The sequence below is a fragment of the Chamaea fasciata genome, unplaced genomic scaffold (assembly GCF_029207755.1).
Source record: "Chamaea fasciata isolate MVZ Bird 193981 ecotype frontalis unplaced genomic scaffold, bChaFas1.0.hap1 SCAF_29, whole genome shotgun sequence".
Lineage (NCBI taxonomy): Eukaryota > Metazoa > Chordata > Aves > Passeriformes > Sylviidae > Chamaea > Chamaea fasciata.
Genome location: NW_027094114.1, coordinates 3749590 through 3819303, shown reverse-complemented (window position 1 = coordinate 3819303; position 69714 = coordinate 3749590). Strand labels below are relative to the sequence as shown.

At 53.0% G+C, this 69714-nt stretch overlaps 4 protein-coding genes across 4 annotated transcripts; 3 read left to right on the top strand and 1 right to left on the bottom strand.

The window, feature by feature from the left end:
* Window positions 1-10047: 10047 nt before the first annotated feature.
* LOC136302521 (olfactory receptor 14J1-like) lies at window positions 10048-11046 on the top strand. Its single transcript, XM_066205992.1, has one exon. It carries the CDS (start codon window positions 10114-10116, stop codon window positions 11044-11046), a length of 933 nt encoding a protein of 310 aa, XP_066062089.1. The 5' UTR covers window positions 10048-10113.
* A 5380-nt stretch (window positions 11047-16426) lies between these two features.
* On the top strand, window positions 16427-68225 carry LOC136302483 (serine/threonine-protein kinase pim-1-like). Its single transcript, XM_066205959.1, has 6 exons — window positions 16427-16530; window positions 22360-23206; window positions 23333-23383; window positions 66679-67045; window positions 67687-67863; window positions 68119-68225. Exons 1-6 carry the CDS (start codon window positions 16427-16429, stop codon window positions 68223-68225), a joined length of 1653 nt encoding a protein of 550 aa, XP_066062056.1.
* Window positions 32814-33770, bottom strand: LOC136302517 (olfactory receptor 14C36-like). The gene has a single exon (XM_066205989.1). It carries the CDS (start codon window positions 33768-33770, stop codon window positions 32814-32816), a length of 957 nt encoding a protein of 318 aa, XP_066062086.1.
* LOC136302436 (olfactory receptor 14C36-like) lies at window positions 52250-53182 on the top strand. Its single transcript, XM_066205935.1, has one exon. The coding sequence runs from the start codon at window positions 52250-52252 to the stop codon at window positions 53180-53182; it is 933 nt and encodes a 310-aa protein (XP_066062032.1).
* Window positions 68226-69714: the final 1489 nt, after the last annotated feature.

Genomic DNA, 69714 nt, shown 5'->3' with positions numbered 1-69714 from the left:
GGACATGTGAGGGCAGAACCGATTTCCATTGCCGGGGTGACGGGGGGATCACAAGAACTGACTCTGGTTGAAGCCGAGGTGAGCCTGACCGGGAAGGAGTGGCAGAAACTTCCGATTGTGACCGGCCCAGAGGCTCCGTGTATTCTAGGCATAGACTTCCTCAGAAATGGATATTATAAAGACCCTAAAGGACTCAGATAGGCTTTTGGAATAGCTGCTGTAGAGACAGAGAACATTAAGCAGTTGAACACCTTGCCGGGACTATCAGAGAACCCATCTGCAGTGAGACTCCTGAAGGTAGAAGAACAACAAGTACCTGTTGCCACCTCGACAGTGCACCGTCGGCAGTATCGGACAAATCGGGACGCCGTGATCCCCATCCACAAAATGATCCGTGAGCTGGAGAGCCAAGGGGTGGTCAGCAAAACCCACTCACCCTTCAACAGCCCCATCTAGCCTGTGCGCAAGTCTGATGGAGAATAGAGACTGACTGTAGACTATCGTGCATTGAATGAAGTGACTCCACCGCTGAGCGCTGCTGTGCCGGACATGCTGGAACTTCAGTACGAGCTAGAGTCCAAGGCAGCGAAGTGGTATGCCACTATTGACATTGCCAATGCATTTTTCTCCATTCCTCTGGCTGCAGAATGCAGGCCTCAGTTTGCTTTCACCTGGAGGGGCGTGCAGTACACCTGGAACCGGCTGCCCCAGGAGTGGAAACACAGCCCCACCATCTGCCATGGGCTGATCCAGGCTGCACTGGAGAAGAGTGAAGCTCCAGAACATCTACAGTACATCGATGACATCATTGTGTGGGGAAAGACTACAGCTAAAGTATTCAAGAAAGGAGAGAAGATCATCCAGATTTTGCTGAAAGCCGAGTTTACCATCAAGAAGAGCAAAGTCAAGGGACCTGCCAGAGAGATCCAGTTCCTGAGAGTAAAGTGGCAAGATAAATGGCGGCAGATCCCCACTGAAGTCATTGATAAAATCACAGCAATGTCTCCACCGACCAGCAAAAAGGAAACACAAGCTTTCCTAGGAGCCATAGGTTTTTAGAGGATGCACATTCCTGAGTACAGTCAGATTGTGAGCCCTCTCTACCTGGTTACCCGCAAGAAGAACAATTTCCACTGGGGCCCTGAACAGCAACAAGCCTTTGCCCAGATCAAGCAAGAGATTGCTCATGCAGTAGCCCTTGGCCCAGTCAGGACGGGACCAGATGTGAAGAATGTGCTTTATTCTGCAGCCGGGAACAGCGGTTTGTCCTGGAGCCTTTGGCAGAAGGTGCCAGGGGAGACCCGAAGCCGACCACTGGGTTTCTGGAGTCGAAGTTACAGAGGATCTGAAGCCAACTACACTCCCACAGAGAAGAAAATCTTGGCCGCCTATGAAGAAGTTCAAGCCGCCTCAGAAGTGATTGGCACAGAAGCACAACTCCTCTTGGCACCCCGACTACCAGTGCTGAGGTGAATGTTTAAAAGAAAGGCTCCCTCCACGCACCATGCCACCGATGCCACATGGAGCAAATAGACTGCCCTCATCACACAGCGTGCCCGTATTAGAAACCCAAATCGCCCTGAGATTTTGGAGATAATTACAAACTGGCCGGAAAGAGAAAACTTCGGTTTCACGGACGAAGAGGAACAGGTACAAGTGACACGAGCTGAAGAAGCTCCTCCATACAACCAACTGCCAGCAGAAGAAACACACTACGCTCTTTTCACGGATGGTTCCTGTCGCATCGTGGGAATGAACCGTAAGTGGAAAGCAGCCGTATGGAGCCCCACACGACAGGTTGCAGAAGCCACTGAAGAAGACGGAGAATCAAGTCAGCTTGCTGAACTCAAAACTGTTCAATTAGCCCTTGACATTGCTGAAAGAGAGAAGTGGCCAAAACTCTACCTCTACACTGATTCGTGGATAGTAGCCAATGCTCTGTGGGGCTGGCTAGAAAGGTAAAAAAAGAGCAACTAGCAGCGTAGAGAAAAACCAATCTGGGCTGCTGATGAATAGAAAAACGTTGCCACTCGTGTAGAGAAGCTGCCTGTAAAAGTCCGCCATGTAGATGCCCATGTTCCCAAGAGTCGGGCTAATGAGGAACACCAAAACAACAAGCAGGTAGATCAGGCTGCCAAGATAGAAGTGTCAAAGATAGATTTAGATTGGCAACACAAAGGAGAGTTGTTCCTAGCCCGATGGGCCCATGATGCCTCTGGTCATCAGGGCAGAGATGCCACCTATAAGTGGGCCCGAGACCGAAGAGTAGATTTAACCATGGACAGTATTTCTCAAGTTATCCATGACTGTGAGACATGTGCTGCAATCAAGCAAGCCAAGCGGGTGAAGCCCTTATGGTATAGTGGGCGGTGGTCCAAATATAAATATGGGGAAGCCTGGCAGATTGACTACATCACCCTTCCCCAAACCCGCCAGGGCAAGCGTTATGTGCTAACCATAGTGGAAGCCACCACTGGATGGTTGGAAACCTACCCTGTGCCTCATGCTACTGCCCGGAACACCATCCTGGGCCTGAAAAAACAAGTCCTGTAGAGACATGGCACCCCTGAGAGAATCGAGTCAGACAATAGAACTCATTTCAAGAATAGTCTTATAAGCACCTGGGCTAGAGAACATAGCATTGAGTGGGTGTACCATATTCCTTATCATGCACCAGCAGCCGAGAAAGTTGAACGGTGCAATGGCCTGCTTAAAACTACCTTGAAAGCACTGGGTGGGGGAACCTTTAAGAATTGAGATACTAATTTAGCAAAGGCCACCTGGTTGGTGAACACTCGAGGTTCCACCAACCGAGCAAGTCCTGCCCAATCTGAGCCCTTGCAAAAGACAGACGGAGATAAAGTTCCAGTGGTACACATGAGAAGTATGCTGGGAAAAACTGTTTGGATTAATCCTGCCTCCAGCAAAGACAATCCCATCCGTGGGGTTGTCTTCGCTCAGGAACCAGGTTGCACCTGGTGGGTGATGCAAAAAGATGGAGAGACCCGATGCATACCTCAAAGAGACCTTGTTTTGGAGTGAACTACCCATGACAATGTGGCTGCATCCATATTTGCATATATATACATGTATTTTTAATAGTTAAAACTCAATGTAATATGTTTGTATGAGAAAAAAATTCGGGGTGGATAATGTTGGGGGTTGGGTTTGTTCCTTCTTTCTCTAGGGAATTTTTTCCCCACGGGTTGCCAAGGGGACCGGGTGTTGGATACTTGAGAGTGCTTGGCTGAAACAAAGAGATGGACAAAAGGTGGAAGGGGGAGATAACGCAGGTAAAAGACACAGCTTGAGGCAGCTGCATGCTTTTCCGCTTCCGGCGTTCGGGAGACGCGTGTCGGCCGCTCCTCGAGGATCTCAGCTGCCGCAAAGCACGCCGAGCAGAAGCTGAGTCGCTTTTCTGCCTCGCCTTCGAACTTCCTCGGCGCTGCTCCTCTTGCTGCAGCGTGACCTTGCACTCCCTGCGCTGCCGGGACATCCTGCCCCTGCCTGCCGGGACACCCTGTCATCCCAGCTACCAGCCCGGGACTTTTTCCACTGTTCCAGCTTGGTGCTCTGAGGATCCTGCAGGGACACCGAAACCAAACTGCCCTGGGTTTTGTGAAACAAAGCCCTCAAGGTTCTTGGTACTGTTGTCGTTTGTCATTAATGCTGTAGTTGTTTGGTGGGGGGGGGAGGGTTTTTTTTGTGTTTGCTTGCTTTGTATTACATACTAGTAAAGAACTGCTATTCCTATTTTCCCAAATCTTTGCCAAAGAGCCTCTGATTGTAATTTTACCTAGCAGATACCTGTCTTCCTAAACCAAGACAGAGCTGAACCTGTGACCCCTTGAGCCTTCCCACGTGCTGGGGCTGCACCTCCAGCTCCAGAGATGTGACTGATGGGAGCAGAGACAAAAATTCCTGCAGAATTCCTTATTGTCTTTGCTTCTACACGTGACCTGGATCCGTATGTAGAGGAGGGGTTTTGTGTCAGATCACACTGACAGAGTTAGAAGAATAACATTATTTAGCTTAAAAAATATGTCATGCATAATACACAATGAGAAAAAAAAGACACCTATGATCAGAAGAGCATCTGAGCTTTTCAGATGATAAGAAATTCATTGATTTTCTAGTAATCACACCTATTCAAATACTTCCCTTAGGGCTTCCTTAAGAGGACAGGTGACCAGCAGAGTCCAAAGCCAGCCAGAGCTCTCTGTCCTGGCAGCTTTTGTCTGGAAGAACCCTTGCATATAGGGAATTTTTCAGGGGGAGTATCAATTTTGGCCATGGGCACCTGGAAAGACAGATGGTTCTTTTCCATCCCATGGTAACACATAAGGTTCCATGGACATGTGATTCTAAAAGAGTGTTACTTATATACAGTTGCTACATGTGTATTACAATTTACCCATTACTGTACCACCCACCCCAAGTTCCCAAATTCACTCCTTGTTTCTTCTATCCCTGCACTCTTGAGCCAGATGTCTTCTACTTGTCTTACAACCGTCTTTGCAGGGAAAGCAGGCCCTGCATGCCTTGTTCCTGTGCTAAAACATCACAGGCACAGGAAAAGTCTAATTAAGCCTTCTGGTTTCCAGCGCAAGGCTCTGTGTTGCCAGGCAGAGGCAGGCAGGACGCAGAGCTGTCAGCAAAGGAAGGGCTCAGCCAGGTGGGGCAGCCGGGGGATGACGACAGCCTGCAGGGACAGAGGCGCAGGGCACGGACACCGTAGGACAGCGTGGGCTGCACAGGGCACAGGGATGGGCAGCAGCTGCAAGGCCCTGACAGAGCCAACTCCTGCAGCACTTTGGCCATGGCTGCTGGGCCTGGGCCTGAGCCATGAGGAGGAGACAAGTGACCCTTGCAGGCCTGGGGCCTCATTGCCTCCTTGTCCCTGCTCAGCAGCCTGGCAGGGGCCGCCCCATGGTGCTGCCCTTGGCATTGCACATCCCCACATCCCAGTGGCTTGGGAAGAGCCCTGAGCACTGAGGGAATGTGGTGGTTTAGCACGAATGTGAAAGATTTTTTTTTTTTTTTAAGAAGGAATAGTATGGATTCACAGCTTGGTTTACAAATAAGAGTGTTGTACATGTCTCTTGGGACCCAGTCTTGAATCAAAGGTACCAAGTGACTCAGTCATCTTTCTATTTCTGGCTGGCAAGGAGTTAACACCACTTCATAAGTCAGAGGTTCAGGCTAGGCCTCCCCAGAGCCAGGCCCGGCAAGGCCTTGGGAGGGCCACTGCCTGTAGGAGAGCTGCCTGGGCAGGCACTGTCCCCTTTTTCTTCCAGCTCCTCTGATGGCGAGAGGAGGAGCACTGCAGATCAGCAATGCTGGCCCTGTGTCAGGGGCCGCGGTGGCCGGTGGCCGTGCTCTGTGCTTGACTGCCGGAACCTCTTGTCTCACAAAATCACAGAATGTGTAGGCTGGAAGAGACCTTCAAGGTCATTGAGTCCAACCCAGCCCTAACACCTCAACTAGATCATGGCATCAAGTGCCACATCCAGTCTCTTTCTCAACACATCCAGGGATGGTGATGCCACCACCTCCCTGGGCAGACCATTCCACATTTTAATCACTCGTTCAGTGAAAAACTTCTTCCTAATTTCCAACCTGGATTTCCCTTGATGCAGCTTAAGACTGTGTCCTCTCGTTCTGTCAGTTGCTGCCTGGAGAAAGAGACCAACCCCCCCCTGACTACAAACAACTTTCAGGGAGTTGTAGAGAGTGATAAGGTCACTTCTGCCTCTCCTTTTCTCCAGGCTAAACAAGCCCAGCTCCCTCAGTCATTGCTCACAGGAGTTGTGTTCCAAGCCCCTCACCAGCCTTGTTGCCTCCTCTGGATACATTTAAGCATCTCAATGCCCTTCCTAAACTGAGGGCCCAGAACTGGACACAGCACTCAAGGTGAGGCCTCACCAGTGCCGAGTACAGGAGAAGAATCACTTCCCTGCTCCTGCTGGCCACACCATTCCTGATCCAGGCTAGGTGCCATTGGCCTTCTTGGCCACCTGGGCACACTGCTGGCTCCTGTTCAGCTGACTGCTGACTAGAACCCCCAGGTCCCTTTCCACCTGGGCACTGTCCAGCCATGCCGTGCCCAGCCTATAGTGCTGCAGGGGTTAGTGTGGCCAAAATGCAGGACTCAGCACTTGGACTCATTAAACTTCATTTTATTAGACTCTGCCCACCCATCCAACTGTTCCAGGTCTCTCTGCAGAGCCATCCTATCTTCCAAGCGGTCGACACACACTCCCAGATTAGTGTCGTCCAGGAATTTACTAATGAAATATTCGATACCCTCATCAATGGCATCAATACAAACATTGAACAGAGCTGGCCCCAGCACAGACCCCTGAGGAACACCCCTGGTGACTGGCTGCCAGCTGGATGCAGCAGCCTTCCCCACCACTCTCTGGGCCCGGCCATGCAGCCAGTTGTTAACCCAGCAAAGAGTGTTCCTGTTCAAGCCGTGGGCTGCCAGCTTTTCCAGGAGCGTGCTGTGGGAGACAGTGTCTAAGGCCTTGCTGAAGTCCCAACAGACAACATCCACAGCCTTTCCCACATCCACCAGGCGGGTCGCCTGGTCATAAAAGGAGATCAGGTTGCTCAAACATGACTTACCTATCCTAAACCCGTGCTGGCTGATGGAGGAGAGAATTTTGAAAATTCTTCTCTGGAGCTCCAGGGAGCTAATCCAAGTTTGAGTTGCTTTAGATCAGACCAGGGCCAGAGGAGGATCATCCATCGGTGTTCTTGAGCATGATTCTTCTCCATGCTCCCCCTGCTATCACTTTCAGCCTTGAAGATCTGGGAGTCAGCTGGAGAAGGAGAAAAAAAAAAAAAGACTTTAGGCAAAGACATTAACCTTTTTCCTTCCTTCATCGAAGACAGAGTGATTTGAAATGTAAGGAGAGAGTATGAGACAAAAGTTAGCAAAAGAACTGATAAAGACTATTGGAAGAAGTGGATATTTCTGACCAGACTTCTCTGGATGTGAATTACAGAAAAAATAGATTATTATAATGCTGTTTGGGAGAATGCAAGTTCTAGTCAAACAGTTGTATGTACTGATATGAATGAGATTTAATTTAGGATTTTGAATAGAAAATATACCCGGCTCCTGGGAAAAAATAAGGAAGTCTCAGCCTTTGAGACAAAGATGCTTCTAGAAAGGAAGTAAGTTTGAAGTTCCGGCTCCTAGGCATAAAAGGAGGTCTCTATTTCTTTTGAGATAGTGATGATTTTAGAGAAAGAAGAAGAGAATCCTTGCTTTATACTAGAAAAGCATTCTTAAAATTGTACCCCAAACATGCAGAGGCCCATAAGCAGCTTGGGAAACTGTTATATGAGTGGGACTGCACAGAATCTGCAAAAATTCCGTGTGGTTGCAGATTTGTGACCATGAGAACCACCAGACCTTTTCCTGTGGCACGTATCTCCATAAACTCTAGAGAGGCTCCTCTCCCAAGGTGATGCAGGATTGTGTTTAAATAGTTGCAACTGGCTAAAAATCATAGTTTTCTCTCTGTTGAGTGGGAAAGTGAATGGTTTGTGGTAAGTGGAAAGATGTTTGAATGTCTCATTTTTTCTTTTTCTCTTTTCTTAGTGTATGCTAATAAAATCTATCTGTTTTTACTTTTAAGTTGAGCCTGTTTCAGCTTTTTCTCCCAAAATCTTATCTCCCAGCTAGTAAACAAAATTCAGCAAACATAAAACCACCACAGGAAGGGACAGCATCTGCCTTGCCAGGGGCTGGAGCTCAGGCCTTGGCCTTTTGCATTCCTGAAACACATGCAGGTTTGCTCAGCATCAGAGACACCTTTGCCTTGTTTGTCCCCACCTGTCATCAGTGCCTGCGGTGTTCTGCTCTAACTGGAACCTGGGGACACTTTCTCAGGCGTGTCCCTCAATGGGACCCATTTAAAACTTCAAGAAACATTGGCCTTTTTAATCTGACTTTGAGTCCTTGAGAAGTTTTTTGAACTCTCTCTCAGGGACTGAGTCTGATGTAAACAACAGCAAATCCCCAAGAGGCTCATTAACATCCTTGTGCTGTGTCTGTGCTGCTGAGCTGGGCCGGGCTCCTGACACAGAGGCACCTTCTGGCAACCAAGATGAGCTTCAAAAAGGCATTTCTCCATCAAAGTGGCTCCTGTGCACAGCCCAGCAGGGCTGGGGCACTGCTTTCAGCCACCCTGGGCACAGCACACAGGCACAGAGAGCTTCAATCACTCAGGGCTGGGAAGATGCTGAGGACTGACTGGGCGAGAATCATTTCCAGCCCTTGACACTGGAAGCCTCTGGCTGCAGGACAATGCAGCTGCAGCTCCTGCAATGATCTCCTAAAGCAGGAACATCCCATTATGGATTCTGTAAGTACAACTCAGACTATCTCTGCTGTAAGCATGTGGACATGCTCAGGGCTTCTGCTCACTCCAGGAATATTTCCAGGACAATAATTTTTATAAAGATAAAATTTACTCAGTCATTGTTTTCAGTTTCTTACTCCTGGTGAACGGGGGGGATAAATAATAAACAACTTCATGTTTAAAAGTCCCTAAGGCATCTGAACTATACCTCCAGTGCTATTCATGGGTTCCCAAAAGTGCTTTCATCCACTCCTTTGCCCATGGACAGCACCAGCATCACCTTCACTGGAGCCATCAGGCTTAGTCTGACCTGTCCTTTCTCCAAGCTCCAAACAGAACCTGCCCCCAGCTAGTGCCCTGCAAACAGGCAGGTTTCTGTAGGGCCAAGGAGAGTGCACAGAGATTTGGGGTCTGTGAGTGCTGGCAGGGAGAGATCAGGAACAGGGAAATACCTCCAGGAGAAAAATCTCCAGGAAGCAGGGAGAAGATCAGGCAATGAGAGATAACAAAACCCAGAAATGCTGTGGCAGGGAGAGATCTCCAGAGGATCCTTTCCAGTGCAGCCCCTCCCTCGGAACAAGCCCCCTCCCTCTTGTCCCCCAGCCAAGCCTCTGCCCTCAGGGCTGGGGGTCCAAGGCATGAAGCCCCTCCTGTGCAGGCAGAGCTGCAGCAGAGCCGTGGGGCAGCTCTGCAGCCCCGGCCCAGTTCCCTCTGCAGAGCACAGGGCTGGGAGCAGCTGCCTGGCACTGGGGGGCTCTGGGAGGGGGCACAGCTGGCTCAGGGTGACCCTGTCCCCAGTGCCCGGCTGTGGGCAATGCTGTCAGTGCAGCCAGGGAAGGAGCTCCATCTCATTTAATCCAGTGCCATCATTAGGACACTTGAAAGTCTCCCTGAGATTTCCTTCCAAGCTTCCAGCTTCCCTCCACAATGCAAACGTGCCCTGTAGCATCTTTGTGTTATCTGAAAGCCCCACGGGGAGACACACAAGTTCTGTGATGGAGAAAATGCTGTTGGGTTGGTGGAATGAGTCCCGTGTGTCCTTGGGTACAAATGTGGGGCTGAGCCCTTGAGAAGAGGATGGACATTGGGTGGACTGTGGTGGATCCATCAGCTCTCAGCAGTGTCAGGATGGTTTTTAAAGGAAACTTGGGAGGGTGATCATCCTGTGTAGGGGACAGGTGAAAGCCCAGAGAATCCTGGAACAGGACAGGGTGACAGACCTCCTCCCCTCATTCTCCATGCACCACCTTGCCTCAGAGAACTTGCTCTGTTCTCTCTGAGCGCAGCAGCAGAAATGCTGAGAGTTTCTGACATCAAAAATAGTCAAGTGGAGATGAAGAAAAGCTGTTGAAAAAACTCTAGAACATTTAAACAGACTTTACCATTCCTGGTCACTGGCAGTGGGAGTACAAGCTGACAGAGACTTCTGTATTAACAGGGTTTCAAAGTGGAACACGAGGACAGGTTCCCTGTCCCCGTCTCACGTCTGCACGGCAAGGCTGAATTATAAAAACCCTGCATGTAATTGCCCTGAACCTGAAGACCCACTCAGCCAGCACCAACCAGGGCTCCCCAGTTGGAGTTTAAGGAAAATCTGCTAGAAAATCAAAAGGCTGTCAGTGTGATACAGAAGAATGGTCTGTGGGAAAAGGCTTTGATTTTACTGAAAGAACTTTCTCCTAACCTGTCACTGATCTTTTCTCCTTGAACAGGCCCCCATGGCCAGACACAGCAAATGTCCAACAGCAGCTCCATCAGCCACTTCCTCCTGCTGGCATTGGCAGACACGCGGCAGCTGCAGCTCCTGCACTTCTGCCTCTTCCTGGGCATCTCCCTGGCTGCCCTCCTGGGCAACGGCCTCGTCATCAGCGCCGTAGCCTGCGGCCACCACCTGCACAGCCCCATGTTCTTCTTCCTGCTCAACCTGGCCCTCACCAACCTGGGCTCCATCCTCACCACTGTCCCCAAAGCCATGCACAATTCCCTCTGGGACACCAGGACCATCTCCTATGAAGGATGTTCTGCACAGCTCTTTCTGTTTCTGTTTTTCATTTCAGTAGAGGTTACCCTCCTGACCATCATGTGCTACGACCGCTACGTGTCCATCTGCAAACCCCTGCACTACGGGACCCTCCTGGGCAGCAGAGCTTGTGCCCACATGGCAGCAGCTGCCTGGGCCAGTGCCTTTCTCAATGCTCTGCTGCACACGGCCAATACATTTTCCCTGCCCCTGTGCCATGGCAATGCCCTGGGCCAGTTCTTCTGTGAAATCCCACACATCCTAAAGCTCTCCTGCTCACACTCCAAACTCAGGGACCATGGGCTCATTGTGCTAAGTGCTTCTCTATATTTTGGCTGTTTTGTGTTCATGGTTTTCTCCTATGTGCAGATCTTCAGGGCTGTGCTGAGGATCTTCTCTGAGCAGGGACGGCACAAAGCCTTTTCCACCTGCCTCCCCCACCTGGCCGTGCTGTCCCTGTTCTTCAGCACTGGCACATTTGCCTACCTGAAGCCTCCCTCCATCTCCTCCCCATCCCTGGATCTGGCCCTGTTAATTCTGTACTCGGTGGTGCCTCCAGCCCTGAACCTCGTCATCTACAGCCTGAGGAACCAGGAGCTCAAGGCTGCAGTGTGGAAACTGATGACTAGGCAAGTTCAGAAACATTAATCTGCTGCCCAGTTCTTGCAAATCATTTGTAATAAAGGTCATCTTTGATAGATCTTGTTGCTTTGCTTGCAGTTTTTTTTTTTTTTTTATTTCCTATGATTAATTTTCAATTATGTTCACAAAGCAAGGCCATTGTTTGTGCCCTGACTTGTTTTGTTTCACTCCATATTTTCTGTGGTCAAAAGACTGTGTCAATGAGGAGCTGTGCACTCAGTGGCTTTAAACGAACTAAAGGATCTCCCAGAAATTTTTCACTGGAGATCCCTTGTTTTGTTCCCTTCCTTTGCAGCTGCAGCAGCAATGTCTGTGTGCAGGGCTGGGGACAGATCAGTGATGGCACAGCAGCTCTGGCCTGCTGGCCACACCATTCCTGATCCAGGCCAGGAGCCATTGGCCTTCTTGGCCACCTGGCCACACTGCTGACTCATGTCCAGCCTGCTGTCCAGCAGTCCCCTCAGGTCCGTTTCTGCCTGGCCACTGTCCAGCCACTCTGTCCCCAGCCTGTAGCACTGCAGGGGTTGTTGTGGCCAAAGTGCAGGACCTGGCCCTTGGTCTTGTTAAACCTTCCATTGCTGGATTTGGGCCCTGGATCCAGCCTTTCCAGGGCCCTGTGCAGAGCCCTCCTACCCTGCAGCAGATCCACACTCACACCCAGCTTGGTGTCAGCTGCAAATTTGCTGATGGTGGACTCAATCCCCTCATCCAGACCATCAATGCAAATATTGAAATCCACGCTGGCTGGGTCTGATCCCTCGGCCATCCTGTGGGTGCCGTGTGATGGCACTCAAGGTGATCTGTTCCATAACCTTGCTGGGCACCAAGGTCAGGCTGACAGGCCTGGAGTTCCCCAGATCCTCCTTCCAGCCCTTCTTGGGGATGGGCTCACATTGGCACCTCCAGTCCTCTGGGACCTCCCTGGGGAGCCAGGACTGATGAGAAATGATGGAGAGCAGCTTGGGGAGCTCATCCCCCAGCTCCCTCATCCCCCTAGGAGGGGTCCCATCTGGTCCCAGGGACACCTGTGAGCATCTGAGTGGCTCAGCAGGTCAGCAGCTGCTTCCTCCTGGATTACAGGGGGGCTGTTCTGCTCCCTGTGCCCATCTACCAGCTCAGGAGAACACTTGTCCTGAGGACAATCTGTCTTAATTGTTGGAAACTGAGGCAAAGAAGGGGTTAAATACCTCAGCCTTTTCCTTATCTTTAGTTGCTATATTCCCCCCACCATATCTAATAAAGAATGGCTGTTGTCCTGACCTCTCCTTTTCTCCTTTTGCCATTAATGTATTTATAAGAACATTTTTATTGTCTATCACCGAAGTGGCCTGGTTAAGCTCAAACTGAGCTTTCACCTCTCTAATTTTTATTGTGCATGACCTAACAACATCTTTAAACATTTCCTGAGTGTCCTGCTCATCTGTCCAAAGGAGATGCACTGTCTTTTTCTCCCATGAGTTCCTGCAAAGGCCCCATGCACAGCCAGGCCAGTCATTTTCCTTGCTAGCTCATATTTTGGCACAGAGGGACACGCTGTTCCTGCTCCTTCCAGATTTCTTTCTTGAAGTGTGTCCATCCTTCTTGGAATCCTTTGTTTTTAAGGGCTGTTTCTCTTAAAAATATCAGTACCTGATTTGGCACTCCCCAAATCTGCATCCTGATTAGACTGAAGACTGCTCTCTGTCAGGCCAGTGTACAAGTTTTTTTGATGCCCCTCCTTCTTTCACAGACTATTTAAAACTCAATAATTTCATGGTCACTTTGCCCCAAAATGCCTCTTACCATCATTTATCTCTCACCAGCCCTTTTCTGTTTTTGAACAGCAAGAGACAGAGCTTTCCTTGGCAGTGGGAAGAGAAGGAAACCTCCCCAAAGCTTGAAAGGTTCAGTGTGGAGGTGATCAAAAAGAAAAGTCCCTCTAGGGCAGAATTTTGGTGCAGGAGGTGTCCCAGTGTGAGGCTGGGCCATGGCCTGGCTCTGTGTGCCAGGAGCCGGCAGCGCTGGGTGCAGGGAGCCCAGGGAGGGCACAGAAATGCTGGGCTGAGAAATGCTGGGGGGACAGCGAGATGGGCGTGTGCAGCTGGCCAGGGCAGAGCAGCAGCACGCACAGTGGGGACAGCCTGCAGGACACATGGCCAAGGGCCGGGCAGGGCTGGCAGGGCCACAGGCACCCAGGCCTTTGTCCCCTGGGCTCTGCCAGCGCCTCTGGAGGCCCCACAGAAGGAACTTTCCTTTCAGGGGCTGCACTTTGCTCCTGCCTGGCCCCTCCCTGAGGAGGCTGGCAGGCCTTGCAGCTTAGTGCCATTTGTCCTTGCTGCCCCTCCCATCCCACTGCCCCACAACCAGCCCCGAGCCACCCGGGAGGGACAGGCCCTGCTGTGCCAGGCCTGGGCTCAGGGCTTGGCCTTTCTGCTCCCTCCAACCAGCCAAGGTCTTGCTCAGCATTGCAGTTCCCTGCTCACAGCCTGCGGCTCCCTGCAATCCTGGCCTCAAGGATCTGCTCTCAGCAGTCCCTGGGGAGCCTTTGGCACTCCCTGCCCTCAGTGGGGCCCAGGGATGATCCAAGGGACTTGGAGTTTTGCTTCTGCCTTTTTGAGCAGCTTCTTCAACACTCTCTCCATGCCTAAGCGTCCTGGACTCAGCCCCAAATCCAGTGTGGGGCTCATGAAAATACAGAATACCTTCACGAGCTCTTTCTCTCTCTTCAGTTGTCTTCAAGTCTCCAGGGCTTTTGCAGCTGCTTGGAGTCAGTTTGGAGTACTGTTGAGGGAGATTTCAAAGTGCATCTCATGATTTTGTTGGTTTTGGTTTTTTTTTTTTTTTTTTAAATCAAGGGCACATTTTAATATTTCAGTTCATTCAAGAAGTGACAGAAGCATTCTCCAAGTGATCTTAATTTGAATGTCTCCTTAGGAGGTCTGGGCATGGTGAAGATTGAGCCCCTTGCATGCTGACCTTGTTTGGGCAACCTGCTCCTCACCCCAACCTCACCATATCTAACCTCACTCACCAAGGACTGACATCACAAAACATAAAAAAATTATGTTTTTTAAAAAATAAAATGTAATTATTTTTAAAATATGATTATATTTTCCAGATTCATAATGTTATTACTGTTCTTTACATATCTAATTTTATATTTATATTGAAAAAGGTATACATTTTTAGCAACTAAAAACAATATTGGTCATTTGTTCTAAGTAACACAATTCCCTTCATTAATTCATTGACCTCTATTGGCTATTGATTTGTCCCTTCTTATGCTAATTAGTCCTGTTTTTAGTCCTTTTGTAATCGTATTCATCATTTTCTCAGAGAGGGTAAAAGGGGCTACTTTGGGGTCCACGGAGACGTTTCTGGGGCACATTTGGGGATGTTTTGGAGCTGGGGAAGGAATTTCTAGAGAACTTAAGGGTCTGGAGGACACTTGGGGGAGCCGCGTGGGCCCTTGGCGGGGCAGTAAAGGATTCTGTCGGATAATTCGGGGTCCGGGCGGGCACTTGGGGGGCCCTGAAGGGACTCTCTAGGGCGCGGGGGATGATGGGAGTTGTAGGCGCGGGTAGAACACAGTGTAACCGGGCCGCGGAGCATCACGGGAGTTCGAGGCGCAGCTCCAATGGCTGTCGGTGGGGCGCGGGGCATGACGGGAGATGGAGCCACGGCTGGAATAGGGCTCTGGGTGCGCCGCGGAGCATTCCAGGAGCTGTAGTCCCGGAAGTGGCCCGAACGCGGCGTTTGGGGTCCGGGAAGGCGCTTGGGGAACACTTTTGTGTCCGAACCGTGACTTGAGGTCCTCGGGGGGAACGTGTACGGTTCAGGAGCACTTGGGGGGAACTTGGGGAGCTGTAACCGGCCTCTTGAGGCCACGGGACATGGCAGGATTTTTAGGCGCAGAACCGTTTTATGAGGGGCTCCAAGGCCAGGGGGGATGATTGGAGATGAATTCCCTGAATTCGCTCCAACAGGAATCTGTGCGGTTGGAGCATTCAGGGGATCTAGGGATGCTTTGGGGGGGAGGGGGGGGGTGCTAAATGGCTGCTGAGGGAACAGTTAGGGATCCTGGAGCGTCTGGGGGACAATTGTTCACTTCAACGTGTTTCTTTGCTCGTGAAACAAACATATTGTATTTAAAACTTAATATTCCATGGGCGTAGGTTCCATAGGCATAGATCTCAATAGGTCTAAGTTCAAAAGCAAATGTTCCATGTAACAGAATTATGTTCTCTACTGTTAAAAGCAAAATTAACCAATACAAACAAAAAAGAGTGTTAACAATTGATGAGAAAGGAGCAGAAAAGGTTGTTTGCCACTGTAAACTTTCACTCTGAGTCTACATTTCAAATAACAAAGGTGACCCATCTGAAGGAGGATTTCTCCTCAGGAGAAATGTCTTTCTAGAAGTTTTCTTTGTTGCAAGGAGCTGCCTCTGTGGCAGGAGCCCAGCCCAGCTCAGCAGCACAGACACAGCACAAGGACTTTAACGACTCTCCCGTGGATTTGGTGTTTACATTCAACTCTGTCCCTGAGAGAGTGTTCAAAAAATTTCTCAAGAACTCAGTTAAATTGAAACACTGAAGTTTCTTGAAGTTTCAATGGGACCCACAGAGAGACCAAATGGAGAAAGTGTCGCCAGGTTCCATCGCTGCAGGCACTGATGACAGGTGGGGGACAAACAAGGCAAAGGTGTCTCTGATGCTGAGCAAACCTGCATGTGTTTCAGGAATGCAAAGGGCCAAGGCCCAAGCCCATCCTGCCTGTCCTCACTCACCTGGGACCTGCTTTGCTCAGAGAGCTGCCTGCACTCAGGCAAAAAGGGGTTTTCTATTTTTGAAGCAACGTAAAACTTGTAATTTTCCCCACTGAAAACAGACACACTCCTCAAGTGTGTGACAGTCCAAGGGGCCACCAAAACCACTCCAGCCCTGCCCTGGGCCGGCTGTGAGGGTGGATCAGCATCCCAACCTGCTCTGGGCCACTGCAAGGGGCTGTGGCCATGGACACACTGGGACAAACTGGGGACAATGGCAACAGTGTGGGGAAGACTGGGGAATACTGGGGCGTGCTATGGAAGATACTGGGGGGAATTGGAAGGGAATGGGAGTGAACTCAGGTGTATTGGGAGGGACTGGGCTGTACTGGTGATGAAATGGGCTGTAAAGGGGGGGACTGAAGGGGCACTGGGGTACAACTGGGCTGTACTGGGGATGAACTGGGCTGTACTGGGAGGGACTAGAGGGGTTGAATTGGCTGTTCCCGCCTCCGCAAACTCCCATTTGCCGAGGCTCCTGCCCGCCACCACCAGCACCCAATCAGTGCCAGGAAACCGGGGCCTCGGGGCGGTGCCTGGTGCCGGTGCCACGTTTCGGTTTTGCATTCAACTCCCGTCATGCACCGCGGCCCAATTGAGCCCTATTGCACCCCGGACTACACTGCCCGTCATGCACCGCGCTCCAGAGAACCCCGCCCCCGTATCCCCCCTCCCCCCCATGTGTACCCTACCTTTCCCTCAGACCCTCCAAGATCCCTAAGTGCCCCCTCAGTATTTATTTGGAACCCCCCAAAATCGTCCCCGACTCCCCTGAATGCTCCCAACCCCAGAGATGCCCGTTAGAGCCACTTCTGGGAATTCATCTCCGATCATCCCCCGTGCTCTCAGAGCTCTGCCGAACACAGTCTCGCGCCGAAAATTCCTGCTGTGCCCCGTGTCCTAAAGCTCCCGGTTCGAGCTCCCCAAGTTCCCCCCAATTCCTCCCGAACCGCACACGTTTCCCCCGAGGGCCTCAAGTCGCAACTCGGACGCAGAAGTGTCCGCCAAGCACCTTCCCGGACCCGCCACAGCTCGGCTTTATGCACTCCCGGGACTACAGCTCCCAGCATGCTCCGCGGCGCACACAGAGCTCTATTCCAGCCGTGACTCCATCTCCCGTCATGCCCCGCGCCCTACCGACAGCCATTGGAGCTGCGCCTCGAACTCCCGTGATGCTCCGCGGCCCGGTTACACCGTGTTCTACCCGCGCCTACAACTCCCATCATCCCCCGCGCCCCAGAGAGTCCCCTCAGGGCCCCCCAAGTGCCCGCCCGGACCCCGAAGGGCCCCAGATTCCCCTCCGTGACCTCCAAGTGCCCACCCGGCTCCCCCAGATGTCCTTCAGACCCCCAAATTTTCTTCAGATTCCATCCCCAGGTTTAGAACTGCCCCAAATGTGCCCCAGAAATGTCTCCGTGGACCCCAAAGTGGCCCCTTTTACCCTGTCTGAGAAAACGATAAAGAAGATGACAAAAGGAGTAACAATAGGACTAATTAGCATAAATAGGGAGGAATCAATAGCCAGATGTTGTCAATGAATTAATGAAGGGAATTGTGTTACTTAGAACCAATGACCAATAATTTTTTGGGTTGCTAAAAATGTATCGATTTTTTAAAATACATGTAAAACTTAGGTTAAAACATATATAATAATATTTTATATATTTATAAATATTATTATAATTTCCTTATAATTTTTTTAAAAAAGAAAAATTCATAATTTACAAAAATTATTTCAGATGTCAGTTTTTGGTGGATGATTTCAGACACGGTGAGGTTGGGGCGAGGAGCAGGTTGTCCAAACAGGGTCAGCCTGCAAGGGGCTCATTCTCCATGCCCAGACCTCCTAAGGAGACACTCAGCATTAAGATCACTTGGGGAATGTTTCTTTCACCTCTTCAATGGACGGAAAAATAAAAAAAAAATGCAGCCTTGATTAGAAAAAGCAAATCAGGAGGTGCACTTTGAAATCTTCCTCCATAAGAGAACTCCAAACTGGCTCCAAGCAGCTGCACAAGCCCTGGAGACGAAGACAAGTGAAGGAAGAAAAGGAGGTCGTGACTGCTTTCTGGATTTGAATCAGCCCCATGCTGGATTTGGGGCTGAGTCCAGAAGGTCCAGGCAATGAGAGAAGGGTGAAGATACTGCTCAAGGAGGCAGAAGCAAAACTCCAAGTCCCTTGGAGCATCCCTGGGCCCCACTGAGGGCAGGGAGTGCCAAAGGCTCCCCAGGGACTGCTGAGAGCAGATCCTTGAGGCCAGGATTGCAGGGAGCCGCAGGCTGTGAGCAGGGAACTGCAATGCTGAGCAAGGCCTGGGCTGGTTGGAGGGAGCAGAAAGGCCAAGCCCTGAGCTCAGGCCTGGCAGCGCAGGGCCTGTCCCTCCCGGGTGGCTCGGGGCTGGTTGTGGGGCAGTGGGATGGGAGGGGCAGCAAGGACAAATGGCACAAAGCTGTGTGACACTCCCGATCCTCATGGCACTGCGGGCCAGTGTGACACAGCAGGGCCTCATGGAAACAAGAGGCCGTAATGAGCCTGCGGGGCTGTAACACCCCAGAACAGTGAAATAATGGGGGTACCCAAAGGTTCTCTTACTCGAGTTTAGTGCACAAGGAGAAATGCCAACCAGATAGTCTCAGGATGAACAGATGCACAGAATATTCTTATTTGCAAGGAACAGTCAAGGATCATAAGTCCAATTCTGAAGTTAATGGCCCATAAAGGATGGAACCCTAAACCTCGGTGATATTAGCACCATACTTTAACCAACTGAGCTAAGAGGTCAAAGCAACACACAGCTCTACTGGCAAAATATAGAAAATCAAGGAACTTGGAAAACCGTTAAATAAAACATCCAACTCAAAATAAAACTCTTATCACAGCAGTAGCTTCATTGACTTAGACCGTTTGACATGGAAACATTTACAGAATTACAGAATGACAAAATGACTAGATTGGAAGAGACCTCCAAGATCACTGAGTTCAACCCATGTCCCAACACCTCACCTAAGCCATGGCACCTAGTGCCACATCCAGTCTTTTTTAAAACACATCCAGAGATGGTGATGCCACCACCTCTCCAGTCAGATCATTTCAGAACTTTATCACCCTTTCCGTAAAAATCTTTTTCCTAATTTCCAACCTATATTTCCCTTTGTGCAGCCTTAAGACTCTGTCCTCTCATTCTGTCAGTGGCTGCCTGGAGAAAGAGACCAAGCCCCACCTGACTACAAACACCTTTCAGGGAGTTATAGAGAGTGATAAGGTCACCTCTGAGTCTCCTTTTCTCCAGGTGTCCTGGGTTGAAGTATATTCTATCACCATCTTCATGAACTGTTGAAACCAGGTGAGGCAGTGCTCCCTGCCTCCTCCACTCTGGTTTATCTTCTGTTAATGGGCCCATCAGCACCTTTGCTACACAGCTCACAGATAACCCCCTCCTGGACTACCTCCTGTTAATGGGCCCATCAGGCCTTATCACATGACTCACCATCCCATTGTGAGATGCTCCGCCCAGAGGGAGAAACCAAGCATTCCAGCCTGGATATAAGCTGAGACTCTGAACACCAGAGGGGCGCTTACCCACTGCATTCCCAGAGTACCCGAGCTACCAGACTGTTCTACAGGATCACTGCTTCAGGAAGACCACCTCATCTGGACTGCTTCCATCACTACGCTCAGGTTGTATTCTGACTCTGTCAGTGGTCTTTTGTATTATTGCATCTATTTTATTTTACTTTCTTTCCTTTTTTCCTATTAAATTGTATCTCTGACTTGGAGCCTCTCATTTGTTTTGCCTTCAAACTACTACACCAGGCTAAACAACCCCAGCTCCCTCAGTCGTTCCTCACAGGAGTTATGTTCCAAGCCCCTCACCAGCTTGTTGCCTCCTCTGGACACATTTAAGCATCTCAAGGTTATTCTTAACGGAGGGCCCAGAACTGGACACAGCACTTGAGGTGTGACCTCACCAGTGCCGAGTACAGGAGAAGAATGACCTCCCTGCTCCTGCTGGCCACACCATTCCTGATCCAGGCCAGGTGCCATTGGCGTTCTTGGACACCTGGGCACACTGCTGCCTCATGTTCAGTTTCCTGTCGACCAGAACCCCCAGGGCCCTTTCTGCCTGGGCACTGTCCAGCCACACCATCCCCAGCCTAGAGCACTGCAGGGGTTATTGTGGCCAAAATGCAGAACTCAGCACTTGGACTTAATAAACTTCACCTTGTTGCACTCTGCCCACCCATCCAACTGTTCCAGGTCTCTCTGCAGAGCCCTCCTACCTGCCAACAGATCGACAAATGTTCCCAACTTAGTGTCATCTAAAAATTTAATAATAAGAGATTCAATAGCCCCATCCATGTCGTCAATACAAATGTTGAACAGAGCTGGCCCCAGCACAGACCCCTGAGGAACACCCCTGGTGACTGGCTGCCAGCTAGATGCAGCACTCTTCCCCACCACTCTCTGGGCCCGGCCATGCAGCAAGTTGCTAACTCAGCAAAGAGTGCTCAGGTCCAAGCTGTGGGCTGCCAGCTTTTCCAGGAGCGTGCTGTGGGAGACAGTGCCTAAGGCCTTGCTGAAGTCCCAACACACAACATCCACAGCCTTTCCCACATCCACCACACAGGTCACCTGGCCATAAAAGGAGACATAAAAACTGGTCAAACATGACCTACCCCTCCTAAACCCATGCTGGCTGGCTCTGATACCCTGGCCATGACACAATATAAACTGCTCCATGACCTTTACCAGGTACTGAGGTCAGGCTAACTGGCCTATAATTACCAGGATCCTCCTTCCCACCCTTCTTGTGAATGGGTGTCCCATTGCCCAGCTTCCAGTCATCTGGAATCTCACCAGTGGGCCAGGACTGTTGGTAAATGATGGAGAGCGGCTTCACAAGCTCATCTGCCAGCTCCCTCATCACCCTGGGGTGGATCCCACCTGGGCCCATTGATCTATGAACATCCAAGCAGCTCAGCAGTTCTCTGACTGCCTCCTCCTGGATACTAAGTTCCCTCCCACCTCCAGTACAGAACATAGGTTGGCCTTCCTATTGCAGTTAATATATTTGAAAAACATTTTTTAATATCCTGTACAAAATTGCCAAATTAAGTTTGAATTGAGCGTTGGATTCCCAAACACTTTTCCTACATGCCCTAGCAATCCCCTTAAATACTCCTTGACCTGACCCTCCTTCCAAAGATGATACATCCTCTTTTTATTCCTAAGTTCCTTCAAAACCTCTTTGCCCATCCAGGCTGGACGTTTGCCTTGTCAGCTCATCTTTTGGCACACAGGGAAAGCCTGTTCCTCTGCCCTCAAGATCTCTGCTTTGAAGCACGCCCACCTTTCCTGGACTCCTTTATTTTTAAGGGCTGCTTCCCTAGCAAATCCTTGAATACGTCTCGTAAATAGGCCAAAGTCTGCTGATTGGAAGTCCAGTGTAAAAGTCTTCTTGATGTTCTTCCTGATTTCACCAAATATCGAGAGCTCTATAATTTCATCATCACTGTGTCCCAAGGAGCCTCCAATCACCACATCTCCCACCAGCCCTTCTCTATTTGCAAACAACAGGTCGAACAAAGGCCCTCCCCTGGTGGGGCTCACTCACCAGCTGCAACAAAAAGTTGTCCTCCATACACTCCAAAACCTTCCTGGACTGCCTCTTTCCTGTGGTATTAAGTTCCCAGCAGATATCTGGCAGCTTAAAGTTACTTACAAGAACAAGGGCTGGTGATCCTGAAACATTCTCCAGCTGCTTATAGATTAAGTTGTCCACCTCTTCTTCCTGGCTGGGTGGATGATAACAGACTCCCAGCAGGTTCCCCTGGTACCCCGTCCTGTTTTCTTAGGGTACAACGGTAACAATGAAAACCTTACCAAGGGCACAACTCCCAAGTCCACAAGGAAAAGAACAGACAAGCTGTCAAGTTCTTCAAATATTTGTCCTGCTTTGCTGCAAGACTCCTACTGCACACACGGTGTGGAAAGCCAAGGGAAGCTGCAGTTGGTGGCACGTCTTGTGACAGAAGCTGCACCTCGTTCTCCAGGAAGTGTTCTTGGAAAGAGCAGACAGGAGTGTGGAGAAGATTCTGGGAAAACTGAAGGAGCTTTTAAGAAATGAAATGAAACTGTAAAGAAGCAATCAAAGATGTCCTTGTCCTTGTCAAATGATTTTGATGCTCCCCTTTTCCATCTTTCTCCATCCCATGAACTACAAATGGATCTCACCTCTAAGATCCATGATTTGGCAAGTTGGAGATGCTGTAAAATACCATGAGCTACACACAATTTGCCTTCCCCTGTTTTTCTTGGAAAGCAATGCTGGAGACACAAGTGCAGTGCTTGGGCCAGGTACGAATTCTGCTTTCAGGGAACGTGCTCTGACAGTGTCTGACCCTCAGCAGAGATTATGCACAGCAGCAACCAAGGGGATTGCTCTGCCACAGTGCAGGAGTCAAGACTCTGGGTCTTGGCTCCTGTGGGCAAAGTTCCCGTGTTTGGACAGGCCCGAGGCTGCCCCCAGGGAGCGCGGGGCTCGGCGTGGGGCTGAGCGGGCAACGGACAAACGGACCCGTGGAAAAACGGCCCCGGGGCTTCAGTTGCTACGGCAGCAGCGGCAGCAGTGGCAGCAGCGGCAGCAGCAGCGGCAGCAGCAGCAGAAAAAGCGACTTTTGGCGGCTTCCTCCTGCTTTTCCTCTCCCTCTCCCGCATGCCCGCATCCTCTCCCGCAGTCCCGCACCCTCTCCCGATCTCCCTGTCCCGGTGTCCCCGTCCTCTCGCAGTCTCCCTCTCCCCTGCAGGGCCAGGCCATGCCATCGGCCTGCCCCCGGCCCCGGGCAGGGCCGCCCCGTCCCCGCTCCCGGCCCCGGGCCTCCCGCCGCGGTCTCGCCTCCGCTGGGCTCTGGCTGTCCTGGCGATGGCGGTGCCGGACAGGGATCAGTGCCTGGGGCTGCGGCGGCATCGCCGTCCTTTGCCTCCGCCTGTGCCGAGCCCGGCCCCGGCCCCGGCCCCGGCCCCTCCCGGGCCCCGCGGAGGACACACGCGGCGCGGCCGCTCCCACCACCTCCGCTGCGGCTTCCCCGGCCCAAGCTCCGCCGCTCGGCAGCGTGGCCGCCGGCCCCGTGCTGCCGCTGTCGCGTTGCCAGGAGCGAACGCCTGGGGATTCCCAGCCCGGGGCAGTTGAGGGGCGCTCGGGGGCCGTTCCTGGCCCCGGGCCGAGCACTGACAGCCACGTCTCGCCGGCAGGGAAGGCGCAGCAGGGCCTCCAGGAGCAGTACCGGCTGGGTTCGCTGCTGGGGCGCGGCGGATTCGGAAGAGTCTTCGCAGGGACGCAGCTCTCGGACGGCGCAGCGGTGAGCGGCGGGGCTGGCGGCGGGCGCAGGAGGAGGAGGAGGAGGGCAGAGGAGGAAGAGCATGGGGCTGGGCAGCGTGGGCAGCGTGGGCAGCGAGCTCAGCCCGCTGCTCCCCTTGGCTTGCAGGTGGCCATCAAAAGGGTGCCACGGAACCGCGTCCGGCACTGGGGAGAGCTGGTGAGTGAGCGGGGGCCAGCGGGAGAAGCCGGGGCGTGCCGGGCGGGGACGAGCCGAGGCCCGGCAGGGTGGAAGGCGCCAGGACGCCTCGAGGGAGAGCGGGCGTGGGGCCAGCTGAGGGTGCAGAACATCCCGGGCTGGGTGAGGGCTTCCCCACCCCTGGCACGGCCTCAGCCCCACTGACAGCATCGTGGTCCTCCCACAGCCCAACGGCACCAGTGCACCGCTGGAGATGGTGCTGCTGGACAGGGTCTCCACTGGCTTCCCTGGTGTCGTCCAGCTGCTTGAGTGGCTTGAGCTCCCCAGTGAAATCGTGATGGTTCTGGAGCGCCCGGAGCGGTGTCAGGACCTCCAGCATTTCATTCGGGCACTGAGGTTCCTGTCTGAGGAGGTGCCGTGGGAGCTGTTCCGCCAGGTGCTGGAGGCCGTGCAGCACTGCACCAGCTGCGGGGTCCTGCACAGAGACATCAAACCAGAGAACATCCTGGTTGACCTGACCACCAGGCAGGCCAAATTGATCGATTTTGGCTGTGGCACCTACCTTCAAGACACGGCATACACTGAATTTGCAGGTGAGCCCACGCAAGGATATGCTCCCAGTTGCTGACATCTGATGGCCCAACATCTCACAGCCCAACCTGGGTGTGGCAGTGGGGATTCTCCCTTTTGCTGCCAGTCATGGCACTGAGACTTCAGCTGAGTTGCTTTTGAGCAGGGGTGGGTTGAGGCCCAGCTTCCAGCCCTGCTGGCAGCCTTTGCCAGCCACTCTGCTCAGGACTGGGGCTGGGGCCGCCAGCCCGACAGAAACACCCGTGGGTGGGGGTATCAGAGAGCGTGGAGTCAGAACCTGTGCACCAGCCAGTTTGGTGTGCAGGCGAGAAAGGGCTTGGACTGCTCCTCTGGCCTTCTTTGTCTTGTGTTCATAATGTTATTTGGGGCAATGCAGGCAGGGAGGAGGAAGGCATGGTTTTCCTCCTGCTCTGAGTGGGAGTTTTCTTGTTCTGGTCAGGCCTTTCCAGGGCTTCTGCCACTCTTTTCCTACACCAGTGGTTTCTTTTCCAATGCCAGTTTTTCACACAAGTCTCAGGTCCTGGTGTCAGGGCAGCGGGTCACACCATGTGCCACTGGGGCAGTCCCCACATGCCCAGGGATGCTGGGGCCAGGCTCTGGGAGCAGAAGCATCCCTCTGATGAACTCCATCTGTATTCCATAGTAACACCAGCATATAGCCCGCCAGAATGGACCGACTTTGGCTGGTACTATGGCGAGCCAGCTACCATCTGGTCCCTGGGCATGCTCCTGCACCACATGGTCTGCGGGCAGCACCCGTTCAGGAGCGGCTGGAACATCAGCTGGGGCCAGCTCCTGCTGCCACAACAGCTCTCTCAAGGAGGATCCTTATCTCTGGGCATGGGGGGAATACCAGTGCTGGGAGACAGCAGTTGGCTCGTGAGCATCCTGCTCTGGCAGCTGCTGAGGAGGTGGCACATGTCCTGCTCTCCTGCTCTCCTGCAAAACAGGGAATTGATGGGAAAGTTTAGGCCCAGCTCTGAGCACATCCAGCATGGCCTGGGCATGGGAATATGGGGCAAAGCAGCCAGGGGCCTTCTCCAACTTACTGGCAGTTTCTAGTTTCTCTTCCCAGAGTGCAAGGATCTCATCAGGTGCTGTTTATCCGTGGATGACATGGAAAGGCCTTCATTAGAAGACCTTTTTGGTGATCCTTGGATGCAGGATATTCATCAGGAGTAGAAGAAGGGTGAGAGCCAGAGGCTCATTTTGATGCAGGGCCCTGGTGAGTTCCAGCTGTACACATGCCTTGGCAATCAGAAGCAAAGAAACCCAGACTTTTTTGTGCTGCCTGTGTCACTGCACAGGGGTCATCAGGTGGGAACAGGCAGCCCCTGTGCTGGAGCTGAGCTGCTCTGCCCACCACTGGTGGCTGCCATGCGAGTTGTTTTGGCTTGTCCTGGTTCACTGACAGCTGGGGCCCTGGGCAGAACACTGACAGCCTGGTCTCACCCCCAGGGAAGGAGAAGGAGCCCCTGGAGAAGCTGGACCAGGTGGGGCTGCTGCTGCTGGAGACAGCGAGGACGACAACAAGGATGACAACCACTTCCTGAACCTGGCCACCAGCAATTGAAGGTGATGGACTTCAATTCTGGCACCTTCTCCAAAGCCAGGCTCCACAGCCAATTTGCAAATGAGTTCACACACAGGGGGATGCTCCCAGATTTGGGCATTGCACAGCCTGGCCAGGAACCAAAGGTTCCCCCCTTTACTGGGGCTGATGCAACTGATTGTTCAGTGGGCTGCCAAGCTGCTTTTTGGCAGGGCTGGGGGCACGGGCTGGGGTGCTTCTGAAATGGGACTCGGCTCCTGGCCCTGCCAACAGCCGCCACCCCCCACCATGCCCTGGGCTGGGGCTGGGGCAGCCAGCCCGACACAAACCAACCCCCAAGGTGGGAGCCGAGGTGGGACTCCAGAACCTGTGCTCGGCTGCTTTGCTTTGCCGGCAAGGAAGGACTTGGGCTGCTCCACTCCCTTTGTTTTCTTTGGGATCACCATTATTTTGGGGGGCAGTATAAGGAGGGAAGAGTGAAAGCATGGGCTTCCCTCACTGGTGGGTGGGTTTTTCCCTAGCATGCAGGGCATGGGGGCTTCCTCAACCTCTGACAGAGATAGGATCTTTTACCTTTTCCCTTTTTTCCCTTTTTTGTCTGTAATCTCTTTTTGTTAATTTGATGATTGTTTATCTAAAGGAAGCCTTCTAGGTGGTGTCCAGTCTTGACTGGGAAGTGCTTGGGACCAGCTGTGGAGTGGATGAAGGAGAAGGCTGAGGACGTGGTTTGGGAGCAGCTTTTCTTCCCGCGGCAGATGGCGTGAGGTGTGTCCCCGTCTTGTTGGCACGGGTGGGGTAAGAGCTTTTGGGAGATGGCAGCCAGCACAGGAGCATCCTGCTCTGGGCAGCTGCTGGGGAGGTGGATCTGCCCTGGCTGGCTGCAGGCTGGGCACATGTCCTGCCCTCCTGCTCTGCTGCCAAAGGCAGCAATGATGGGCAGCTTTGGGCCCCGCTCTGACCACGGCCAGCATGGCCTGGGCACCGCGGGCGGCTGGGACAAGGGCACAGGAGCCTTCAGCTGACGGGCGGTTTCTGTTTTCTGTCCTTGCAGCCATGCTCTGCGGATGTTGAGGCTGCTCTGGGCTCTGCCAGGGCTCTGCCGGAGCTCAGCACCGAGCCGGGATCAGCCAAAGAAGAAATGGTGTGACCTGCAGCAGACTTGCCTTGAGCATTTTGGCAATGCAGCTCAAGTTTGCAGAGGGTGCATCTCCAAGGGAAAACATGACACCCCCCCAAAATAAACTTGTTTTATACTTTCTGAAATGAAATCAATCTGGGGTGACGCCAAATGACATTTTTCAGCTTGCTCAAGCTGTAGCTCAGCCCTTCTCTGAACAGTTCTGTCCCCCACCTGCATTTTCCTTCACAACTGCTCCCTATTTTCCCCCAGTGAGTGCCCAGCTGATTGCAGTCTCCATCACACTTTGCCATCCTTGGTGCCTGTCACCATGAGGAAGACCGAGCCCCAGGCTTAGGGACTCATCCTGTCACTGGCTGAGGGGGAGAAATGCCTCAGAGGTCTGGTGGCATTTTAGTGTCATTCAGAGCTGCTCTCTTGCCCTCAGCTCTCCTCACTGCTGAGTTCACACTCCCTTTTCCTCATCCTTCCTTCACAATGAGCTCTGTAAACTCCCGTGAGCCACCCCACTCTTCCCGGCCCACCCACCCACCTCAGTTAGGCTGAAGCTGAAGCTTCTTTGTCTCCTCTGGCACACCAGTGCAGTCCCCTCTGCGGGGAGCCCAGAGCACAGCACACAGCAGTGCAGTCCGGGCTGGACCAGCTGCCCTCCACCCCTGGCTTGGCTGTTTGTGGCAGCCAAATGCTCCCTGTTTTCAGCTGTCCCTGCAGGATGGCCCCAGGGCAGAGCCCAGCCGGGCTTCCACTGCATCCCCTGGAGCCTGGGGCAGACAGTGGTGCCAGAGCCGAGGTTCATGGGGAGCAGCCAGAGCTGTGGCTTGCAGTCAGTGTTTGCAAGTGTTGCGTTCTCATCTCCTGCAGCTCGTGGGGAAAACAACCGGTGTTGCCAGGCCAGCAGTGCCCCTCTGTGCAGGGACCAGGCTGAAGGGCTTTCCCATTCCAGAGGAGCCGGCACTGAGCCTTTGCAGGGCTGGAGCAGAGTCTTGCCTGCTGTGCGGGACTCGCTGCCCACCAACCGCCCCCACCCGCCGCGCTCTGTCCTACAGGGACAGAAGGGTCTGTGTGTGCCAGGGGCTCTGGGATGTCTCTGTACCCATGGACAGAAAGGTCTGTGTGTGCCAAGGGCTCTGGGATGTCGCTGTATCCATGAACAGAAGGGTCTGTGTGTGCCAGGCGCTCTGGGATGTCTCTGTACCCATGGGAAGAATGGTCTGTGTGTGCCAGGGCCTCTGGGATGTCTCTGTACCCATGGACAGAAGGGTCTGTGTGTGCCAGGGGCTCTGGGATTTCTCTCTACCCATGGACAGAAGGGTTTGTGTGTGCCAGGGGCTCTGGGATGTCTCTCTACCCATGGACAGAAGGGTCTGTGTTTGCCAGGGGCTCTGGGATGTCTCTCTACCCATGGACAGAAGGGTCTATCTATACAAGGGTTTCCATAACATCTTTGTTCCCTTGGGTATGGAATGAACACAGAGTGAAGGTGTCAGTCATGTTGCTTGTTCACTCCTTCCTTTCCATACAAGACACATCTATGCACACCCCCACATACAGATATTTTAAAAGGATAGGGATGGATAGAGATTTCCCACAGAGCTCTAACTTTGGCACAACTCTCTTGTTTGCTGATGGTCAGGGAATTTTTTTCCCAGCTCTTTGTGAGTAGGTTTCCAAGAGCTGAGGGGAGCAGCATTCAGATGCAGTTTCAGGATTTCTAGGCAGGAAATGGAGCTGACAACCATCAGTGTAACTCGCCCTATTCATCAGGATGGGCTGCTGGTTCTTTAGGAATATGGCACAATGGAGCCACTAGACTTGGAAAAATCCCAGCTCTCTGTGGATCTGTGGAAAGGGGAGAGCAGCAGGAAAACTTTGTATCTGCTTTGGGAGACACAAGGTCCAAGGAACTGTGGTGGCAGAGGGTGACCAGGGCTGGTGGCAGGTGAAGTCCCATTTCATGACATTCACAAATGGAACAGGACGAAGCTCCAAGCACCCCCAATCCCACTGATGAAGTCTTTGTGATGCTGCACATGCTGAAGGGAAAGCTGCTGTCACACAATCTACTGAGATTTATATATCTTTTTTTTTGCAATACTTTATGTCTAAGTTTCAAACTGCAAAATTTTTACACTCACGATGCAGTCATGCACATTCCATCTTTCAATTTACTATTGCTTCAATCCACTATTTAAATTAACTTAATATTGGTTAAAAAGCCCAAAATCTGCCAAAGGAATTCAGCTGACGGATTTTTTCCACCAGCACATTAACAAAGTAAGTCACTGAGTTGTCTGTTCAAAAAATCAGTTACCTCTTTCCTAATCCAAAGTTACAGAAGACTTTTCACTAAACATTTGGGGTAGTTTTTATCTTTTATATATTTTCTAATCTTTTCTTTTTATTTTTTCTTTTTTTTTTTTTTTTAAACATAAAACACATCCTATAAAAGGCATTTCCTTTGCTCCTCGTTCCCATGTAGAACTGCTCCTTTCCTGGTGGCCAAGCTGCTCAGGCAGAGCCCGGCAGCTCCTGGCCCTGCAGGGCTGAGGCTTTTCCCCGTTGCTGGGCACAGACTGATGGAGTAGCACTGCTGAACATGGGGACACACAAAGGGAGCAGAAGCAGCTGCCTTTGTCCACCTGAAGCTCCAAGGCCCAAACTCTGAGCAGACAGGGCTGGAAGAGACTGGCAGGCTCCCTGTTTGCTGTGCTGCCCCACTTGTGCCCGGCCCAGCTCTGCGGGAGGCAGAGGGAGAACAAGGGGCAGCTCCTGCCAGCCCCCAGCCCAGGGACCCCTCCGGCCCCGGGCCCTGGGGCACTGTCAGCACCTGCTGCTCCAGCCACGGCTTCTGCTGGCCCTGACAGCAACAACCAAATTGTGCCTGATCTCCAGGGAGCAGTAGCAGGGCCTTCATCTGATCCCTCAGTCTGGGGCACGGCTGGACAAACGACCCCCACAGCAGCAGCAGCAGCAGCACATGGAGCTGACTTTGAGCACAGCCCCTGCCACTGTTCCCTCTTGTGTGCAGTGGTGTCACAGCAGCCTGAGGCACCCGAGAGCCCTCAGGGCCAGCAGGTACTTGAGATGGCAGCCCTGGGCTCCTGGGGGTTGTGAAAGGAAGAGAGGTGGGGACTCCTTCTCCACGTAGAGCTTCCCAGATGGAAAAGGCTGCTGTGAGCAGGCAGCTGCAAGGGCAGAGAAAGGAGGGTCTCCACCACTGGATCTGTGCCAGTTCCACAGTCCTGGGCAGCAACCACTGAGCACAGGGGGAACAGAGGGCACAGCAAGAGGGACAAAACCAGGCAAGGTCAGAGACTGGGAAGAGCCAGACCTGGGAGCAGGACCAGCTGCTTCATTGCACTCTTGAAGAAAGCTCTTGGCTGCTTCAAAGTGCTGAAAGGCATGAAGAGCAGAGAGGAGGCCACACCAAACAGTGCTCCTGTTTTCACATCCGCCCCTCTCAGTGTCCCAGAAGGAATTGGATGAACTGTATTCTTCTCTCCGAGTCGTCTCGTTCAGTGTGAGCAGCTTAGCAGCAGGAGCTGAAGGAGCTGAAGCCTTAGGCCACAAGCACTGACCAAGAGGAAATTCTTGAGTCAAGTAATGCTGCTAACATGGACCTAACTGAATCCAGCAGATGGAATCCTGGAATTATAGAATTCTTTCTGTTGGGAAAGACCTCTGAGCACATCAAGTCCAGCCGTTCACCCAGCAGTGTCAAGCCCAACACTAAACCTGGTCCCTGAAGTACCAAGGCCTGGACAACAGGCCCTGAGCCCAAGGTGTCCTCTGGATGCAACTTCCAACCAAAGATTATCTTTGTATGTGCTCATTAATGAAATATGCATGGTCATTAGTGCTGGGATAGATGTATCCCCTCATCAGTGAAACATGGATTGATCTTTCTGTATTTAGAAACTGGAAGGGGCCATGAAATCCGACATCTGGCCTTGTTTGGGGGTGGATGGTATTGGTTATTGGTTATATTTGAGCTCTGACCAGGCTTTGGAACAAACCCAAGAGGAGAATGAAACCAGATGTTCCCGCACCAGAAGTGCTGTCAGTTTGTTTATTCAGTGCTATCAGAGCTGGGCCCTCTCACAGCCGGGTTGGAGCCTCACCTGTGGCTGGAGGCACCTGCAGGAATTCCCAGTGTCCGGGAGTGGCTCTGCAGTCCTTGGCTGTGACAGCTTCCCCCAGCTGATGTGTGGATCTGGTTGATGGGAAAGTCTGAGAGTAACTGGTACATCTTTTTTCATAATCACTGCAGGCAATCTTTGGTAGTTACGATTGGGTGCATTGCTGAGCTTCCCCTTTTGTCATTCTTTGCAGTTTTGCGTTATAATAAATCACACCATACCTGAACCTTGTGTCTGTGTTTTTGGTGCTGACCCTGCTCAGTGGCAGAACAGACACTGCAGCCCCACAGAACCAAGGTTACATTGTGACACTGCGGGGCCTGGTGTGACCAAGGGGACCAGAGTGACACCGTGGGGCCACATGGAACCAAGGGACCGGTGTGAAACTGCGGGGACTCTTATAATCAAGGGCCCATTGTTTTCCTCTCCCTGCCCCAGCCCTGCAGAGCAGCCTAGTCCAGTCTGGCCCAGCAGCAGGAACTGGAGGCACTGGAGGTCATGGACAGCCACTCTGTGTCTGCAATGCTCAGGAGATGCTCAGCTCAGGCAGCTCCTGCAGCCCCAGGGCCAGCCCCGCTGCCCAGCACAGCAGCAGAGAGTTGGCCCCGGGGCTCCTCAGGCTGCTGCTGCTGCCCCAGGGACAGGGCAGCCTCTTGCCAGGGCTCCTCTGCACACCCACGGGCTCCTGCTCTGCTCCTGGCACACGGCAGCTGCCCACAGAGCCTTTCCCAGGGGAACACGTCTGTGCTGGCCTGAGCAGCCATTGCTGCAGCCCCTGCCCTGCTGCCCAGAGCCCCGAGCTGGGGCTGCTGCTGTGCAGAGCACAGGGGCTGTGCTGCCCGGGGCCCTGGGCTGCCTCTGCTGGGCTCTGCTGCTCAGCCCGGGAGACAGAGGCAGCTGATGGTGCTCCCTGCACTGACCCCCTCCCACACAGGCTCTGCTGGGGCCATGGAGGCTGCTCAGAGCTGCCTGCCTTGTTCCAGGGCTGCCACATGGCCTTGGGGCTGCCCTGGATCCTCCTGGGGAAGTTCCCTGAGGCCCAGAGCAGTCAGTGCCCAGACTCCTCTCCCTGTGCCTGCTGTGTCCCCTGGGGCTGCAGAGCTCTCCTGGCTCACAGCAGACATTCAGTCCTTGATCTCGGGGTGACCCCACCCTGGCCAGGCCTGTGCCCAGGGAGCTCCACTCCCTGCTGATCCCTGGCACACGCTGTCCCTGCAGCTCCCCTGTGTTCTCCTGGCAGCTCCCAAGGCCCTCCAGACAAACATTCCCTTGCCATCAGCCCTGGCACAAGCTGCAGAGCCCCAGGAAGGTTCAGCACAGGCCATTCACCATCTGATGAGCCCTGGCCACCAACAAGCAGAACCTGAGGCAGCCCTGAGTCCCCTGAAGGCCACGCTGGGACCCTGATGTCATCCCACTGAGCCCTGGGAGAAAAAGGAGCACAAGGAGCCTCTTCAGAGTCTGTTCCTTGGGCCTCTTCCTAAGAGTGACTCTGCAGGGAGAGCAAAGCCTTCCTGCCCTGCCCTCCCTGTGCTGCTGGAGCTGCTGTGCTGGAGCCCAGCTGTGTCCCAGCAGTGCCCATGGCCAGTCCCTGCCTGTGGTCACAGCAGGGACACCCAGCAGGACAGTGACCAATGTGCCAGAGCACTGCGGCCTTACAGCCACAGAAGGGCAGGGAAGGAGAGGCTGGAGCTGGGAAGAGCAGCACTGAAAGGACCACGCACTGCTGCTCCCTGGCAGTGCTGCTCTGCTGGGACTCTTTTCCCCTTCTCCCTTCTTATTTCATGCAGGTCTCAGAGTTGGGATCCCAGATAAAACAGCACTGCAAGCTGGTTTATTTTCTTCAAATGTAGCAATAGCACACATCCTGCTTTACAGAGCTTCTTGGTCAAATTAAAGAGGAAGACAGTGAATTAGATGGAGGTGATTAAAAAAAATAATTTGGGATAATTTTCTGTCAGAAAAAACAATTGAATACTTCCAATGACCTGGGAAGGCCTGTTGGACCTTTCATGAGTTCCATTGCGAACACTATGCAGAAGAAAACAGGCAGTTTGTTGCTCCTGAAAAGCATCTACTCATCATTTTCCTCAGGGCATCCTTGAGCTCCTGGTTCCTCAGGCTGTAGATGATGGGGTTCAGGGCTGGAGGCACCACCGAGTACAGAATTGACAATGCCAGATCCAGGGATGGAGAAGAGATAAAGGGGGGCTTCAGGTAGGCAAATGTGCCAGTGCTGAGGAACAGGGAGAGCACGGCCAGGTGGGGGAGGCAGGTGGAAAAGGCTTTGTGCCGTCCCTGCTCCGAGGGGATCCTCAGCACAGCCCTGAAGATCTGCACATAGGAGAAAACCATGAGCACAAAACAGCCAAGACATAAACAGATGGAAAACAAAAGAAGCCCAAGTTCCCTGAGTTTGGAGTGTGAGCAGGAAAGTTTGAGGATCTGTGGGATTTCACAGAAGAACTGGCCCACGGTATTGCCCTGGCACAGGGGCAGGGAAAATGTATTGGCCGTGTGCAGCAGAGCGTAGAGAAAGGCACTGGCCCAGGCAGCTGCTGCCATGTGGGCACAAGCTCTGCTGCCCAGGAGGGTCCCGTAGTGCAGGGGTTTGCAGATGGACACGTAGCGGTCGTAGCACATGATGGTCAGGAGGGAAACCTCTGCTGAAATGAAAAACACAAACAGAAAGAGCTGTGCAGAACATCCTGCATAGGAGATGGTCCTGGTGTCCCAGAGGGAATTGTGCATGGCTTTGGGGACAGTGGTGCAGAGAGAGCCCGGGTCAGCGAGGGCCAGGTTGAGCAGGAAGAAGAACATGGGGGTGTGCAGGTGGTGGCCGCAGGCTACAACGCTGATGACGAGGCCGTTGCCCAGGAGGGCAGCCAGGGAGATGGCCAGGAAGAGGCAGAAGTGCAGGAGCTGCAGCTGCCGCGTGCCTGCCAACGCCAGCAGGAGGAAGTGGCTGATGGAGCTGCTGTTGGACATTTGCTGCATTGGGGTCTTGAAATCTGTTGAAGGAAGGAAGGAAGTGACTTTGAGGGAAGATTTCTCGCAGTAAAGTCAAAGGTCTTTCTCACAGACCAGTCCCTGCAAATAAACATATCCCCCTTGTCTATGTCTAGGAGAACTTCCTTCACCTTGGTTGCTCAAGCCCTGATTGCTGCTGGCCAATGTTCAGTGAGGAGCCAGACCTTGACCTGCAGGACACCTGCAAGTCAGTCCGGACCCCCAGTCAGTGCAGGGGAACAGTGAGGGCAGGGGCCAGTCCGAGGGTTTGAACTTGAGTCTCCTCCTAAGGCACAGGAGACAACAAGTGAAAGGGATAGGGATTGCAGGTGGCAGAACAAGAGATTCTGCTGCATCTGGATAGAACAGAGAGTCCAGTGAGGCAGGGGCATTGTCTGAGCCTTAGTGCAGACTGAGGGGAGCTGCTCTGTCCCTCTCTCCTGTTCCCAGCAGCCCTGGATTTGCACCTTTCTGAGCTCCAATCCTGTGCTACCCTGGAAAGCAAGGTGACACTGCTGAGAGCAGAGGGAACCCTGGCACACAAAGTGGCCCCTGCCTTTCCCTAAATCAGGGAGATTCGGCTCATTCCCAGCCTGCCCTGCCCAGAGCTCCCCGGGGCAGAGGGAGCTGGGACACCCCATTGCTGTGCTCAGCCTGCACAGGAGGAACCCAAGGGCTGAGCCTGAGCCTGCAGCTGGAACTGCCATTCCCAGAGAGCCCGTCAGCAATGCCAGCAGCACCTGGGCAAGGCAGGGTGAGAGAGAGCCGGGCCCTGAGGAAAAGCCTTTCCCTGCCCAGCCCTGCACAGCCCCTCTCAGGCAGCAGCAGTGCAGGACAGTGGCCCTCAGGCCCTGGTCAGCAGGCAATGGGCACATGGCAGGAGAGATGCCCTGCATCTCTGGGGCTGCTCTGCCGGCCCAGGAGGGGACTGAGGGCCCCGAGCCCCCGGGCTGAGGGCTGTGCTAGCTGGGAGGGAACACAAGAGCTGTGCTGCTCAGGGCAGTGTGTGCCCTGCAGGGCAGGGCCGGCAGGTGCCACATGTCCCCTGCAGCAGGGCTTCCCTCAGCACTGCCTCCCTCCCTCCCTGCCCACGGCTCTGCTGCTGGAGCTGTCCCAGCCCGAGCTGTTCCTGTGGCCCCGGGCTCCTTCCCTGCCAGAGCTGCCAGAGCCCAGCCCAGCCCTGGGCCAGCTCTGCCCTGCAGCTGCTCGGGGCTGCAGGGATTAAAGAGCAGCTCCCCCAGGCCTGGGCACCATGGAAAGGTGATGCTGGATGGATCTGGAGGCTGGGGAAGTGCAGGCACTTGCTGAGGTTCCCAGGAATCCTCATCCTGATGCTTTAAGAGCCTCAGCCCTTGCTCTGCCCTGCACAGCTGAGTTTCCATTGCTGCCAAGTTGAGTCAGGGAAAAATGGGAGCACAGATTGAGGAAAGCAGAAACACAAGCAGGAAACTCCTGCCCTGAATGAGCTCATGAAAAGTCCCTTCAGAAATTGCCTGGGCATGAGCTGGAGCTCTGAGCAGCCCTGGCACACACAGCACCCTCTCCACAGCAGCAGGACCTACCCTGGCAGGAGTCACTCACTGCACTCACAGCTCCCCTCCAGCATCCATGGGAGCTGCCAGGCTGGCTGAGAGCTGCCCCTGGCAGGTGACAGATCCCCTGGCCTGGCCAAGAGCCCTCAGGGCTGCAGCACCTGCTCTGCACGACAGCCCTGGGCACCCCTGGCTGCAGCCCCAGCTTCAGCCCCTGCAGCCGTCCCTGGCAGCAGGAGCCGTCCTGCCCTGTCCCTCTGACGGTGCCCAGGGCAACCCCGCTCTGGAGCACATCCTCCCCCAAAGCAGAAAGGGCAGCAGAGCCATCCTTACAGTGCTGTCAGTCCTGTCCTGGGTCAGCTTTAGGAGATCCCTGCAGCCACAGACTGACTGTGTCTGAAGTGGTGAATATTTCTTCACGAAGAAGCTCAGAATTTTCCTTCCAGGTGTTTAAGCCTCTGTCTGCTTCACTGCTCTCAGGTACCTGCAGGCAGTGCCCTCAGCCCTGTTGGGCTGGGAGTGGAGCTGCTCCTGAGGAGAAATGTCTTTTTAAAGCTCTTCTTATTTGCCAGGAGGTGCCTCTGTTTCAGGAGCCCGGCCCAGCTCAGCAGCACAGACACAGTACCAGGATTTTAATGACCCTCTTGGGGCTTTGGTGTTGTTTACATCAGACTCAGTCCCAGCTGCTGCCCATCCCTGTGCCCTGTGCAGCCCAGGCTGTCCTACGGTGTCTGTGCCCTGCGCCTCTGTCCCTGCAGGCTGTCGTCATCCCCCGGCTGCCCCACCTGGCTGGCCCTTCCTTTGCTGACAGCTGTGCGTCCTGCCTGCCTCTGCCTGGCCACACAGAGCCTTGGGCTGCTCCAGACTCTTTCTGGGGGATGTTTTGCACCACAGCCCTGCCCTGGGACAGAAATTCCTCTCTCCTTGTGTCCAGTTTGGAACTGCCCAGGAGATCCGTTTGGCATTATTTCATCCTCAGGCAGTTTCACACAATGAAGAAGAGCTCCACCATCTCTGAAACACCCCTTCAGGCCCTCTCAGGCTACTCACAGCACTGAGCCCAGGGCCCTTAGTCTCACGGGCTTTGTGCTTGTGGCCTCCAGATCATATCTTGGGAGATTTTTGTGTCTTTTCAAGGTCTTTTCAGATTAAAACATCGTGGTCATAATCCCAGAAAAATTGGCATATTTTTACAAGCCTGTATTGGCAGTGGAAAGGGAAAAGCCTTTAAAATTGTCAAGCATAAATTCAGACTTGATATAAGAATGAAATATTTTGTGTTTATGCTGACAGGACAGGAACAGGTTGTCCACAAAAGTGAGTGCCCCATCCCAAAAAGTGTTCAAGATCTGGAGCTTTGACCATCTGTTGCACTGGTAGTTGTGCCCTCTCACAGCAAGGGGGCTGCAGTACATGATATTTTAGAGCCATTCCAATTTTAAAAAAACAGAAGATAAAAATTTAATTTTAGGGAAGTTCTGACACCTCCTCATGAAAGTCTCACCAAGGGGGTCAATGTCAGAGCTTTCCAGCATGATGTCATCTGAGCATGGCAGTTTCTGCGTTGGGGTCTGAGATTTACGATGGCAATCCACAAAGGGCATTTGGCCAATGTGCGAGATTTCCCATGGAGTATCTAAGAAAGACCTTAGGAAGGGAAAGGATGGGGGATCAAGGTGGTTTGCTCAGAGGTGATGGTCAGTGCCCATCCCTGGCCATGCCCTACAGCTGATCCCCACAGCCTGTGCCATTTTCCTAAACCCCCTGCTGCCAAGAACTCTCTGGGACAAGGGAGCTCTCTCTGCTCGTGGTACTGAGGGATGTCCAAGTGCCAGATACTGGCGTGGGGACCACAAACCATCAGGTCCTGTGTCCTTTGGGGCCCAGGCACTGTTGAGACTGGTGTGTGTGCACACAGCACTGGTGTGTGTGGGGCTGGGTGTGACCACCAGGGAACATCAAACCACAGCAACCAGAGAGCAGCAGAGGCCAGGGAGCCACTGAGTGAGATCAGCTCCTGCAGGGATCCACATGGTCTGGGTGTCTGTGCAGCTCTGCATCTCATCCTGCCATGGCAGAGCACACAGACAGCCCCTCCCTATGTCCCTTTCTCCACTGACTGTGCTTTGGCCTGGCCTGGAAACCTCCCGAGGTCCCTCCCATGGGGAGTCCCTGTGCATTTCCCTCCCCCATGGCTCTGCCCTTCCTGATCCTGTGGTGTTTTAACAGTGGAACATGGTGCCCAAGACGGAGGATGGAAACAAGCTGTCTGTAGCCCTTGCAAATCTCTTCTTTCCCTTTGCTCACAGCTGATGACTCTTGGCTGACAGGGACAAGCTGTAGTCTCTGACTGCTTTGTTCTGTTTGACTCGAGGTGGAAGTGCTGACGTCTCCCCAGGCAGCCTGCAAAGGCCTCCTGCAAATGACTGAGGAGGAGGAGCCCCAGGATCGGTGTGAGCCACAGGAACTGCCTCCACCAGAAGTGCTGCCGGTTGAGCATGACCTGAACGTGGTGGAGGACAAGAGCACTCCGTGGGAGGAGGTAGAACATTTGAACAGGGAGCTGCAAGTGTGTCTGTAGCCCTCGGAGGGGGAAAAGAGGAAGGAAGTGGAATATGGTCCTTGGGAGGAAGTGGAATATGGTCCTTGTGGCAGTCCTCCTTCAGAAAATCCCTGAAAATGGAAGATGAATCTGGCCATGAACTCCAGGAAAACCAGCCTTTGGCTTTGAGCCATCCAGTCAAAGGGAAGTGGACGTGCAAAAAATCCATTTGAAGAGCCCTGCGTGTGGCAGGCTGACAGCATCTTCCTAAGGGCTGGCATTTGGAACGTATCTCAGGGTCATCTCTGCCAGCCACCTTTCTAAACCAAACTCATTTCTTCTCCCAGATCTACACAGGCTCTTGCACCAAACCAGCTGCAGCAGGAGCATTGTGTCAAGGAGCCTTTGCTCCCCAAGCTGAGACGGTGATCCCGGGCAGTCAGTTCATCTCCTGCGCTGACACAGCTGCTGCTCAGCAACAGCAGATCGAGGAGGACTCCCTGGAGCTACTGAGTACGTCTTGTGTATTTGTTGTCTGGAGGATAGCGTATTGTGTGCACGTGGCAGCGTAGCTGGACCAAAGGTTTTTCCTCAGTTTGATATCACAGGGACATTTAGGATTCCCCATAGGAACTTCTGGAGAAAATCAGTCTCTGCTGGCCATTTTTGCTTCAGAGCTGTCTGTCTGGTTGTTTTGTTGTTGTTACCCAGCTGACCACAATGTTTACAGAGCCCCAGCAATGGGGCTGCCTTTTGCGCCTCCTGGAAGCTGGGATCTCTGCTTCAAAGTGAGCATCTGGAATTTTGTTTTCCTCAGGGACAATTGTGAGCATGGAAAATCCCATGACAAAATCCATCAAAGTCAAAAATATCGGCAACGGGTGAGTCCAACCACAAAACCATGGGCCAGGTGTTTTCCTGGTAGAATATCTATCAAGTCTGAAGTCAGGCAAGGTGCAAGAATGTTCAGACACTGAGGATAGATTGTCCCATCTCTCAGTACCAGTCAGAATTTGTAAGCGTGGCCAGAAGGCATTGTCAAATTGTCAAATTGTCACACTGCCAAGGTCTTGCCTGGAGCAAGGAAAATGACCTGGTAGATCTCCTGGTCTCTCAAGCATGGGACATCTCTGTGTTTATTTCCTTAGCATTTTTGTGTATCTATAATCAGCTGGCTACACGTACAGAGGGAGAAGAATCTTGCTTGTCTGAAAGAGAAACCTACCCCCTATCATAGCTTTCTTTCCAAGAGTTTGCTGAAGGAAATACTCCATGGTCAGGATTAGAACTGCATAATTTAGAGACTGAAGCCCGAGAAGAAAGAAGAAACTCTCTTTCTAAGCTGAAGCAGTAATCCTCAATGCTTTAGGCCCAGTGGCCATGCACTTGAGAGCAAAATGCCTCATCTGCCTTCTGACAGAGCCCTTCTGCATCCTGCAGGTTTTAGGCATTTCCAGCAGAGATCTCCAGTCTGGGCTGGCTTGCACTCCAAGATCTAAACGCTTTCTCCTTTCTTTGTGGCTCTTTTGTTTCTCGGACTTTTGGAGAGGTTTGTAAAGCACTTGACACTGCCACAGGAGGAGAGGTAAATGCCAACAGCCCCCACAGACTCTGCTGCTCTCAGGGGCTTTCCTCTCCGGTGTCAGCTGTGGCTGCAGCTTTGGGTAGAGCTGTGTTGAAAAGACACAAGAAGCACAGACTTGTGGCAGCCTGCAAATTGCATTTGGGACAGTCTTTGTCCTTCTCAGGTGCCAGAAAGAAGGCAACGTGGGTTGTTGTTCCTTTCACAGAAGGACTCGTTCGCTTGCTGAATTGCTAAAACAAAGGAGGTGCCTCCTCGAGCATCTCCCTGCTCTTTTGGGCTACAGCTTGAGTCCGGAATTTTCATTTCTGGCTGCCAGCAAATACATCTGAATGATACTTCTGGGAGCTCGGTACCTCTGAACGACAGAACCAATAGGATTTCTGCAGAAGCCATTTCATATTTACATTACACTATGTTTATAGATTGTAAGACCACTGTTCACACCTTCATGCCTTTCTTGATTGGTTCGTCTGCTTTGTTGGCTCAGCACACGTCCCTTAGGCAATTTGATTGGCTATAATTCCGAGCCTTCATGGCCTCTAGCTCATTTTTCTTGTCCTGGTATTCAATTTCCCAGGCTCCTCTTCTTTTTAGACCAGTTTATGTCTCTGTGGCCTTGATATATTCCCAAAGAGCTGCTACTTGTAACTAATATCTCTAGGTGGTAGTTGGGCTTGAGCACTTTGTATTCCAAGTTATGCAGATACATTGCTGCAGATACATTGCTACAGTTAGTGGTAGCTCCTCAGCCACCTGCAGTGCTGATGGCTCTCTCTTCTGTGGGAGAAGAGGCCAAAGAGGAGCAAAATGAGCAAAGTTACCACAACCCTACAGCTGTGGTGACAGCAGAGTCAGATTTTCCTGAGATAGTAAATGCCAATTCTGGAGGGTGCTGTCTTTAGTGCAAGGCAGAGGTGCAAATTTCTGCCCAGCCATCACTCTCTGCTGCTGGCTAAGGATGCTGAGTGCTGCAGTCCTGCCAGGACCTAGCATTGGCCCCAGCCAGTGACAGCTGGGAAATGGGCTTTGATCTGCCATGTTGAGGCACCAAAGGGCTGGTGCTCCAGGTGAGCATCTGGCTCAGTGAAGCTCTATGTCTTGGCTTCTGCAGCGCTCTACCCAAGGGTGCATGGGCTCCTTCTGGAGGTCACAAGGTTTTGTTTGTTTGTTTTCCCATTTGGGACCTGTGTTTGGCTTGTGGAAGTGTTCTGCATTTTTCTTGAGTCATTCTTCACGTCCACAGAGACATCAGGCTTTTGATAAGTCCCAGCTATTCCTTCTGTCCTCCATAACCAAAGCTGTGCCATACCACAGGTGGTGCCTTCAAAGTGACTCCAGTTCCAGCCTAGACCTCTCCTCTTCCAGACGACTCCTTCCCCAACACGCCCAGCAACACCAACCCCAGCTCAACGCCCTGCCAAGACCCGCAGCTGTCCCCATCCCTCCGCAGAGCTTTCCCACCCCCTGGTTCCCTGCACATGCCGTGGGATGGCACTCAGGAGGATGTGCTCCAAGGCCTTCCCCAGCAGCAAGCTCAGGCTGCCAGGCCTACGGTTCCTGGATCATCCTTCCCACCCACCCTTCCCGTGCACGGCTGTTCCATTTGCGCTCAGCTCGGACTTGTCCGCTTAAGCAGGACTGCTGGTAAAGGATGGAGAGCAGCCTGGCAAGCTCCTTCTCCAGCTCCCTCTTTACTCTCGGGGGAGGTAGAACATGCCACAGGAAAGCAAGCAGTGCCAAAAGATTTGGGCCAGCTTCAGGCACATTTAGGAATGAAACAAGGCCTTTGTTTGATGTAAGGAAGCACAGGCAATTGACAGAAGGAAAGAGTACTTAGCACACATATCCAGAAGTACTTAGCACCAGTTAACATAAGAAAAACCTGGAAGCCTAACTTGGCAAGAGAGTGACTTGACAAAAAGCTTTAGACATAGCCTTCGGGAAGACCTAAGGGCGGCTACGGAATCAGCCCTGTGCAGGGAAGGGGTGAGGAAGATGAGCTGCTTTGGTGCGCTGAGACTCCTCCTGGCCAGCAGGTAGACGTTAGCTTCAAGTCTAGGATTCTGACGCAATGTGTTTCTTTCTAAGCCCCTGCCTATGGAATCACCTCAGCAGTCTTAAGACGGAAGGTATTTTTGATAGAATTCCTACAGAAACCCACTGAAATTTGGACGTTGCAAAGAAGCCTTGTAATGGGGAGCAGAGCCCTAACCTCCTGCCAATCAAAGAGCTTTTGGTGGACAATGCATTTGTCTGCTGATTTCTTTGAATTCTAAAGACCTCTCAGGACTGCTCTATCCTGAGGGAACGCCCTTGGCCTTGACCTGTAGGCACTCGCGCAAGCTTCAAATCAGCTGCCTCAGCATCCAGGACCTCTCTTGGCCGGCATCCTGACGGGGATGCAGGACTGCTGCGAGGCACTTCTGGGACCCGGCAGGACAGGACCGGCTGTCTCGTGTCCACGTAGCAGCACTCCCTGACACAGCCGGGGTCATCCCGAAAGCAGACAACGCTCACGTGTCTGCAGAGAGGGGCAAGGAGCGCTGGGCTCCTCTCAGGGTGTCTCAGCTGGGCCTGCTCCACAACACGCCCCCATTTGAAGGCCTGCTAATGCCCAGCTGCCAGAAATGCCTGCCTTGTTCTCTCCAAGATGCACAGGAAGAGCCAGTGAGCAGGGCGCCTCCGGAGGCAAACCTTCCAAGCCTTTTCTGAGGCTACGGACACCCCAAGATCAGCCATGACTCTCCGTGCTGCCTGGCCCACACAGCCCATCTCGGTGCCGGCCCTCTGGGCCGCAGCAGCTTCCAGCAAGCAAGAGGTAAATGCATATTGCCAAGAGTTGAAACACAGCAGACAGGTAAGATGTGAGAGGTGTGTGTGTGAAGGCCTTTGAATTCACAGCTCTCAAAGACAGCTTTGGGGCTGGCAGCTGGACAGAGATGCTCCTGCTCACACCTGTGTCCAAACGGGGGGGAACACACCCTGCTGCAGGTGCTGGCCTTGGTCTCCGCAGGTCCGAGTGGATTCCTAACCTGCTCTTCACAGCCTGCTCCTTTCCCTTGTCCATCTGCCGAGTGCAAGGGGCCTCAAGGACTGAAAGGACCACAGAGAGCCAAAGGGGGACAGTTGCTCTGACAGCACCGGGAGCTCCTAGGAAAGCGCTTTCCTTCCGCAGCAAGCCCCTTTCCCCCAGAGTCATTTCCCCAAATGTGTACCTTTCCTGGGGAACACCAACACACTCTTAAGAAACCCTGGCACGGCTGAATTCCTTCTGGTGCTTTTTGGACAGGCGCTCCAGCTCTAGCTGGGATTTCCCCCAGTGTGATTCCAGGTGGAGGTTCGCACATGCAGCCCCAGGCCCTCTACAAACACAAGCTGCCCGCTGCCTCTTCACCTGCCTCGACGCCTGCCTGCGCTCACAGCAGCAAAACCAGGCTCTTCCTGGCCAGAGAGCAGAGCCCTGTTCCCGCAGGACGCTCTTGCCAGCACCTTCCAGGACTCTCTGCTGTGCACGCAGCACTTTTCATGCCCGCTCTCCACAGCCTTTGGAACACAGAGCACAGCCTGGCTGGCGCTGCCATCAGCACACCCCAAACACAGGCGGAGGAAGGAGAAGCAGGGGCTGCTTTGTGGCCATGTCCAAGGGAGACTGGAAGGCTGCCCTCCCTCTGCTCTCACTTGCTTGGCTTTCTGACAGGCTCTGAGGCAGGGGCTGCGATTCCTCAGCTCTGGGCACCAGAACCGCAGCCGGGATCCCGGCACTGCCTGATGGCGCTCGGGACATTAGCTCGGTCACGCGTCCGAGTCTCGGCCACCATGCTGCTGCTGCTTCACTTGCCCTAAGGCACACCCAAAGCTCCCTGTTAAGGCCTGATGGTCTCTGCTTCTGCCCTCTCCCTGACCCTGTGCAGCGATGGAGCACTGCTGTGCTTTCAGGAAGCTATTCTTGAAAGCTTCCAGCATTCCAAGCTCCTTTGCCCTCTGTAGATGCTTGCCATGGAATCCCTCACAGCTGCGTTCAGAGCATACTCAGGTTGGGTCTTCCAAAATCCAGGAGCTTCAGGCTGCTCAGTAGGGCCTTAAACTCCACAGTGTTGTGGAACTGGACCTTCAGCACAGACACCTTTCCAGCCTGACGCGGCCTCACTCCTCTGTGTCTCTGCACAAAACACGGCGCGGAAGAGGACGGCAGCAGGGGCCTGTGTGTGCCAGCCCTCAGGTTTTTACGCCGCTTCAGCTCCACAGATACGCAGGTAAAGTGAAGAAGCCAAAGTGTTTATTAATGACAGGCGAAGCAAAGGGATGAGCTGAGAGGGAATAAGGGGGGATGGGCAGGGTCTGAGGGCTGGAGGGAGGGAGCTGTCAGCAGGGAGGGAGAAGGCAGGAGGTATGGGAGCTCCCCACAGGCTGAGCTGTTTCCGGCATCAGCCATGCCTGGAGTGACACTGAGCGATGTTCTCTTCACTGGCTCCTGCTACTGTTCTTGGGACACTGGTTCTCTGAATCGAGCAGATGGCCTTAGTTCTGCAGATCTTTGTCCAAAAATTGCTTGGATTTCCACGTTAGTGGAGAATGGGCTGTTGTCTTTGCGGAGAGGAGGTGCGCTGGGTTATCGGTTTGATGGTTCCAATACGTTTGCGACAGAGCCAATTAGAAATTATTTTAGCCAATTTATCATATGGCAATTTATCCATTACTTCTCGTGGCACTCCCCTTTTCAGTCCCAGCCACCACCGTTGCTGCCACTTGGAAATTTGTTTTCCCTTTTCTGATTTTTCATTAGGAGAGGCAATGTGCCTGACTTTTCTGGGTTTTTCTTGTTTGTCCTCTGAGTACTTCACTGGTCCATATTTTCTGCTGTAACTTATTAACTCCTCTGCTACTTCACTCCATGTCCAAAGTTTACGATTGCTGTTATATTGTGTGCTAGGAGTTGTAAAAGGTGAGGAGTCAGTGGAGTCAGTGGAACCAGTTTGATCTCTTGTATGGCCAAGAAATCTTTCAAGTCTATCTACCAGAGAGATAGATGCTCTTGTTTATTGAAGAAGAATTGCTGTTGGTTTAAGAGACTCTGGCAAACCTCTAATTAGGGGGGTCATAATCTCAGGTTTGGCAGGCTGTTGCATTGGTGACTCATAGCCAGAGATTAATTTCCTTTCATGTATCATTTGCAAGCATGCAGCTTTGTGTATGTTTTCTAGGAGTTGGTCTGGAGTGCCGACTATTGCCAGAGGGTCACCCCTCTCAAGGGGGTTTAACCCCCCTGCCCAGTAAGCTGCACGCTGTGTCAGGGACCATGGAGCACGTGTATTTCCTGTTGTTAAGAAAACTCCATGCCCCATATAGCCACTTGCTTCTTGTTCACTTAATTTAATTTGGTCACCCCCAGTGAGGGAAACTCTAAACACATACTCCGTCTCTGATTCACTTGGGAGGCGGGAGTATTCTTTCTTTAATTTAGCTAATTCAGTGGTCGTGTATGGTATTTCTTTGATGGTTATGTGGGGATCATGATCCTCTTCATTTATAGAATTATATTCTGTTTTGATGAGAGGTCTCAAGTTGGAGCAACAGTGTTCCCCACAATTTTACATGTGTTCTAATTCTTTCTGAGGGTAGATTTGTTTAATGTTGTATGCCTCTTTTCTTTCTATTTCTGTGGGTGAATCTGCAGATTTTAAGTTTTTACTTCGCCCTTCTGCAAGGGAAGTCTGCAGCAAATAATTCTTTCTTTCCTGTTCTAATTGTGTTTGCAAAGCTTCTACCAAATTTTGCAGGGATTCTATTACTGCTTTTTCTTTCACTTACCCGTTTAAAATGGGTTGCTATGGCTGCCGAGAGACAGGCCCCCAAAACTGAGCAAAGAATGGTTTTATTTCTGCCCAGTTTATATCTAACATCATGTTGTAAAGGATATATTCTATTTACTATGTTTTCAAAGTTAAACCAATTATTCTGTGCCCACCTTTCTCCATCTGGAGAAGGTCTAGCGCCATGTTTCGCTAACAAAGCATAAAATGCATTCTTATCTTTTTCAGTCATTTTGTGAAGGGACCAAAACCACCCTCAGGAAGATATTCTTAAAGTTACACCAAAAGCACAGCTACAACTGTGTTTCCCTTCGCTTCCCTGGAATGGGCGAGGAGACCAAAACTTCCTGGGAGGTTCACCTTAGTTACAAATAGTTGTCTCCTCAACTATCCAAGCAGCCCAAAACACACAAAAACCCCTAACTACAGTCCCATCTTTTGCACAATGAGATCTTTTTGTGAAATCCTGATGGCAGGGAGTGCTATTCGCCTGGGCATATAGAGTTTGTGGGAATTTTCCTTCCCCCCCTTGCTTTCTAACAGCGCTCACCAAAGTGGCGTGCTAGGTGCGGCTGAGACGAGGGTCCTTTCCCTGTTACAAACTATATAAAACCCGCAACCCCTCTGTCCATCAAGATCCTGTCCGTGACGCCAATTTAATGTCAGGGTCCGCAAATATATGCAGGGAACCTGATGGTTTGTTTTAAGGATCTCAAGGCGCAAAAGACACAGCAGGGGACAACTCAGTTTACTCAATCAAAAATGCACCTTTATTTAGTGCCAACAAATACAATAGTGGAGATTTGAAGGGAAATAAAGGATAGCGAGAAAAGAGAAAGAAGAGGTGGGTTATAGCTACCAACGGAGAGACGAAATCCTTGTGGTCTGGCCAATAGATCCGTCTTCTTCTGTGGGGAGATCTCAAAGTCTGTGGTTATCTCAGGGGTCCTTATAGTCCTCTCCGAAGCGACAGGCAGTTGGCCAAACAGGTGGGGGAAATCATTACAGTGTGCTCATTTTGAGAACTCAGAACAGGTCAGCCGTCAGCAGGTACAGTGTCAACCAGTACAAGTCAGCAGGCGCAGTCTCTTCACCGTGACTTGCCCATTGTTTCTGCTCAGGTTCTGATGTTCCGAGAGAAATGCGTGCTGGGTTTTTTCCATCAGACACACCGGCAGGCAGCACTTGGTCAACATCCCACCTCAGCCAGGCCAGAACTCCTGTGTTGAGATTTTAAAGTCCCTTTTAGGGGTTTCAGTCTCTGTCCTTGACGATGGTCGTGAGGCAGATAAGGGATCTTTGGACTGTCTCTTACACATGGGGCCCTGCAGTGTCACAAGGGCTCTTTGCTTCCATGATGCCCTACAGTGTCACAACGGTGGCCTTGGTCCAATGGGGCCCCAAAGTGACACAATGCTCACTTGGTTCCATGAGACCTTGTAGGATCACAATGACCTCCTTGGCTCTGCAGTGTCACAATTGGACTCCTGGTTAAAGGAGACCCCAAAGTGTCACAATGGATCCTTGTTTCCATAAAGTCTCACTGTGTCACCATATTCTCATCAGTTCAATCAGGCCCCACAGTGTCCCAATGGTCTACATGGCTCAGCAGTTTTGAAATGGCCTTGGTTCCATGAGGCCCTGCTGTGCCACACAGATCCTTGGTTACACAAGGCCCCACAGAGCCACAAAGATCCCCTTTGCTTTCATAATGCCCGAAAGTGTCATAATGGCCCCTTGGTTCTCGGAGGCCTCTCAATGTCACAATGGACCACTTGGTTTCCTTGGCCTCCCCTGTGTCACAAGGGTTCCTTTATTCCATGAGCCCTTGTAGTGCCACACTGCTCTCCTTGGTTCCATGAGGGCCTGAAGTGTCACAATGTCCCATTGCTTCTATGGGGCCCCAGAGTGTCACAAAGGCCCCTTGGTTCCGCAGTATCGCAAAGGACACTTATGGTTCCTTGAGGCCCCAAAGTGTCACAGTGGCCCCTTGTTTCCATGGGGACCCCAGTGTCATAAGGGTCTCCTTGGTTCCAAAGTGTGACAATGCACCCTTGGTTACAGGAAGCCCTGCAGTGTCACAATGGACATTTGCAAGGCTGGAACTGCTCTGGAGCCAGGCTGAGAGAGCTGGAGCTGTTCAGCCTGGGTGTGAGAAGGCTCCGGGGAGACATTAGAGTCCATTCCAGCACCTAAAGGGGCTTTGAGAGAGCTGGAGAGGGACTTTGAACAAAGTGACAGGAAAAGAGGGAGTGGCTTTCCGAGTGAAAGGACAACAGGGAATGGCCATGAGGGCAAGGAGGGCAGGTTTAGATAGGATATTGGGAAGAAATTCTTCCCAGTGAGGACGGTGAGGCCCTGGCACAGGTTACCCAGAGAGGCTGCAGACTCCCCACCTCTGGCCGTGTTCAAGGCCAGGTTGCATGGAGCAATCTGGTCCAGTGGAAGGTGTCCCTACTCATGGCATGAGATTAGAACTGGATGATCTTTAGGATTCCTACCCAGGCCATTCCATGATCCTAGATTTGCCCCTCCTGCTCTCATTTAGCAGCAGGTTGACATGTTCCTTTTGCAGCCATTTCCTGCAAATACAGCAGCAGAATTAACCTTGCTCTAGATATTGCCTGAGGCCTCCATCAGCTCCAGCTGAGCTTTGGCTTTCCTAAACGCATGAACACACGCTCAGGTCAGATCACGGCATTCCTCCGCCATAGCTTGTCCTCACTTCCACCTCCTGGTCGTTGTGTTGTGGCTCATCCCTGTCATTTGTCTCTGAGGCAGCACAGCTCCCCTGCCCAGCACAGGCCCCACATCCCCCTCAGCAGACACGGAACAGCACAGGGTGTGTTTTGGGTGGGCAAATGTTCCAACCAGAGTGTCCACAGCAGACCTCAGTGTCCAGTTCCAACACCCACATCCCATGCCAGGGTTCACAGAGAGCCCAGCCCTGGGGACAGCCAAGGGCTGGGTGAGGAGGGAGCCTGGGCAGGGCTGATGCTGCCCCTACACTGGTGCTGAAATCAGCAGGAGGAAGGAGATAACCACAGAACAAATAGACCAATAAACTGGGGTGAGTGCCAAGGTGTGCCAGTGGCTGATGGAAGAGGCTGGAGGGATGGTTAAAGCCCTGGGGCACCTTCTCACACTGGCCATGCCACCAAGGCCACAGACCAACCTCCTCAGTGCTGCACCTGCCAGTGTGGGATCCTTGCCAGGGGACTGGCACAGCACCACACACCTGCTGGAACGTGTCCTGGCCCTGCAGAGTCACACAGCTCAGCTGACATGGGTGGGTTTTATCTCCTGGACACTTCCCAGTCTAGCCCAGCTTCTGCCCAGCTCTGCCCACCTCCCCTGCCCTCAACCCAGCCCAGCCAAATCTGGTTAAACCGCATGGCAGTGCCTGCTCTGGGCTGCTCCAGCACTGGGTGCACTCACCCCACAGCCCTGGCCCCCTTGAAAGGCTCAGCAGCTGCTGAGGGGTGGAGAGGGAGATCAGGCTCCAGATCAGCCCTAGTGCTGGAGGATGAGAGACTCAGTGATGCTCCAGTAGTCAAACCTGTTCAAATACTTTCCTCAGAACCTCCTTGAGATGAGAGGTGACCACCAGAGGCCAAGGCCAGCCAGGGCTCTCTGTCCTGGCAGCTTTTTTCTCAGAGAACCCTTGCATATAGGGAATTTTTCAGGGGGAGTATTAATTTTGCCCATGACCACCTGGAAAGACAGATGGTTCTTTTCCATAGGAAGGAAAGCACTGAGGCACTATACTCCAGAGGCACTGATGAGAGGCAGCCCTCAACATTGCAAAATAAGCTGGACCTGTCAAGTGGCCCTTGGGAGGCCAAACCAGCCAGATCTGTTCCATGCTCCCTTGGTTCCATGAGGCTCTGTAGTGTCACAACGTTCTCTTTGCTTCTGAGGTGTCACATTGGCCCCTTGCTGCCATGAGGCCCAGCAGGGTCACAGTTGGTTCTGTGGGGCCCTGCAGTGTCACCATGGTCTCCATGATTTCATGTGGCCTTGCAATGTCACAATGGTCTCCATGGATCCACAGTGCCCTGCAGGATCACAATGGTTCACATCTGGTTCCACCAGGCCCTGTAATGCAACAATGGCCTCTTGGTTCCACAAAGCCCTGCTGCTGCACAGTGGCCCCTTGGTCCCATGGGGCCCAGCAGTGCCACAATGATACCATTGGTTCCATGAGACCCTGAGGTGTCACAATGGCCCCTGTGATCCATGAGGCCCTGGAGTGTCACCATAGTCTCCACTGGAAGGAAAGCACAGAGCCCCAGTGCTTCAGGGGCTGATGAACGGCAGCCACCAGAGGCCATGGCCAGCCAGGTCTCTCTGTCCTGGCAGCTTTCATCTGGGAACAATGGAATAAATATCTTGGATTCTGTACCTTGGATATATGGAATTTTAGGGGCAGAATCTTTATTTCAGCCATAAGCACCTGCATGAGAAGGGCAGTACATTCCCATAGGAAGGAAAGCACAGAGCCCCAGTGTTTCAGGGGCACATGAGAAGGGACCCCCAACATGCCAAGGTCAATTTAGTCAGGCCAAGTCAACGAGACCTGTTCCCTGTTGTCTTGGATCCATGGGGCCTCACAGTGTAGCAATGGTGGTGTCATATTGGATCCTTGGTTCCATCAGGCCCCGCTGTGTCCCATTGCCCCCTGGTTTCCATGGGGCCCCATAGTTTCACAATGGTCCCTTGCTTCCATGAGGCCTTGCAGTGCCCAAATGGTTTCCTTGGTTCCATGGAGCTGCACAATGACACAGCGGCCCCTTGGTTCCATGAGTTTCTGCACTATCAGCAATTGTTCCATTGTTCCAACAAGGCCCTGCTGTGTCACAATGGACTCTTGGTTCCATGAAGCCTTTCTCTGTCACAATGTACTTTTGATTCCATGAGGTTGCAGAGTGTGACCATGGTCTCCTTGGATCTGCAATATCACCATGGGCCATTGGTTCCATGTGGCTCTGCTGTGTCAAAAAGGATTTTGGTTCCATGAGGTTCCAAGGTGTCACAGTAGAGTCTTTGGTTCTTTGAGGCCCTTCTGTAACCCAATTTACATAAATATCAGAATAAAACTCCTTAACACTAATTTGCAAATAAGAGAGCATCAGTTATGCAGCCTCGAGGTCTAAAGTGGGGTAACTCATAATCTTACACGGACATGTGATTCTAAAAGAGTGTTTCTTAATTACAGTTGCTACATGTGAATTACAATTTACCCATTATCATAAAACTCACACCAAGTTCTGAGATTCACTCCATGATTTTCTATCACTGCACTCTCGAGCTAGATGTCTTGTCCGTGTTTTATAACCATCCTTGCTGGGAAACCAGGCCCTGCATGACTTTTCCCTGTGCTAAAACATCACAGGCACAGGAAAAGTTGAATAAACCCTCCTGGATTAAAGCCCAAGCTTTTGTGTTGCCAGGCAGAGGCAGGCAGGATGCAGAGCTGTCAGCAAAGGAAGGGCCCAGCCAGGTGGGGCAGCTGGGGGATGACGACAGCCTGCAGGAACAGAGGCGCAGAGCACGGACACCTTAGGACAGCCTGGGCTGCACAGGGCACAGGGATGGGCAGCAGCTGCAAGGCCCTGACAGAGCCAACTCCTGCAGCACTTTGGCCATGGCTGCTGGGCCTGGGCCTGAGCCATGAGGAGGAGACAAGTGACCCTTGCAGGCCTGGGGCCTCATTGTTTCCTTGTCCCTGCTCAGCAGCCGGGCAGGGGCCGCCCCATGGTGCTGCCCTTGGCATTGCACATCCCCACATCCCAGTGGGCCAGGAAGAGCCCTGAGCACTGAGGGAGGGACAGGATGTGCCTTGGCAAAGTTGGGACAGCTCCAGCAGCAGAGCCGTGGGCAGGGAGGGAGGGAGGCAGTGCTGAGGGAAGCCCTGCTGCAGGGGACATGTGGCACCTGCCGGCCCTGCCCTGCAGGGCACACACTGCCCTGAGCAGCACAGCTCTTGTGTCCCCTCCCAGCCAGCACAGCCCTCAGCCCGGGGGCTCGGGGCCCTCAGTCCCCTCCTGGGCTGGCAGAGCAGCCCCAGAGATGCAGGGCATCTCTCCTGCCATGTGCCCATTGCCTGCTGACCAGGGCCTGAGGGCCACTGTCCTGCACTGCTGCTGCCTGGGAGGGGCTGTGCAGGGCTGGGCAGGGAAAGGCTTTTCCTCAGGGCCCGGCTCTCTCTCACCCTGCCTTGCCCAGGTGCTGCTGGCATTGCTGACGGGCTCTCTGGGAATGGCAGTTCCAGCTGCAGGCTCAGGCTCAGCCCTTGGGTTCCTCCTGTGCAGGCTGAGCACAGCAATGGGGTGTCCCAGCTCCCTCTGCCCCGGGGAGCTCTGGGCAGGGCAGGCTGGGAATGAGCCGAATCTCCCTGATTTAGGGAAAGGCAGGGGCCACTTTGTGTGTCAGGGATCCCTCTGCTCTCAGCAGTGTCACCTGGCTTTCTCGGGTAGCACAGGATTGGAGCTCAGAAAGGTGCAAATCCAGGGCTGCTGGGAACAGGAGAGAGGGACAGAGCAGCTCCCCTCAGTCTGCACTAAGGCTCAGACAATGCACCTGCCTCACTGGACTCTCTGTTCTATCCAGATGCAGCAGAATCTCTTGTTCTGCCACCTGCAATCCCTATCCCTTTCACTTGGTGTCTCCTGTGCCTTAGGAGGAGACTCAAGTTCAAACCCTAGGACTGGCCCCTGCCCTCACTGTTCCCCTGCACTGACTGGGGCTCAGGGCTGACTTGCAGGTGTCCTGCATGTTGGAGTCTGGCTCCTCACTGAACATTGGCCAGCAGCAATCAGGGCTTGAGCAACCAAGGTGAAGGAAGTTCTCCTAGACATAGAAAAAGGGGATATATTTACTGGCAGGGACTGCTCTGTGAGAAAGACCTTTGACTTTACTGCGAGAAATCTTCCCTCAAAGTCACTTTCTTCCCTCCTTCAACAGATTTCAAGACCCCAATGCAGCAAATGTCCAACAGCAGCTCCATCAGCCACTTCCTCCTGCTGGCATTGGCAGACATGTGGCAGCTGCAGCTCCTGCACTTCTGCCTCTTCCTGGGCATCTCCCTGGCTGCCCTCCTGGGCAACGGCCTCGTCATCAGCGTTGTAGCCTGCGGCCACCACCTGCACAGCCCCATGTTCTTCTTCCTGCTCAACCTGGCCCTCACCAACCTGGGCTCCATCCTCACCACTGTCCCCAAAGCCATGCACAATTCCCTCTGGGACACCAGGACCATCTCCTATGCAGGATGTTCTGCACAGCTCTTTCTGTTTGTGTTTTTCATTTCGGCAGAGTATTTCCTCCTGACCATCATGTGCTACGACCGCTATGTGTCCATCTGCAAACCCCTGCACTACGGGACCCTCCTGGGCAGCAGAGCTTGTGCCCACATGGCAGCAGCTGCCTGGGCCAGTGCCTTTCTCTACGCTCTGCTGCACACGGCCAATACATTTTCCCTGCCTCTGTGCCATGGCAATGCCCTGGGCCAGTTCTTCTGTGAAATCCCACACATCCTAAAGCTCTCCTGCTCACACTCCAAACTCAGGGAACTTGGGCTTGTTGTTCTAAGTGCTTCTCTATATCTTGGTTGTTTTGTGTTCATGGTTTTCACGTATGTGCAGATCTTCAGGGCTGTGCTGAGGATCTCCTCTGAGCAGGGACGGCACAAAGCCTTCTCCACCTGCCTCCCCCACCTGGCCGTGCTGTCCCTGTTCCTCAGCACTGGCACATTTGCCTACCTGAATCCCTCCTCCATCTTCTCCCCACCCCTGGATCTGGCATTGTCAGTTCTGTACTCGGTGGTACCTCCAGCTCTGAACCCCCTCATCTACAGCCTGAGGAATCAGAAGCTCAAGGATGCCATGAGGAAAATGATCACACCTGGTTTTCAGAAGCCATAAACTCTCATTCTTCTGCACAGTGTTATTGCGTTACTCATTTATGCTCACTCTGTGTCCTGTATTTTTTGCTGCTGACACAGGAGTTACACTTTTGAGAATTTGTTCCCGCAAACGTCTGTGACTACACAATTTTTGGTTCAGTATTTGCCTTTCTAGCAAACCCAGAGACAGTACAACCAAGGAGTTGTGCTACATATGTGCTTACAGAACATAAAGAATTCTGTATTGCCATGTTTGCTGGACATCTTTCCACCCTGACTTCTCTGGAGCTGAAGGGTTGGTGCTTCTGTGCAGAGCTGGGGGAGAAAAGGGAACCCCAGTGCTCCTCATTGCCAGGGAGCCCCAGGGCTTGTCCTCCGTAACCTCCCCTTCCTTTACTTCTACACTCCCCTTCAGGGCCCCTGTGTTGGTTGAAGGCCTCAGGGCTCCTTCAGCTCTGTCAGTCCTGCTGTGTGATTGTCCAGGGACTGCAGGCAGTGACAGGCTGTGGGCACTGCCGGGACAGAGCTGGGCTCTGCAAAAGCATTTCCATCATGCCAGGGCATCTCCTCAGTGCACGGCCTGAAAGCTTCAATCTTCTTCCCAGTTTGCTCTCAAAGATGTGCCCAACACAGCGCCCTGGAGACAAAAACAGCAGTGACCAGCAGAAGTGTGGCAGTGTTCAGGGTGGGGGCCCCCAGCAGTGCCCTTGCAAAGCCGGCCCTGCTACAGCAGATGCCTCCCACCCCAGGTCAGAGAGGTTGTTCTTCCGTCCATGGAGGGACATCAAGCGACCGGGTCAAGAGTCCGTGTTTGCAGTGCACAGACAAGACACAGCCCTGAACATCTTGTGTGTGTGAGGGGACATAAACCCAGTGAGCACAAACACCTTCAGCAGTTCCTGGACTTTGCAGAAAGCAACGTCCCCTGGGAACCCCTGAGTGCAGGGCTGGGATGAGCTCCTGTGCTCAGAGCTCCCGTGTCCATCCCTCCGGCCATGGGGCACCTCAGGCCAGGCAGGGCAGGGTGACACCCGCAGGGCTGAGGCCCCTGCCAGGCTCTGGCAGTGGCTGCACAGCCCAGGGAGACCCTGCCTGTGCTGCAATAACCTGTGTGTGTGTGTGTGCGCAAGGGAAGGACTCGTGCTCCTTAACAGCCCCAGGGCTTTGAGCAGGGCAGGAGCCAGCTCAGGGCTGGGCACCTGACACAACCCTGACGTTTCTGGCTGTGACTCCAGGAACAACCCCCAGTGTCACAGTGATTTTCATCTCACCTGCCTTGGACAGGGCCATTGCAAATGTCTCTCCCTGACAGCTCTCTCTCCTCTGCCTTTCTTGCCTGTGTTTGTCACCCCACAGCAGGAAAGCAGCCCAGTCTGGGGAGCATCTCCTGTGCAGTCACAAGGGGTTTTGCAGGCACGAGTGCCATTGCCCTCTAGCAGATGGCACCATTACTTGACAAAGCACAGAGCACGTTTAGGAAATATAAATGTACTCAGAGGCTCATACACCTGCTTGTTTCTACTCTGTAAACCTCTTAGACAGGTTTTTTAGCAGCTAAGAGAGACAGAGGTGTTTTTCCTCACAGCTGTCCTACCAGGAGAGAGCAGACAAGAATGGCCTTGACCTTCTCTGGAGAAAGGGGAATGAGATGATGAGAACTCACCAGCGTTGTTCCCATTGTGTGAATGACACATGAGACCAAGGTGGCCCTGTGACACTGCAGGGCCTCGTGGTGCCCAAAGACCATTGTGACACTGGGGACACACGGAACCAAGGGGCAATTGTGACATTGTGGGACCTCTTAGAACCAACAGACCCTTGCGATGCTGCAGGGCCTCGTGGAGCAAAGGGCCCCACGTGACTCTCCTGACACTCTTGGTGCCCAGGGGCCCCTGTGACACTTCAGAGCCACATGGAATCAGGGATGCCCCTCTGACACTGCAGGGCTTCATCATCATCAGTCTCTACTGATAGCTGTGTGTACCTACAAGGCAGAAAAACAGGGGAGCCTGAGCCTGTTGATCCTAAATAGTCCCATCTTCATATGAGCATGTGCCTTGATACCAAAATTGGCCAGACAGAACTTTTTAACACAACTCTGATTTTCAGAAAGCAGCCATTCTTTATTGCAGTGCTGGTCACACAGAGGACACTTCCTCTAATTGAGTGCCCAAATGTTATGTGAACAGTTTTTATCAGACACACTGATTAGATATTCATGAGCTATCCCTGCTTACTTGATGGATATGTATTGCTTTACATAATTGCTACCCTTATCTGAAGTCCTTATGTGGTTCTTTGGAGTCTACCTCCAACACCTGGTGTCCTTTTCAGGTGGCTGTTCCTTGACCCCTGTGTAAGGGCAATAGGATTGTTTTGTATAACTTGTGCTTTGACAGCCTTGCACAGCTGAGCAGACATCCTGCTGGTGTTTTGTGTGAGTTACATCCTTTATCTGTTTCTCCAAGGTTGTGCTGTTCTGTTCTAGTGTCCTCATGAAATCTCCTCTTTCTTGAGGCTCAGTTCCTTATGGGCACTGATCTCTCAATATCTCTATTTCATTTTATACTGTAGGGCACTATAAGAGTGAATCTTGATGCAAGCTAAAACCATACAGCAATTATTCTGGTGATCATTATAAACAGATCTTTTAACCAAGTCCAACTGGGGAACCATGAAGAAAGTTTGGTCCAGATTTCTTCAGATCCGCAGGAGGTGTTATCTTGAGCTGTGCATTGTAAAAATTTTTAAACTACAATACTCTGTCCCAAAATCAGTTCTTGAGCTTCCTGGATCAGGAGAAGAGCAGCTGCTACTGCCCTCCGAGAGCCCAGACGGCCCTGGCTGACACTGTCTGGTTGCTGTGAAAAGTTGGCCCCAGCCATGCTCTGGTCCCCAGGAACTGTGACAGCACTGCCAGTGCTGGGTTTTGTCTCTCCCAGGGAAACAGATCAAACGGGTCCAGGGGGTCTGGGAGCCCCAAAGCAGGGCCTGCAGGAGGGGGCCCTGGAGCTGTGAAAAGGCAGCCCAGGAATCACCAGTCCAGACTGTAAAGTCCTGCTGAGTTGCCTTCAGGAGCTCACACAGAGGCTTTACCAGCAGCCCATAATTGCTGATCCACAGCTGACACCATCCCCCCACCCCGAGAAACACCTATGACTCTCTTACCATTTGTGTCTGTGGAGTTGGCAAACAGCTTCTTTTCCTTCCTGTCCCAACCTCCTTTGTCCCTAGAAGATTTCCAATACAAGGCAGGGTTCTGTGGTCTGCAATATTTGTAGTACGGGTTTACAGTAGGTCTGACTGAGCTGGGAATTTCCCAGGAATGGGGGGAAATGGCCAACAGCCTCTTTAGAATCATCCGTTCCAGTGAAAGAATTCTTTGGGAGTGTTTGGAAAAGGTGGACAAAAGACAACAAAATCTCTAAGGTTTTTTCCTGAAATGGAAAACAGAACAATCAGGGTGTGAGGATTGTTTGAAGCACAATCTCTGTGCTGTATGGCAAGACTGCAGGAAAAGAAAGAAGCAGAGAAGGAAGGATAGAAATGTTTGTCCAGACTGTGAAATTATCGCCCTTGTTTTTGCCATGTTCCTGTCTCAGCAAGATGAGCAGGAATTCAGCACCAGAAAATGCAACAGCAGTTACTGAGTTCATCCTAGAGGGTTTCCCAGAGCATGATCCAAGACTGCGGATGTTTTTATCTCAGGTCCTTCTGCTCATGTACCTGACAACAGTGATGGGGAATGAAACCATCCTTTTCCTCCTGTGTGTGGATCACCACCTGCAAACCCCCATGGACGTTTTCATCTGCAGCCTGGCCTTCCCGGAAATCTGGTTTACATCCTCCACAAGCATCAAATGGTTTGTGATGCTGAGTTCTGGTCAGAACACTCTCACTAGGCAGCTGCTTTGCCCCAAACTATTTTTATTTTGCCCTGGGCTGCACAGAGTTTTTCCCTGGTTGTCATGTCCTTTGACCGCTGTGTTGCCATCTGCCACCCTTTGCTCTAAGCTGACATCACAAAGCCTCAGCTCTGTGTCCACCTGGGTGTTGCTGCTTGGGTCCTCGGCTTTGTCCTGCTGAGCTACTGCTGCTCTTCCTCTCTGAGCTGTCTTTCTGTGGCTCCAAGATCCCCCATTTCCTCTGTGACAACTCCCCCTTGTTCAAACTGTCCTGCTCTGACACCAGCCTGCTTTGGGAAAGAGACTCTGTCTTCTTACCGTGTGTCATGCTGGGCTCCTTATGTTTGACTCTGGCATTTGACATCTGCGTCCTTTTCTGTGTTCTGCATCTTCCAGCAGCCTCTGGGAGGAAGAAAGCTTTGACCACGTGTTCTTCCCATCCCATCACCTTATCCATTGCCCGTGGGAGCTGCATTGCTCTCTGCACGTGTCCTGCAGAAGATGTTTCCTTGAGGACCAACAGAACTGGAGCTCTGCTGAACACAGTCCTGTTCCCATTCCTAAATCCATTCATCTGCAGCCTTGGGAACAAATCTGTGATCCTGGCCCTGAACAAATCCATTGCCAGGCCAAGAACAAAGCCTTTCCTCTAAGCATGGTGCATTTCTGGAAAGCCATCCCAAGGATCTGGTATCATCTGTTACACAAAACCAGTGCCTGTGTGTGCAGCCTCCAAACACGGCTGCCTCAGGAGATTGATGCTCCTGCTGGGTTGTGTCAGGTTAAGAGAGAAGAGACTCATCTGCACTCCCAGACAGGGCACCAACAATGGCAGCAGGACAAACTCAGTTCATTCTCTGCCCGGGCTGCTCCCGGGCCCATCTCAGGAGAGCCACCAGCTCATTAACAGCCCATCTCTGGAACAGAGAAGAGCTCAGAGGAACAGTGGCAAGTGACAATCCAAATTACAGCTCCTGAGTGATGGACACCTTGTCCCAGCTCCTTTCCTGGGACAGCCATCAGCCCTGCTTTGAAATCCCAAAGTTTGAAACCCCAAAGTCACCCTCCCAGTAAAGAAAGACTATCTCTTGTGCAGTCTAAACCCTCCCTGGTACAGCTTTGAACCATTCTCACACATTCCATCCCAGGATATCAGGGAGAAGAGAAAGGGAAATGCAGGGCAGAGCCAGGAGGGCAGCGAGATGGGAGTGTGTAGCCTGCAGGGACACAGGAGCAGCTGTGGGACAGCGCAGGACAAGCTATGCTGGATGTGGCCAAGGGCCTGGCAGGGCTGGCAGTGCCCAGGAGAAGCCAAGTCTTGGTGCCCGGGGGCAAAGCAGGGTCTATGCCACCAAGGGCTGGGAGGGGACACCTTGTCCTGAGGCCTTGGGGCCTCCTGGCACAGCCCCAGCAAGGCTGGGCACTGTCACCCCCTTGTCCTGCCCTCAGCATCCCCCCACACCCTAGTGGCCCCAGGGATCTGCTGGGACCAGTCCCTGGGGAGCCTTGGTCAGGAATGGCCCTGGGGGGCTCCTCAGTGCTCCCAGGGACTGCAGGTTTTTCAAAGCACTTTGGGTTTTGCTTTTGCCTGGGAGTCTCTGAGGGGTTTGTGCAATCACGGCCTCCAATTATCTGCTGTCCCTTGAGATGTTTTGTCACTAACAACACTCAGTGGGGCTCATTAATGCCTCAAGTTACTCAAGAGTCATTAAAGTACTACTTTCTGACACTGAATCACTCTGAGAGGTTTGTGCAGTCATGGCCTCCAATTATCTGCTGTAATTAGTCCCTAGAGAGGCTTTGTACTGACACTCAGTGGGGCTCATTAATGCTCTGAGATACTCAATGTCTTTTAAGGTACTTTGGGTTTTCCTTCCCACACTCCGTCTCTGAGAGGTTTTTGGGCACTCTTGGCCTCCAGTTCTCTCCTCCAAGGAGTCCATGAGGAGCCTGTGTTGGGGATGGACCACAGTGGGACCCAGGAATGCTTTGAGACACGTTGGGTTTTTCCTCTGACTTGGACTCCTGGAAAGGTTTGTGCCATCTCCTCTCAGGCCCTGAGGGCTCAGCACCAAATGCACCACGGGGCTCTTTGGGATCAAGCAAGTCCTGACAAACCATGGCTCTGCCTTGATTTCCCTCTGGTCTGGTGCAGTTCATTAGGAAGGTTTTGTACTGCAGTTATGGAGAAAGATTTCAAAGAGCTTCTAAGAAATACACATTCCTGTAATAAGGGTGTGTTTTATTACTGTTCTCTTTGGAGCAGAGGTGATTGAAGCATTCTGTGATTGATGTCGATCCATGCTCCCTCCTTAGGTCTGGCCTACTCAGAGAAGCTGTGCCTTGAGGTCTGACCCAGTGTGGACAACCTTGTTCCACATTCCCCAAGCCCATCCTGCCTGTCCTCACTCACCTGGGACCTGCTTTGCTCAGAGAGCTGCCTGCACTCAGACAAAAAAGGGCTTTTCTATTTTTGAAGCAACGTAAAACTCTTAATTTTCCCCACTGAAAACAGACACACTCCTCAAGTGTGTGCCAGCCCAAGGGGCCACCAAAACCACTCCAGCCCTTCCCTGGGCCGGCTGTGAAGGTGGATCAGCATCCCAAGCTGCCCTGGGCCACTGCAAGGGGCTGTGGCCATGGACACATTGGGACAAACTGGGGACAATGGCAACAGTGTGGGGAAGACTGGGGAATACTGGGGCGTGCTATGGAAGATACTGGGGGGAATTGGAAGGGAATGGGAGTAAGCTCAGGTGTATTGGGAGGGACTGGGCTGTACTGGTGATGAAATGGGCTGTAAAGGGGCGGACTGAATGGGCACTGGGGTAGAACGGGGCTGTACTGGGGATGAACTGGGCTGTACTGGGAAGGACTAGAGGGGTTGAATCGGCTGTTCCCGCCTCCGCAAACTCCCATTTGCCGAGGCTCCCGCCCGTCACCGCCAGCACCCAATCAGTGCCAGGAAACCAGGGCCTCGGGGCGGTGCCTGGTGTCGGTGCCACGTTTCGGTTTTGCCTTCAACTCCCATCATGCACCGCGGCCCAATTGAGCCCCATTGCACCCCGGACTACACTGCCCGTCATGCCCCGCGCTCCACAGAACCCCGCCCCCGTATGCCCTCTCCCCCCATGTGTACCCTACGTTTCACCCAGACCCTCCAGGATCCCTAAGTGCCCCCTCAGTATTTATTTGGAACCCCCCAAAATCGTCCACGACTCCCCTGAATGCTCCCAACCCCAGAGATGCCCGTTAGAGCCACTTCTGGGAATTCATCTCCGATCATCCCCCGTGCTCTCAGAGCTCTGCCGAACACAGTCTCGCGCCGAAAATTCCTGCTGTGCCCCGTGTCCTAAAGCGCCCGGTTCGAGCTCCCCAAGTTCCCCCCAAACCCTCCCGAACCGCACACGTTTCCCCCGAGGGCCTCAAGTCGCAACTCGGACGCAGAAGTGTCCGCCAAGCGCCTTCCCGGACCCGCCACAGCTCCGCTTTATGCACTCCCAGGACTACAGTTCCCAGCATGCTCCGCGGCGCACACAGAGCCCTATTCCAGCCGTGACTCCATCTCCCGTCATGCCCCGCGCCCTACCGACAGCCATTGGAGCTGTGCGTCGAACTCCCGTGATACTCCGCGGCCCCGTTACACCGTGTTCTACCCGCGCCTACAACTCCGATCATCCCCCGCGCCCCAGAGAGTCCCCTCAGGGCCCCCCAAGTGCCCGCCCGGACCCCGAAGGGCCCCAGATTCCCCTTCCTGACCTCCAAGTGCCCACCCGGCTCCCCCAGATGTCCTTCAGACCCCCAAATTTTCTTCAGATTCCATCCCCAGGTTTAGAACTGCCCCAAATGTGCCCCAGAAATGTCTCCGTGGACCCCAAAGTGGCCCCTTTTACTCTGTCTGAGAAAACGATAAAGAAGATGACAAAAGGAGTAAAAATAGGACTAATTAGCATAATAGGGAGGAATCAATAGCCAGATGTTGTCAATGAATTAATAAAGGGAATTGTGTTATTTAGAACCAATGACCAATAATTTTTTGGGTTGCTAAAAATGTATCGATTTTTTAAAATACATGTAAAACTTAGGTAAAAACATATATAATATTATTTTATATATTTATAAATATTATTATAATTTCCTTATAATTTTTTTAAATAAGAAAAATTCATAATTTACAAAAATTATTTCAGATGTCAGTTTTTGGTGGATGATTTCAGACACAGTGAGGTTAGGGTGAGGAGCAGGTTGTCCAAACAGGGTCAGCCTGCAAGGGGCTCATTCTCCATGCCCAGACCTCCTAAGGAGACACTCAGCATTAAGATCACTTGGGGAATGTTTCTTTCACCTCTTCAATGGACTGAAAAATACAAAAAAAAAGCACCCTTGATTAGAAAAAAAAAATCAGGAGATGCACTTTGAAATTTTCCTCCATAAGAGAACTCTAAACTGGCTCCAAGCAGCTGCACAAGCCCTGGAGACGAAGACAAGTGAAGGAAGAAAAGGAGGTCGTGACTGCTTTCTGGATTTGAATCAGCCCCATGCTGGATTTGGGGCTGAGTCCACAAGCTCCAGGCACTGAGAGAAGGTTGAAGAAGCTGCTCAAGGAAGCAGAAGCAAAACTCCAAGACCCTTGGAGCATCCCTGGGCCCCACTGAGGGCAGGGAGTGCCAAAGGCTCCCCAGGGACTGCTGAGAGCAGATCCTTGAGGCCAGGATTGCAGGGAGGCGCAGGCTGTGAGCAGGGAACTGCAATGCTGAGCAAGGCCTGGGCTGGTTGGAGGGAGCAGAAAGGCCAAGCCCTGAGCCCAGACCTGGCACAGCAGGGCCTGTCCCTCCCGGGTGGCTCGGGGCTGGTTGTGGGGCAGTGGGATGGGAGGGGCAGCAAGGACAAATGGCACAAAGCTGTGTGACACTCCCGATCCTCATGGCACTGAGGGCCAGTGTGACACAGCAGGGCCTCATGGAAACAAGAGGCCATAATGAGCCTGCGGGGCTGTAACACCCCAGAACGCTGAAATAATGGGGGTACCCAAAGGTTCTTTTACTCGTGTTTGGTGCACAAGGAGAAATGCCAACCAGATAGTCTCAGGATGAACAGATGCACAGAATATTCTTATTTGCAAGGAACAGTCAAGGATCATAAGTCCAATTCTGAAGTTAATGGCCCATAGAGGGATGGAACCCTAAACCTCGGTGATATTAGCACCATACTTTAACCAACTGAGCTAAGAGGTCAAAGCAACACACAGCTCTACTGGCAAAATATAGAAAATCAAGGAACTTGGAAAACCATTTAATAAAACATCCAACTCAAAATAAAACTCTTATCATAGCAGTAGCTTCATTGACTTAGACCATTTGACATGGAAACCTTTACAGAAGTACAGAATGACAAAATGACTAGATTGGAAGAGACCTTCAAGATCATGGAGTTCAACCCATGTCCTAACACCTCACCTAAGCCATGGCACCTAGTGCCACATCCAGTCTTTTTTAAAACACATCCAGAGATGGTGATGCCACCACCTCTCCAGTCAGATCATTCCAGAACTTTATCACCCTTTCCATAAAAATCTTTTTCCTAATTTCCAAGCTATATTTATTTTTGTGCAGCCTTAAGACTCTGTCCTCTTATTCTGTCAATGGCTGCCTGGAGAAAGAGACCAAGCCCCACCTGACTACAAACGCCTTTCAGGGAGTTGTAGAGAGTGATAAGGTCACCTCTGAGTCTCCTTTTCTCCAGGCTAAACAACCCCAGCTCCCTCAGTCGTTCCTCACAGGAGTTGTGTTCCAAGCCCCTCACCAGCCTTGTTGCCTCCTCTGGACACATTTAAGCATCTCAAGGTTATTCTTAACTGAGGGCCCAGAACTGGACACAGCACTCGAGGTGTGGCCTCACCAGTGCCGAGTACAGGAGAAGAATGACGCCCCTGCTCCGGGTGGCCACACCATTCCTGATCCAGGCCAGGTGCCATTGGCCTTCTTGGCCACCTGGGCAAACTGCTGGCTCCTGTTCAGTTGCCTGTCGACCAGAACCCCCAGGGCCCTTTCTGCCTGGGCACTGTCCAGCCACACCATCCCCAGCCTAGAGCACTGCAGGGGTTATTGTGGCCAAAATGCAGGACTCAGCACTTGGACTTAATAAACTTCACCTTGTTGCACTCTGCCCACCCATCCAACAGTTCCAGGTCTCTCTGCAGAGCCCTCCTACCAGCCAACAGATCGACAAATGTTCCCAGCTTAGTGTCATCTAAAAATTTACTAATAAGAGATTCAATAGCCCCATCCATGTTGTCAATACAAATGTTGAACAGAGCTGGCCCCAGCACAAACCCCTGAGGAACACCCCTGGTGACTGGCTGCCAGCTGGATGCAGCACCCTTCCCCACCACTCTCTGGGCCCGGCCATGCAGCCAGTTGTTAACCCAGCAAAGAGTGCTCCTGTTCAAGCCGTGGGCTGCCAGCTATTCCAGGAGCGTGCTGTGGGAGACAGTGCCTAAGGCCTTGCTGAAGTCCCAACACACAACATCCACAGCCTTTCCCACATCCACCACACAGGTCACCTGGCCTTAAAAGGAGACATAAAAACTGGTCAAACATGACCTACCCCTCCTAAACCCATGCTGGCTGGCTCTGATACCCTGGCCATGACACAATATAAACTGCTCCATGACCTTTACCAGGTACTGAGGTCAGGCTAACTGGCCTATAATTACCAGGATCCTCCTTCCCACCCTTCTTGTGAATGGGTGTCACATTGCCCATCTTCCAGTCATCTGGAATCTCACCAGTGGGCCAGGACTGTTGGTAAATGATGGAGAGCGGCTTCACAAGCTCATCTGCCAGCTCCCTCATCACCCTGGGGTGGATCCCACCTGGGCCCATTGATCTATGAACATCCAAGCAGCTCAGCAGTTCTCTGACTGCCTCCTCCTGGATACTAAGTTCCCTCCCACATCCAGTACCGAGCAAAGGTTGGCCTTCCTATTGCAGTTAATATATTTGAAAAACTTTTTTTAATATCCTGTACAAAATTGCCAAAGTAAGTTTGAATTGAGCGTTGGACTCCCAAACACTTTTCCTACATGCCCTAGCAATCCCCTTAAATACTCCTTGACCTGACCCTCCTTCCAAAGATGATACATCCTCTTTTTATTCCTAAGTTCCTTCAAAACCTCCTTGCCCTTTCAGGCTGGACGTTTGCCTGGTCAGCTCATCTTTTGGCACACAGGGAAAGCCTGTTCCTCTGCCCTCAAGATCTCTGCTTTGAAGCACGCCCACCTTCCCTGGACTCCTTTGTTTTTAAGGGCTGCTTCCCTAGCAACTCCCTGAATAAGTCTCGTAAATAGGCCAAAGTCTGCTGATTGGAAGTCCAGTGTAAAAGTCTTCTTGATGTTCTTCCTGATTTCACCAAATATTGAGAACTCTATAATTTCATCATCACTGTGTCCCAAGGAGCCTCCAACCACCACATCTCCCACCAGCCCTTCTCTATTTGCAAACAACAGGTCGAACATAGGCCCTCCCCTGGTGGGGCTCACTCACCAGCTGCAACAAAAAGTTGTCCTCCATACACTCCAAAACCTTCCTGGACTGCCTCTTTCCTGCTGTATTAAGTTCCCAGCAGATATCTGGCAGCTTAAAGTCACCTACAAGAACAAGGGCTGGTGATCCTGAAACATTCTCCAGCTGCTTATAGATTAAGCTGTCCACCTCTTCTTCCTGGCTGGGTGGATGATAACAGACTCCCAGCAGGTTCCCCTGGTACCCCGTCCTGTTTTCTTAGGGTACAACGGTAACAATGAAAACCTTACCAAGGGCACAACTCCCAAGTCCACAAGGAAAAGAACAGACAAGCTGTCAAGTTCTTCAAATATTTGTCCTGCTTTGCTGCAAGACTCCTACTGCACACACGGTGTGGAAAGCCAAGGGAAGCTGCAGTTGGTCGCACGTCTTGTGACAGAAGCTGCACCTCGTTCTCCAGGAAGTGTTCTTGGAAAGAGCAGACGAGACTGTGGAGAAGATTCTGGGAAAACTGAAGGAGCTTTTAAGAAATGAAATGAAACTGTAAAGAAGCAATCAAAGATGTCCTTGTCAAATGATTTTGATGCTCCCCTTTTCCATCTTGCACTACTTCTCCATCCCATGAACTACAAATGGATCTCACCTCTAAGATCCATGATTTGGCAAGTTGGAGATGCTGTAAAATACCATGAGCTACACACAATTTGCCTTCCCCTGTTTTTCTTGGAAAGCAATGCTGGAGACACAAGTGCAGTGCTTGGGCCAGGTACGAATTCTGCATTCAGGGAACGTGCTCTGACAGTGTCTGACCCTCAGCAGGGACAATGCACAGCAGCAACCAAGGGGATTGCTCTGCCACAGTGCAGGAGTCAAGACTCTGGGTCTTGGCTCCTGTGGGCAAAGTTCCCGTTTTTGGACAGGCTCGGGGCTGCCCCCGGGGAGCGCGGGCTTGGCGTGGGGCTGAGCAGGCAACGGACAAACGGATCCGGGGAAAAATGGCCCCCGGGCTTCAGTTGCTACGGCAGCAGCGGCAGCAGCGGCAGCAGCAGCGACAGCAGCAGCAGAAAAAGCGACTTGTGTCGACTACCTCCTGCTTTTCCTCTCCCGCAATCCCGCACCCTCTCCCGATCTCCCTGTCCCGGTGTCCCCGTCCTCTCGCAGTCTCCCTCTCCCCTGCAGGGCCGGGCCATGCCCCCGTCTTCGCGCCCGGCCCCGGGCCTCCCGCCGCAGTCTTGTCTTCGCCGGGCTCTGGCTGTCCTGGCGATGGCGGTGCCGGACGAGGATCAGTGCCTGGGGCTGCGGCGGCATCGCCGTCCTTTGCCTCCGCCTGTGCCGAGCACGGCCCTGGCCCCGGCCCCAGCCCCGGCCCCTCCTGGGCCCTGCGGAGGACACACGCGGCGTTGCCGCTCCCGCCACCTTCACTGCGGCTTCCCCGGCCCGAGCTCCGCCGCTCAGCAGCGTGGCCGCCGGCCCCGAGCTGCCGCTGTCGCGTTGCCAGGAGCGAACGCCTGGGCATTCGCGGCCCGGGGCGGTTGAGGGGCGCTCGGGGGTCGTTGCTGGCCCCGGGCCGAGCACTGACAGCCACGTCTCGCCGGCAGGGAAGGCGCAGCAGGGCCTCCAGGAGCAGTACCGGTTGGGTTCGCTGCTGGGGCGCGGCGGCTTCGGAAGAGTCTTCGCAGGGACGCAGCTCTCGGACGGCGCACCGGTGAGCGGCGGGGCTGGCGGCGGGCGCAGGAGGAGGAGGAGGAGGGCGGAGGAGGAAGAGCATGGGGCTGGGCAGCGTGGGCAGCGTGGGCAGCGAGCTCAGCCCGCTGCTCCCCTTGGCTTGCAGGTGGCCATCAAAAGGGTGCCACGGAACCGCGTCCGGCGCTGGGGAGAGCTGGTGAGTGAGCGGGGGCCAGCGGGAGAAGCCGGGGCGTGCCGGGCGGGGACGAGTTGAGGCCCAGCAGAGTGGAAGACGCCAGGACGCCTCGAGGGAGAGCGGGCGTGGGGCCAGCGGAGGGTGCAGAACATCCCGGGCCTGGTGAGGGCCTCCCCACCCCTGGCACGTCCTCAGCCCCACTGACGGCATCGTGGTCTTCCCACAGCCCAACAGCACCAGCGCACCGCTGGAGATCGTGCTGCTGGACAGGGTCTCCACTGGCTTCCCTGGTGTCGTCCAGCTGCTAGATTGGCTTGAGCTCCCCAGTGAAATCGTGATGGTGCTGGAGCACCCAGAGCGGTGTCAGGACCTCCAGCATTTCATTCGGGCACAGAGGTTCCTGTGCGAGGAGGTGGTGCGGGAGCTGTTCCACCAGGTGCTGGAGGCCGTGCGGCACTGCACCAGCTGCGGGGTCCTGCACAGAGACATCAAACCAGAGAACATCCTGGTTGACCTGGCCACCGGGCAGGCCAAATTGATCGATTTTGGCTGTGGCACCTACCTTCAAGACACGGCATACACTCAATTTGCAGGTGAGCCCACGCAAGGATGTGCTCCCAGCTCCTGACATCTCATGGCCCAACATCTCACAGCCCAACCTGGGTGTGGCAGTGGGGATTCTCCCTTTTGCTGCCAGTCATGGCACTGAGACTTCAGCTGAGTTGCTTTTGAGCAGGGGTGGGTTGGGGCCCAGCTTCCAGCCCTGCTGGCAGCCTTTGCCAGCCACTCTGCCCAGGACTGGGGCTGGGGCAGCCAGCCCGACAGAAACACCCGTGGGTGGAGGTATCAGAGAGCGTGGAGTCAGAACCTATGCACCAGCCAGTTTGGTGTGCAGGTGAGAAAGGGCTTGGACTGCTCCTCTGGCCTTCTTTGTCTTGTGTTCATAATGTTATTTGGGGCAATGCAGGCAGGGAGGAGGAAGGCATGGTTTTCCTCCTGCTCTGAGTGGGAGTTTTCTTGTTCTGGTCAGGCCTTTCCAGGGCTTCTGCCGCCCTTTTCCTACACCAGTGGTTTCTTTTCCAATGCCAGTTTTTCACACAAGTCCCAGGTCCTGGTGTCAGGGCAGCGGGTCACACCATGTGCCACTGGGGCAGTCCCCACATGCCCAGGGATGCTGGGGCCAGGCTCTGGGAGCAGCAGCATCCCCCTGATGAACTCCATCTGTACTCGATAGGAACACCAGCATACAGCCCGCCAGAATGGACCGACTTTGGCTGGTACTATGGCGAGCCAGCTACCATCTGGTCCCTGGGCATGCTCCTGCACCAGATGGTCTGCGGGCAGCACCCTTTCAGGAGTGGCTGGAACATCAGCTGGAGCCAGCTCCCGCTGCCACAACGGCTCTCTCAAGGTGGATCCTCATCTCTGGGCACGGGGGGAATACCAGTGCTGGGAGACAGCAGTTGGCTCGTGAGCATCCTGCTCTGGCAGCTGCTGAGGAGGTGGCACATGTCCTGCTCTCCTGCTCTCCCCTAAAGCAGGGAATTGATGGGAAAGTTTAGGCCCAGCTCTGAGCACATCCAGCATGGCCTGGGCATGGGAATATGGGGCAAAGCAGCCAGGGGCCTTCTCCAACTGACTGGCAGTTTCTGGTTTCTCTTCCCAGAGTGCAAGGATCTCATCAGGTGCTGTTTATCCGTGGATGACATGGAAAGGCCTTCATTAGAAGACCTTTTTGGTGATCCTTGGATGCTGGATATTCATCTGGAGTAAAAGAAGGGAGAGAGCCAGAGGCTCATTTTGATGCAGGGCCCTGGTAAGTTCCAGCTGCACACATGCCTTGGCAATCAGAAGCAAAGAAACCCAGACTTTTTTGTGCTGCCTGTGTCACTGCACAGGGGTCATCAGGTGGGCACAGGCAGCCCTTGTGCTGGAGCTGAGCTGCTCTGCCCACCACTGGTGGCTGCCATGCGAGTTGTTTTGGCTTGTCCTGGTTCACTGACAGCTGGGGCCCTGGGCAGAACAGTGACAGCCTGGTCTCACCCCCAGGGAAGGAGAAGGAGCCCCTGGAGAAGCTGGACCAGGTGGGGCTGCTGCTGCTGGAGACAGCGAGGATGACAACAAGGATGACAACCTCTTCCTGAACCTGGCCACCAGCAATTGAAGGTGATGGACTTCAATTCTGGCACCTTCTTCAAAGCCAGGCTCCACAGCCAATTTGCAGATGAGTTCACACACAGGGGGATGCTCCCAGATTTGGGCATTGCACAGCCTGGCCAGGAACCAAAGGTTCCCCCCTTTTTACTGGGGCTGATGCAACTGATTGTTCAGTGGGCTGCCAAGCTGCTTTTTGGCAGGGCTGGGGGCACGGGCTGGGGTGGTTCTGAAATGGGACTCGGCTCCTGGCCCTGCCAACAGCCGCCACCCCCCACCATGCCCTGGGCTGGGGCTGGGACAGCCAGCCCGACACAAACCAACCCCCAAGGTGGGAGCAGAGGTGGGACTTCAGAACCTGTGCTCGGCTGCTTTGCTTTGCTGGCAAGGAAGGACTTGGGCTGCTCCACTCCCTTTGTTTTCTTTGGGATCACCATTATTTTGGGGGGCAGTGTAGGGGGGGAAGAGTGAAAGCATGGGCTTCCCTCACTGGTGGGTGGGTTTTTCCCTAGCATGCAGGGCATGGGGGCTTCCTCAACCTCTGACAGAGATAGGATCTTTTACCTTTTCCCTTTTCTCCCTTTTTTGTCTGTAATCTCTTTCTGTTAATTTGATGTTTGTTTTTCTAAAGGAAGCCTTCTAGGTGGTGTCCAGTCTTGACTGGGAAGTGCTTGGGACCAGCTATGGAGTGGATGAAGGAGAAGGCGAGGACGTGGTTTGGGAGCAGCTTTTCTTCCCGCGGCGGATGGCGTGAGGTGTGTCCCCGTGTTGTTGGCACAGGTGGGGTAAGAGCTTTTGGGAGATGGCAGCCAGCACAGGAGCATCCTGCTCTGGGCAGCTGCTGGGGAGGTGGATCTGCCCTGGCTGGCTGCAGGCTGGGCACGTGTCCTGCCCTCCTGCTCTGCTGCCAAAGGCAGCAATGATGGGCAGTTTTGGGCCCCGCTCTGAGCACGGCCAGCATGGCCTGGGCACCGCGGGCGGCTGGGACAAGGGCACAGGAGCCTTCAGCTGACGGGCGATTTCTGGTTTCTGTCCTTGCATCTGGGCTCTGCGGATGTTGAGGCTCCTCTGGGCTCTGCCAGGGCTCTGCTGGAGCTCAGCACCGGGC

Excerpts from the sequence above, each read along its gene's own strand:
- LOC136302521 (XM_066205992.1), top strand. The coding sequence starts at position 10,114 with ATGTCCAACAGCAGCTCCATCAGCCACTTCCTCCTGCTGGCATTGGCA.
- LOC136302483 (XM_066205959.1), top strand. The coding sequence starts at position 16,427 with ATGCACCGCGGCCCAATTGAGCCCTATTGCACCCCGGACTACACTGCC. Across the intron at positions 23,207-23,332 it reads AGCTCTCGGACGGCGCAGCG|GTGGCCATCAAAAGGGTGCC; the intron begins GTGAGCGGCGGG and ends CTTGGCTTGCAG. Across the intron at positions 23,384-66,678 it reads TCCGGCACTGGGGAGAGCTG|CCCAACAGCACCAGCGCACC; the intron begins GTGAGTGAGCGG and ends GTCTTCCCACAG.
- LOC136302517 (XM_066205989.1), bottom strand. The coding sequence starts at position 33,770 with ATGTCCAACAGCAGCTCCATCAGCCACTTCCTCCTGCTGGCGTTGGCA.
- LOC136302436 (XM_066205935.1), top strand. The coding sequence starts at position 52,250 with ATGTCCAACAGCAGCTCCATCAGCCACTTCCTCCTGCTGGCATTGGCA.